The sequence below is a fragment of the Balaenoptera borealis genome (genome assembly GCF_965194805.1).
Source record: "Balaenoptera borealis genome assembly, contig: HAP1_SCAFFOLD_248, whole genome shotgun sequence".
NCBI classification, from domain to species: Eukaryota; Metazoa; Chordata; class Mammalia; order Artiodactyla; family Balaenopteridae; genus Balaenoptera; species Balaenoptera borealis.
In genome coordinates, this window is record NW_028123909.1 from 81,730 (window position 1) to 153,818 (window position 72,089).

At 45.4% G+C, this 72,089-nt stretch overlaps 1 pseudogene across 1 annotated transcript; it reads left to right on the top strand.

Moving 5' to 3' along the window:
• Nucleotides 1-33,767: 33,767 nt before the first annotated feature.
• LOC309621283 (thimet oligopeptidase-like) lies at nt 33,768-58,396 on the top strand (annotated as a pseudogene). Its single transcript has 8 exons — nt 33,768-33,791; nt 54,979-55,114; nt 55,315-55,690; nt 55,770-55,965; nt 56,966-57,017; nt 57,124-57,252; nt 57,889-58,027; nt 58,241-58,396. The product of its transcript is annotated as a thimet oligopeptidase-like (transcript).
• The last annotated feature ends 13,693 nt before the right edge of the window (nt 58,397-72,089 follow it).

A 72,089-nucleotide genomic window follows, 5' to 3' on the forward strand; every position in this document is an offset into this window, starting at 1 on the left:
AAAAAGACACGGGATGGAAAATCGTGTATTGCAGCAGTATTTACAATAGCCAAGACATGGAAGCAAACAAAATGTCCATCAACAGATAAATGGACACAGAAGAAGTGGTACACATACCGAATGGAAGAGTAGCCTCGGGAAAAAAATGAACAATGCCGTTTTCAGGACTACACATGAGCCTAGAAATAATCATATTAGCTTAAGTAAGTCAAGAGGGAATGATAAATATCCTATGATATCTTGTATACATGTTAGCCTAAGGTTGCTACCAATAAACATATTTTCACAGAAAAAGACACTCACAGACTTATAAAACAAACTAATGGTTAGCCAAAATGAAAGGTGGGAGGATGGATAAATTAGGACTATGGGGCTAACATAGATATACTAATGTATGTTAAATGTATATAAACATATAACATATAAACCATATGAATTATATACTCACCAATACATATAAAATATATAAAGACAAAACACCTACCAAATACCAAGGGAGGTCTACTCAACTTTCTGTAATAACATACAAGGTAACAGGATCCGAAGATGACCAGACATATGTATGAATCATTGAGCAGATTCTGTACAGCCAGAAAACCACAACACTCTAATCAAATTTACTCCGATAAGAAATAGAAATTAAATTTAAAAAACAAACATAAGTAAGGTGACATAAACTTCTGGGGGCTTGTCCCAGCACATTCCACTCTAATTTACAACCTTGGAACACTACTTTCAGGAAGACTCTTTTGCACTAGTAACAAGCGTTGAGAACGTAATAATGCTGCCGCCTTGTGGTTGTTTCCCATAACAGCAGCTTTAAACCAAGTGCTAATGGTTGCTTAATAGTCACAAGGACTGCAGGGCTGTAAATGACACCTGCCCTCAACAAATGCCCTGGGGTAGGGAATAGGCAAGAAAATTCTACACATTACAACTTTTTCAAGAAGTCAATACGAAGAGGGAAGTTGTAGTCACTCTTTAAAAAAGAAGGAAAAGAAAAAAGAGGACATGCCTAAAGTTCAGCATAAGGAATTATTAGCCACATGCAAATCCAACGTGAAAACGTTTCAGCTCACACCAGTCAAATGACCATCAGCAAAAAGTCTACAAACTATAAATGCTAAGGGCTTTTAGAGAACTCTGTAATTTCTAGATGCTGGTGGAATGTAAAGTGGTAACAGCACTAACGAAAACTGAACGGAGCTGCTTTAAAACGTAAAAATTGAGCTACCATATGATGCGGCAGGGCACCTTTTGGGCCTATAACCTAAGACCACAAGAATCGGAAAGACAGAGGCAGGCAAATGTGCACTGCAGCAATACTGAAATAGCCAAGACATGGAAACACAAAAAAGGTCCATAATCAGATGAATGGACAAAGAAGAAGTGGTAATATGGACAGAATGGAATATCCGTCACGGAAAAAAATAAAAGAATGGCATATGCAGCACCACAGAGGAGCCTAGAGATAATCACACAACGTGAAGTAAGTCAGAATGAGAAAGACAAATGCCCTATGATGTCCCTTATGTTATCTGAAAATTCATAAAAATGAACATATTTCCATAGAGAAAGGCAATCTCAGATTGAGAAGACAAACTTATGGTTAAGCCAAAGAAAACGTGTGAGGAATGGATAAATTAGGATATTGGGGTTAACACACATATACTAATACATATAAAATATATAATCCCCAAAGACCTATGGAATACCAAGAGTGGTCTACTCAACACTCTGTAACAACCTACATGGAAAAGGACCCAAAGATCAATAAATATAGGTATATGTGTAAATGAACAAGATTCTGTACTCCTACAAAAAAAAATTTTTTTTCAATCAAATTTGCTCTGATAAAAACTACAACTTAAAGAGACAGACAAGAATTACGGAGGTTAAACTTATGGGGGTTTGTCCTGGCACATTCCACTCTAATCTGCAACCTAAAACCACAACTTGCAGCGAAGTTCTGTTTCCCTAGCAAGCAGAGTTGGCAACGTAGAAATCCTGCCACCCAAAAGCCGTTTCCTCAAACAGCAGCTTTAAATCTACTGCTAATGGTCACTAATATTCACAAGGACTGCAGGGCTGTAAATGACTCATGCCCTCAAAAAATGTCCTGGGGAAGGGAATGGCCAAAAAAATCCAAACGCAGCAAATTTTTCAAGAAGGCAGTTAGAAGTTGTACGTTTCGCTCAATCTTAAAAAAAAAGTGAAAAGGACACTGATAAACGCAAAACATCAGGAAATATGAGACGCATGCAAATCCAATCTACACAAAGGTATCACCTCACACCAGTCAGAATGACCATCAGCAAAAAGTCTACAAACAATAGATGTTGAAGAAGTTGTGGAGAATAGCGTAACCTCTCGGTCTAAGTGGGATGTAAACTGGTAACGGCCAATAATAGGAACAGAATGGCAGCGCATTTAAAGGTAAAAATTGAGTCACCATATGATCCGGAAGTCCCACTATTGGGCCTTTCACCTGTGAAAGTCAGAATCAAAAAGACACGGGATGGGGCTTCCCTGGTGGTGCAGTGGTTGAGAGTCTGCCTGCCAAGGCAGGGGCCACGGGTTCGATCCCTGGTCTGGGAGGATCCCGCATGCCGCGGAGCAATTGGGCCCGTGAGCCAAAGCTGCTGAGCCTGCGCATCTGGAGCCTGTGCTCCGCAGCGGGAGAGGCCGCGATGGTGGGAGGCCCGCGCACCGTGATGAGGAGTGGCCCCCACTTGCCGCAACTGGAGAAAGCCCTCGCACAGAAACAAGGAACCAGCACAGCCAAAAATAAATAAATAAATTAATTAATTAATTTAAAAAAAAAATCTTAAAAAAAAAAAGACACGGGATGGAAAATCGTGTATTGCAGCAGTATTTACAATAGCCAAGACATGGAAGCAAACAAAATGTCCATCAACAGATAAATGGACACAGAAGAAGTGGTACACATACCGAATGGAAGAGTAGCCTCGGGAAAAAAATGAACAATGCCGTTTTCAGGACTACACATGAGCCTAGAAATAATCATATTAGCTTAAGTAAGTCAAGAGGGAATGATAAATATCCTATGATATCTTGTATACATGTTAGCCTAAGGTTGCTACCAATAAACATATTTTCACAGAAAAAGACACTCACAGACTTATAAAACAAACTAATGGTTAGCCAAAATGAAAGGTGGGAGGATGGATAAATTAGGACTATGGGGCTAACATAGATATACTAATGTATGTTAAATGTATATAAACATATAACATATAAACCATATGAATTATATACTCACCAATACATATAAAATATATAAAGACAAAACACCTACCAAATACCAAGGGAGGTCTACTCAACTTTCTGTAATAACATACAAGGTAACAGGATCCGAAGATGACCAGACATATGTATGAATCATTGAGCAGATTCTGTACAGCCAGAAAACCACAACACTCTAATCAAATTTACTCCGATAAGAAATAGAAATTAAATTTAAAAAACAAACATAAGTAAGGTGACATAAACTTCTGGGGGCTTGTCCCAGCACATTCCACTCTAATTTACAACCTTGGAACACTACTTTCAGGAAGACTCTTTTGCACTAGTAACAAGCGTTGAGAACGTAATAATGCTGCCGCCTTGTGGTTGTTTCCCATAACAGCAGCTTTAAACCAAGTGCTAATGGTTGCTTAATAGTCACAAGGACTGCAGGGCTGTAAATGACACCTGCCCTCAACAAATGCCCTGGGGTAGGGAATAGGCAAGAAAATTCTACACATTACAACTTTTTCAAGAAGTCAATACGAAGAGGGAAGTTGTAGTCACTCTTTAAAAAAGAAGGAAAAGAAAAAAGAGGACATGCCTAAAGTTCAGCATAAGGAATTATTAGCCACATGCAAATCCAACGTGAAAACGTTTCAGCTCACACCAGTCAAATGACCATCAGCAAAAAGTCTACAAACTATAAATGCTAAGGGCTTTTAGAGAACTCTGTAATTTCTAGATGCTGGTGGAATGTAAAGTGGTAACAGCACTAACGAAAACTGAACGGAGCTGCTTTAAAACGTAAAAATTGAGCTACCATATGATGCGGCAGGGCACCTTTTGGGCCTATAACCTAAGACCACAAGAATCGGAAAGACAGAGGCAGGCAAATGTGCACTGCAGCAATACTGAAATAGCCAAGACATGGAAACACAAAAAAGGTCCATAATCAGATGAATGGACAAAGAAGAAGTGGTAATATGGACAGAATGGAATATCCGTCACGGAAAAAAATAAAAGAATGGCATATGCAGCACCACAGAGGAGCCTAGAGATAATCACACAACGTGAAGTAAGTCAGAATGAGAAAGACAAATGCCCTATGATGTCCCTTATGTTATCTGAAAATTCATAAAAATGAACATATTTCCATAGAGAAAGGCAATCTCAGATTGAGAAGACAAACTTATGGTTAAGCCAAAGAAAACGTGTGAGGAATGGATAAATTAGGATATTGGGGTTAACACACATATACTAATACATATAAAATATATAATCCCCAAAGACCTATGGAATACCAAGAGTGGTCTACTCAACACTCTGTAACAACCTACATGGAAAAGGACCCAAAGATCAATAAATATAGGTATATGTGTAAATGAACAAGATTCTGTACTCCTACAAAAAAAAATTTTTTTTCAATCAAATTTGCTCTGATAAAAACTACAACTTAAAGAGACAGACAAGAATTACGGAGGTTAAACTTATGGGGGTTTGTCCTGGCACATTCCACTCTAATCTGCAACCTAAAACCACAACTTGCAGCGAAGTTCTGTTTCCCTAGCAAGCAGAGTTGGCAACGTAGAAATCCTGCCACCCAAAAGCCGTTTCCTCAAACAGCAGCTTTAAATCTACTGCTAATGGTCACTAATATTCACAAGGACTGCAGGGCTGTAAATGACTCATGCCCTCAAAAAATGTCCTGGGGAAGGGAATGGCCAAAAAAATCCAAACGCAGCAAATTTTTCAAGAAGGCAGTTAGAAGTTGTACGTTTCGCTCAATCTTAAAAAAAAAGTGAAAAGGACACTGATAAACGCAAAACATCAGGAAATATGAGACGCATGCAAATCCAATCTACACAAAGGTATCACCTCACACCAGTCAGAATGACCATCAGCAAAAAGTCTACAAACAATAGATGTTGAAGAAGTTGTGGAGAATAGCGTAACCTCTCGGTCTAAGTGGGATGTAAACTGGTAACGGCCAATAATAGGAACAGAATGGCAGCGCATTTAAAGGTAAAAATTGAGTCACCATATGATCCGGAAGTCCCACTATTGGGCCTTTCACCTGTGAAAGTCAGAATCAAAAAGACACGGGATGGGGCTTCCCTGGTGGTGCAGTGGTTGAGAGTCTGCCTGCCAAGGCAGGGGCCACGGGTTCGATCCCTGGTCTGGGAGGATCCCGCATGCCGCGGAGCAATTGGGCCCGTGAGCCAAAGCTGCTGAGCCTGCGCATCTGGAGCCTGTGCTCCGCAGCGGGAGAGGCCGCGATGGTGGGAGGCCCGCGCACCGTGATGAGGAGTGGCCCCCACTTGCCGCAACTGGAGAAAGCCCTCGCACAGAAACAAGGAACCAGCACAGCCAAAAATAAATAAATTAATTAATTAATTAATTTAAAAAAAAAATCTTAAAAAAAAAAAGACACGGGATGGAAAATCGTGTATTGCAGCAGTATTTACAATAGCCAAGACATGGAAGCAAACAAAATGTCCATCAACAGATAAATGGACACAGAAGAAGTGGTACACATACCGAATGGAAGAGTAGCCTCGGGAAAAAAATGAACAATGCCGTTTTCAGGACTACACATGAGCCTAGAAATAATCATATTAGCTTAAGTAAGTCAAGAGGGAATGATAAATATCCTATGATATCTTGTATACATGTTAGCCTAAGGTTGCTACCAATAAACATATTTTCACAGAAAAAGACACTCACAGACTTATAAAACAAACTAATGGTTAGCCAAAATGAAAGGTGGGAGGATGGATAAATTAGGACTATGGGGCTAACATAGATATACTAATGTATGTTAAATGTATATAAACATATAACATATAAACCATATGAATTATATACTCACCAATACATATAAAATATATAAAGACAAAACACCTACCAAATACCAAGGGAGGTCTACTCAACTTTCTGTAATAACATACAAGGTAACAGGATCCGAAGATGACCAGACATATGTATGAATCATTGAGCAGATTCTGTACAGCCAGAAAACCACAACACTCTAATCAAATTTACTCCGATAAGAAATAGAAATTAAATTTAAAAAACAAACATAAGTAAGGTGACATAAACTTCTGGGGGCTTGTCCCAGCACATTCCACTCTAATTTACAACCTTGGAACACTACTTTCAGGAAGACTCTTTTGCACTAGTAACAAGCGTTGAGAACGTAATAATGCTGCCGCCTTGTGGTTGTTTCCCATAACAGCAGCTTTAAACCAAGTGCTAATGGTTGCTTAATAGTCACAAGGACTGCAGGGCTGTAAATGACACCTGCCCTCAACAAATGCCCTGGGGTAGGGAATAGGCAAGAAAATTCTACACATTACAACTTTTTCAAGAAGTCAATACGAAGAGGGAAGTTGTAGTCACTCTTTAAAAAAGAAGGAAAAGAAAAAAGAGGACATGCCTAAAGTTCAGTATAAGGAATTATTAGCCACATGCAAATCCAACGTGAAAACGTTTCAGCTCACACCAGTCAAATGACCATCAGCAAAAAGTCTACAAACTATAAATGCTAAGGGCTTTTAGAGAACTCTGTAATTTCTAGATGCTGGTGGAATGTAAAGTGGTAACAGCACTAACGAAAACTGAACGGAGCTGCTTTAAAACGTAAAAATTGAGCTACCATATGATGCGGCAGGGCACCTTTTGGGCCTATAACCTAAGACCACAAGAATCGGAAAGACAGAGGCAGGCAAATGTGCACTGCAGCAATACTGAAATAGCCAAGACATGGAAACACAAAAAAGGTCCATAATCAGATGAATGGACAAAGAAGAAGTGGTAATATGGACAGAATGGAATATCCGTCACGGAAAAAAATAAAAGAATGGCATATGCAGCACCACAGAGGAGCCTAGAGATAATCACACAACGTGAAGTAAGTCAGAATGAGAAAGACAAATGCCCTATGATGTCCCTTATGTTATCTGAAAATTCATAAAAATGAACATATTTCCATAGAGAAAGGCAATCTCAGATTGAGAAGACAAACTTATGGTTAAGCCAAAGAAAACGTGTGAGGAATGGATAAATTAGGATATTGGGGTTAACACACATATACTAATACATATAAAATATATAATCCCCAAAGACCTATGGAATACCAAGAGTGGTCTACTCAACACTCTGTAACAACCTACATGGAAAAGGACCCAAAGATCAATAAATATAGGTATATGTGTAAATGAACAAGATTCTGTACTCCTACAAAAAAAAATTTTTTTTCAATCAAATTTGCTCTGATAAAAACTACAACTTAAAGAGACAGACAAGAATTACGGAGGTTAAACTTATGGGGGTTTGTCCTGGCACATTCCACTCTAATCTGCAACCTAAAACCACAACTTGCAGCGAAGTTCTGTTTCCCTAGCAAGCAGAGTTGGCAACGTAGAAATCCTGCCACCCAAAAGCCGTTTCCTCAAACAGCAGCTTTAAATCTACTGCTAATGGTCACTAATATTCACAAGGACTGCAGGGCTGTAAATGACTCATGCCCTCAAAAAATGTCCTGGGGAAGGGAATGGCCAAAAAAATCCAAACGCAGCAAATTTTTCAAGAAGGCAGTTAGAAGTTGTACGTTTCGCTCAATCTTAAAAAAAAAGTGAAAAGGACACTGATAAACGCAAAACATCAGGAAATATGAGACGCATGCAAATCCAATCTACACAAAGGTATCACCTCACACCAGTCAGAATGACCATCAGCAAAAAGTCTACAAACAATAGATGTTGAAGAAGTTGTGGAGAATAGCGTAACCTCTCGGTCTAAGTGGGATGTAAACTGGTAACGGCCAATAATAGGAACAGAATGGCAGCGCATTTAAAGGTAAAAATTGAGTCACCATATGATCCGGAAGTCCCACTATTGGGCCTTTCACCTGTGAAAGTCAGAATCAAAAAGACACGGGATGGGGCTTCCCTGGTGGTGCAGTGGTTGAGAGTCTGCCTGCCAAGGCAGGGGCCACGGGTTCGATCCCTGGTCTGGGAGGATCCCGCATGCCGCGGAGCAATTGGGCCCGTGAGCCAAAGCTGCTGAGCCTGCGCATCTGGAGCCTGTGCTCCGCAGCGGGAGAGGCCGCGATGGTGGGAGGCCCGCGCACCGTGATGAGGAGTGGCCCCCACTTGCCGCAACTGGAGAAAGCCCTCGCACAGAAACAAGGAACCAGCACAGCCAAAAATAAATAAATAAATTAATTAATTAATTTTAAAAAAAAATCTTAAAAAAAAAAAGACACGGGATGGAAAATCGTGTATTGCAGCAGTATTTACAATAGCCAAGACATGGAAGCAAACAAAATGTCCATCAACAGATAAATGGACACAGAAGAAGTGGTACACATACCGAATGGAAGAGTAGCCTCGGGAAAAAAATGAACAATGCCGTTTTCAGGACTACACATGAGCCTAGAAATAATCATATTAGCTTAAGTAAGTCAAGAGGGAATGATAAATATCCTATGATATCTTGTATACATGTTAGCCTAAGGTTGCTACCAATAAACATATTTTCACAGAAAAAGACACTCACAGACTTATAAAACAAACTAATGGTTAGCCAAAATGAAAGGTGGGAGGATGGATAAATTAGGACTATGGGGCTAACATAGATATACTAATGTATGTTAAATGTATATAAACATATAACATATAAACCATATGAATTATATACTCACCAATACATATAAAATATATAAAGACAAAACACCTACCAAATACCAAGGGAGGTCTACTCAACTTTCTGTAATAACATACAAGGTAACAGGATCCGAAGATGACCAGACATATGTATGAATCATTGAGCAGATTCTGTACAGCCAGAAAACCACAACACTCTAATCAAATTTACTCCGATAAGAAATAGAAATTAAATTTAAAAAACAAACATAAGTAAGGTGACATAAACTTCTGGGGGCTTGTCCCAGCACATTCCACTCTAATTTACAACCTTGGAACACTACTTTCAGGAAGACTCTTTTGCACTAGTAACAAGCGTTGAGAACGTAATAATGCTGCCGCCTTGTGGTTGTTTCCCATAACAGCAGCTTTAAACCAAGTGCTAATGGTTGCTTAATAGTCACAAGGACTGCAGGGCTGTAAATGACACCTGCCCTCAACAAATGCCCTGGGGTAGGGAATAGGCAAGAAAATTCTACACATTACAACTTTTTCAAGAAGTCAATACGAAGAGGGAAGTTGTAGTCACTCTTTAAAAAAGAAGGAAAAGAAAAAAGAGGACATGCCTAAAGTTCAGCATAAGGAATTATTAGCCACATGCAAATCCAACGTGAAAACGTTTCAGCTCACACCAGTCAAATGACCATCAGCAAAAAGTCTACAAACTATAAATGCTAAGGGCTTTTAGAGAACTCTGTAATTTCTAGATGCTGGTGGAATGTAAAGTGGTAACAGCACTAACGAAAACTGAACGGAGCTGCTTTAAAACGTAAAAATTGAGCTACCATATGATGCGGCAGGGCACCTTTTGGGCCTATAACCTAAGACCACAAGAATCGGAAAGACAGAGGCAGGCAAATGTGCACTGCAGCAATACTGAAATAGCCAAGACATGGAAACACAAAAAAGGTCCATAATCAGATGAATGGACAAAGAAGAAGTGGTAATATGGACAGAATGGAATATCCGTCACGGAAAAAAATAAAAGAATGGCATATGCAGCACCACAGAGGAGCCTAGAGATAATCACACAACGTGAAGTAAGTCAGAATGAGAAAGACAAATGCCCTATGATGTCCCTTATGTTATCTGAAAATTCATAAAAATGAACATATTTCCATAGAGAAAGGCAATCTCAGATTGAGAAGACAAACTTATGGTTAAGCCAAAGAAAACGTGTGAGGAATGGATAAATTAGGATATTGGGGTTAACACACATATACTAATACATATAAAATATATAATCCCCAAAGACCTATGGAATACCAAGAGTGGTCTACTCAACACTCTGTAACAACCTACATGGAAAAGGACCCAAAGATCAATAAATATAGGTATATGTGTAAATGAACAAGATTCTGTACTCCTACAAAAAAAAATTTTTTTTCAATCAAATTTGCTCTGATAAAAACTACAACTTAAAGAGACAGACAAGAATTACGGAGGTTAAACTTATGGGGGTTTGTCCTGGCACATTCCACTCTAATCTGCAACCTAAAACCACAACTTGCAGCGAAGTTCTGTTTCCCTAGCAAGCAGAGTTGGCAACGTAGAAATCCTGCCACCCAAAAGCCGTTTCCTCAAACAGCAGCTTTAAATCTACTGCTAATGGTCACTAATATTCACAAGGACTGCAGGGCTGTAAATGACTCATGCCCTCAAAAAATGTCCTGGGGAAGGGAATGGCCAAAAAAATCCAAATGCAGCAAATTTTTCAAGAAGGCAGTTAGAAGTTGTACGTTTCGCTCAATCTTAAAAAAAAGTGAAAAGGACACTGATAAACGCAAAACATCAGGAAATATGAGACGCATGCAAATCCAATCTACACAAAGGTATCACCTCACACCAGTCAGAATGACCATCAGCAAAAAGTCTACAAACAATAGATGTTGAAGAAGTTGTGGAGAATAGCGTAACCTCTCGGTCTAAGTGGGATGTAAACTGGTAACGGCCAATAATAGGAACAGAATGGCAGCGCATTTAAAGGTAAAAATTGAGTCACCATATGATCCGGAAGTCCCACTATTGGGCCTTTCACCTGTGAAAGTCAGAATCAAAAAGACACGGGATGGGGCTTCCCTGGTGGTGCAGTGGTTGAGAGTCTGCCTGCCAAGGCAGGGGCCACGGGTTCGATCCCTGGTCTGGGAGGATCCCGCATGCCGCGGAGCAATTGGGCCCGCGAGCCAAAGCTGCTGAGCCTGCGCATCTGGAGCCTGTGCTCCGCAGCGGGAGAGGCCGCGATGGTGGGAGGCCCGCGCACCGTGATGAGGAGTGGCCCCCACTTGCCGCAACTGGAGAAAGCCCTCGCACAGAAACAAGGAACCAGCACAGCCAAAAATAAATAAATAAATTAATTAATTAATTTAAAAAAAAAATCTTAAAAAAAAAAAGACACGGGATGGAAAATCGTGTATTGCAGCAGTATTTACAATAGCCAAGACATGGAAGCAAACAAAATGTCCATCAACAGATAAATGGACACAGAAGAAGTGGTACACATACCGAATGGAAGAGTAGCCTCGGGAAAAAAATGAACAATGCCGTTTTCAGGACTACAGATGCGCCTAGAAATAATCATATTAGGTTAAGTAAGTCAAAAGGGAATGACAAATATCCTATGATATCATGTGTACATGTTATCCTAAGATTACTACCAATGAACATATTTCCACAGAAACAGACACTCACAGACTTATACAACAAACTAATGGTTAGCCAAAATGAAAGGTGGGAGGATGGATAAATTAAGACTATGGGGCTAACATAGATATACTAATGTATGTTAAATATATATAAACATGTAACATATAAACTATATGAATTATATAGTCACCAATACATATAAAATATATAATGACAAAACACCTACCAAATACCAAGGGAGGTCTACTCAACATTCTGTAATAACATACCTGGTAACAGGATCCGAACATGAACAGACATATGTATGAATCATTGAGCAGATTCTGTACAGCCAGACAATCACAAAACTCTAATCAAATTTACTCCGATAAGAAATAGAAATTCAATTTAAAAAGCAAACATAAGTAAGGAGAAATAAACTTCTGGGGGCTTGTCCCAGCACATTCCACTCTAATTTACAACCTTGGAACACTACCTCCAGGAAGACTCTTTTGCACTAGTAACAAGAGTTGAGAACGTAATGATGCTGCCGCCTTGTGGCTGTTTCCCACAACAGCAGCTTTAAACAAAGTGCTAATATTTGCTTAATAGTCACAAGGACTGCAGGGCTGTAAATGACACCTGCCCTCAAAAAATGCTCTGCGGTAGGGAATACGCAAGAAAATTCAACACAAGACAAATTTTTCAAGAAGTCAATAAGAAGAGGGAAGTTGTAGTCACTCTTCAAAAAAAAGGAAAAGAAAAAAAGGACATGCCTAAAGCTTAGTATAAGGAATTATTAGCCATATGCAAATCCAATGTCGAAAAAGGTTTCAGCTCACACCAGTCAAATGACCATCAGCAAAAGTCTACAAACTATAAATGTTGAAGGGGTTTTAGAGAACTCTGTACCTTCTAGCTGCTGCTGGGATGTAAAGTGGTAACAGCACTAACAAAAACTGAATGGAGCTGCTTGAAAAGGTAAAAATTGAGCTACCAGATGATGCGGCAGGGCACCTTTTGGGCCTATTACCTAAGACCACAAGAATCGGAAAGACAGAGGCAGGCAAATGTCTAAGTCTGTATCTGTTACCATGTTACCATGTTACCATGTCTTTAACGAGGAAATGTCAGAACTGACTTACCAAAAAAAAGTGTTTTGTTTGTTTGTTTTAATTACAGTCACGGTGAGTAAGACGTAGCTCAGAACAGCTAATGTGACTTAGTGATTCTCTCATCAGGAAATACAGTTTCTACTTCCCTGTTTATTCTCCACATCCTCTAGTAAGCAAAGTTTCAATGAAAGATAAATCTACAGGGCGAAAAGAAAAGAAAACTTACATGTGTTGATAAGATCATTTTGACAGGTTGTACCACGTATGTTAGTGTTTCTGGGGGTGGACACAAGCCAGAGCTCCTTACTCTGACATTTTCACTGATGTCATTCCCTTTGATCCTCAATTTGAAAGTGGATAAAAATGTTTTCTATGTTTTCTTCTTTAAGAAATTAAATAAAGAATGCTTTCTAGACATGACTCTCTAATGATTTTCAGTCAGTGGTCACCAACGGAGGTAAAGCACAGAATCTCATCACCACAGAAGGGTGACATTCAGTCAGGTAAGAAAATTCTACCCGAAATCAGAGCTTCATCTTTAACATGAAATCAAAGGCTTTCACAGGTTCTTCATCATTCTGCACTCAGCCCTACCATATGGGATTGGCTCTGAGAATCTCACATCAGATGACTGACAAACATGTCATAGTACACTGATCTGGTACCAGATCCTACCTCTGTTAATGATCTCCTGCAGGGACATTGGAATATTCTAGGATATTTCCTGGAGCCCTCTACTCTATACAGGTACACTTCTAAGTAGAAACAGAAGCTTTGATTTTCACTGGGACCCCTGCTCTGTCCAACCAACCTCTCTAGAAATATGATGTTCTAATGTCTCCTGATTAGAACATTTCAAGGTCTCTCCCTGTGCTAATTTAGTAAAGGTAAAAGAGAAACAAGAAAGAGCAAACGGGCTTCCCTGGTGGCGCAGTGGTTGAGAGTCTGCCTGCCAATGCAGGGGATGCGGGTTTGAGCCCTGGTCTGTGAAGATCCCACATGCCGCGGAGTAACTGGGACCATGAGCCACAATTACTGAGCCTGCGCGTCTGGAGCCTGTGCTCCGCAACAAGAGAGGACGCGATGGTGAGAGGCCCGCGCACCGCGATGAAGAGTGGTCCCCACTTGCCACAACTGGAGAAAGCCCTCGCACGGAAACAAAGACTCAACACAGTCATAATTAATTAATTAATTAATTAATTAATTAATTAATAACGTGAATTTCTTTAAAATAAAAAAGAAAGAGCAAATTATGCAGGGAGCAATATATAAGATTCCTTTACTTAATGTATTTACCTGATATACCCAAATATTGAGAAATATAGATTCATTTCATAATGGTCAAGAAAAGAGGAGGAGGAACCTCCATGCCAACAGTATATATAAAATGGAATCAATATTGCATAAGCTCCAGCTTAAGCTTAGCTACGAGGTACTAACTCTTCTCATAAAGAAACAATAGTTCTCCATCATTTGAAGCACACTGAGGACTCAGACAGCTGGACACTGAGGGTGTAGTCTCCTCACTCGAATTCTGTACCTGCATCACAGAGCCATGAAATATTCCCAAAGAATTATTACGGATGAGGTGGGGGGCCGAAATGAAAAAGATGAACCCATAGTCTGCCCTACCATCTGTTCTGCTGGATATTACCACCATCTTGGCCCAATATGACCTTCCCACTTCTCTCTGGGCCTCCCTACTTTCCACCTCCATCCTCTCATTATATCTTACCTACACTTGGAAACGACTCTAGTTTTTCCACTTATCTTTATCAACAAGTAATCCAAATAGCAACTGTGTATATAACTCCTTAGAAACCTCAGGTCTGACTCACTAATACATGACCTTCGAAGTCCACAGTTTTCCTAATTCCCTTTATTATTTTTTTCTAATTTCCATGTACTTACACTCTCAGGACCTTCACTGTTCTCAAGTTCGTCTTCCCTGCAAAATCTGTCAACCTAGACATAGACTTAAGTACCACCATCTAATTATCTCCTAGGGAATCCAGTTTTTAAAAAAGCCTCAGCAAGCCTTATGGACTTTATTAAAGACTCTTTAAGATAACCCATGGGAGATAGCAGTGTACCCATAGATATCTATTTAATACACCCTCAGAGTAATTTTTTTTTATAAAGTCTCTTCTGGCCAATGAAGACTCTCAGTTCTTCTTCTTCAACATATGCAGGGTCTCACCCTTCTGATTACTCTCTGCTCTACCCCAGGTCCACTCCCTTTCCTGATATTACATTCTTTCCCAATTGTGTATGTTGGTAAAATCAAATAACATAAAATATAACATGTTAATTATTATAAAGTGCACCGTTCAGTTATATTAAATACATTCATATTATTGGGTGATCAACATCACCATTTATCTTTCTAATTCTTTTCTACGTTTTAAAACTGTAACTCTGTATCCTTTAAACATAACTTTCCTTTTTGTTCCATAACCACCTGAAAAGCATCATTACCCCCCCAATTTCTATGGTTTTGACTACACTAAGTACCCCATATAATTGAAATAAGTAGTTATATTGTTATGACTCACTAAAAGTCACAAAAAATGGCATTTTTGGTAGCTCAATTTCCTCAAGATTCATCCATGTTGTAGCATATTCCTAGATCTTTTCCTTCTTAAGGCTGAATAATATTGTGTTATATGGTTATACCACACTTTGCTTATCCAGGAACTAGTGGATGAACACTTAGGTTGCTTTCATATTTTAGCTACTGTGATTATTACTGCTCTAAACACTGGAGTACAAATATTTAAGACTCTGATTTCAATTCCTTTGGGTATACCTCATAGTAAAATTCTTGGATCATGTAGTAATTCTATTTTTCAATATCTGAAAAATTGCCATATTCTTTTGCAAAGCAGCTGTATCATTCTACATGCCCACTGACATAGCACAATGGTTCCAACTCCCTCACATCCTCACCAATACTTGCTTTCTGCTTGTGTATGTGTGTGTGTGCTTGTGTGTGTATGCATGCACACAAATATATAAACATGCATTTAGTGATATGGAGCATCTATTCAAGTGCTTAGTCATTTGTACATCTTTTTGAAGAACCATCCATTCAAGTCTTTTATCCATTTTTGAATCAGGGTGTTTGCTTTTTGTTGAGATGTAGGAATTCTCTGTATATTCTGAATAGAAATCTCTTGTCAGATACATGGCTATCAAATATTTTCTCCCATCTTGTGGGTTGCCATTTTATTCTGTTTACATTTCTTTGATACACATTTTTTTTTAAATTATGTACTGCACATTTTTAATTGTTTTGTTAGCTGTACCTTTGTTGTTCCGTCGTTTCATATTGAGGAAAACACTGCCAAATCCAATGTCATAAAGCCCTTGTCCTGTATCTTCTAATAAGACTTTTTATTTTATTAGGTCTTATAGTTAGTTTCTTGATACGTTTTCATTAATTTTTGCATATGATGTTAGGTATGGGTCCATCTTCCTACTTTTGCATGTTGACAACATGACTTCTCAGCACCATTTGTTGAAAATACTATCCTTTCTACTTTGAAAAGTCTTGGCAACTTGTCAAAAATCATATGGCCATATATCAGGGTTTATTTCTGGGTGTTCTATTCTATTCTATTGGTCTTAAATAAGGGAGAAAATAGTATAACCTATCCAGGTTGATGAAGAACATAAAGAAAGACCAGGACTGAGAATTAGGAGGGCAATATAAAACAGCAGGGAGTAAAAGACAGTGTGAGAGAAGGTCTTGTATTTGCGAGTTCATGGAAATAGGATCATGCTAAAACCACTAAACGCCTGACTTTGAACAATACGGTAAATGTGCTAGCAAGAAACATAACACTTACCCATCTCTGGGAAATATAGTATGGGCATAAAGATAAACTACACACAAATATATTAAACAGGGAAGGGTTTTCATGGTGTGAAAATACTGTGGGATTTGAAATACAATTCACTTCTGTTCTACCATTGTCTCTAAAATTTATCAAAGTGTATATACAAGCAATTCCAATTCTAGTAATGTGCTTGACAGGTTTATATATGAACTCCAGCAGACCACTAAATGTACATTCATAGTAGGACTCTTCCCTAAACCAAAAAACAAAACTCAAAAACTCGAAAGACTAGAGTTCACTTTGTCAACACACATACAGATGCAATGATGGTTAATGGTCCAAAAAAAGAAAGTGAGCATGGGTGCAAGAGGTTAATCCCCAGGCTGGGGTGGGGTGCAGAGTTTGAGGGTAACACAGGTAGAAAAGGCTTTTGTCCTATCCTTGATTTTTGAGGTATGGAAATTCACAGGTCACTACCTTCATTTCAAAATGAATGAATGCACTATTCAATTTCTTTAAACAGGCGAAGTAAACATGAGTGATAATAAATTTCAAACTGTCGCTAATCAAATAAGATACTAAGAAAAATTAAATAATATGATTTAAGAATGAAGTGGACAGATTGTCCAATATGGTAGCATTCAAAGACCCAGAGCTTGATGCCTCTCATGGGCACACCAAAGTCACAACAGTTTACAGAACAGCAATTGATGAAAAAAACCGGGACCTACCGTAAAAGATGTTTTACAGCTAAAGACATAAGGACGGCACCTCGACAAGACAGGAAGGAAGGGCAAAATCTCAGTAGAGTCAAGACCCATACCACCAGGTGGGTGGCCCACAAATGGGAGAATAATTACAATTTCAGAGGTGCTCCCAGGTAGCAAGGGGTATGAAGCCAACATCAGGCTCCCAAGCCCAGGGATCCTGTTCTGGAAAGAAGAGTTCCTAGAAAGTTGGGCTTTGAAGACCAGTAGTACTTATTTTCCAGAGAGCCAGAGGGTTGTGGGAAATAGAGATTCCACTCTTAAAAGATGCTCACAAAATCCCACATGATCCGAGAATCAGAACAGAAGCAGTCATTTGAAAGGATCCCGGGTCACACCTACCTCCTGATCTTGGAGAGTCTCCCAGAGAGGCAAGAGGCAACTACAGCACAGCCTCAGGGACAGAGACACTGGCAGCAGCCATTCGGGGGAGCTCCTTCTACCTCGTGGACACTGGTACCAGCAAGCATAATTTCAGAATCCTCCCTCTATCTTTTTAGCCTCAAGACCTAGCCCTACCCATTTCCACCAGACTAGAGACACAAGTACTAGGATGCTGCAGGCCAAGCAACTAACTGAGCAGGGGCATAGCCCCACCCACCGGCAAACAGGCTGCCTTCAGACCCTCTCAATGCACAGCTGCCCCTGGACATGGGCCCAGCCACCAAAAGCCCCAGGACCAGCCTCCACACCTCAGTGGACAGGCACCAGCCCCAGAGTCCCTGGCCCCTCTGACAAGTGAGCCTACTCTGGCCTTGGAGTCAGCCTCACCATCGGCAGGTGATAACTGCACAGGGACTGGATGGAGCTTGGACCTACCCAACAGCAAACCTGCTCTAGCATTGGGATCAGCCTCATACACCAACAGGCACACACCAGCTCCAGGAATACCACAGCTCAGCAGCCTGTGTGACCAGAACACTCACTTGCAGGCCAGAAGCAGCCATGGACTCAGCTGGGTCCTGACCCTGCCCACCAGAATGCCAACACAAGATTAGGGATACCCCAGACCCTGGAGATAGCTGTGTCAGGAACAGTGATCCAACACCAACTTTGCGACTCCTGGGCCCTGCAGCCAGAACTCAGGACCTGTCTCTTCCTCCCAGTAGCCAGCATAGCCCCAGGACCAGTGACTGGGCACTAGCCCTGATTATCACCTGGACTGCAGTTCTACCCATAAGTGAACCAGCACTAGATTTGGTGTCCCCCAGAGTTGTGCAGCCAGCTGCCTTATGATTTAGTCTCACCAAGCAGCACAGACAGCCTCCATACTAGGCAGAGCCTGGCAAACGAGCAGTCTGGGGGCAGCCAAGCCTACCAGACCACCCACAGTAGTCAGCCCACCACAACAGAAGAGCCCAAGCAGCCCACATAGGGGGTACACCTAGAACATATAGTTCTAGTGACCAGGGGACACTGGGTTGCTGGGACACATAGGACCTCTCCTACAAAAGGCCACTTCTCCAAGGTCAGGAAATGTAACGAACCTACTACATACATAGCAATAAAAACAGCAAGTTAAGAAAAATGAGGTGACACAGAAACACGATCCAAATGAAGGAACAAGATAAGAACTCAGAAGAAGATCTAAGTGAAGTGGAGATAGCCAATCTACTCAAGAAAGAGTTCAAGGTAATGACGGTAAAGATGATCAAAGAACTCAGGAGAAGAATGGACGACCAGAGCAAGAAGTTAGAAGTTTTTAAAAAAGAGTTAGACCATTAAAGAACAACAAAACAGAGATGAGGAATGCAATAACTGAAATGAAAAATACACTAAAAGGAAACTACTGTAGACTAAATGATACAGAGGAATGAATCAGAAAACTGAAGGACAGAGTACTGGCAATCACTGAAGATGAACGGTAAAACAATAGATTAAAATGAAATGAGGAAAGTTGAACAGACTTGTGAAACAACATCAAGTGTACTAATATTTGCATTATACTGGTCCCAGAAGCAAAAGGGAAGAGAAAGCAGTGTAGAACCTACCTGAAGACATACGAGCTGAAAACTTCCGTAACCTGGGAAAGAAAACAGACATCCAAGGCCAGTAAACACAGTAAGGCCAAAACAGGATCAACCCAAAGAGGACCACACCAAGACTCACTGTAATTAAAATGGCAAAAAAAATAAAGATAAAAAGACACTATTAAAAGGAGCAAAGGAAAAGCAACAAGTTACAAACATGGGAACTTGCATAAAGTTATCAGCTGACTTTTCAGGATAACCTCTGCATGCCAGAAGGGAGTGGCATGGTATATTTAAAGTCATGAAAGGGAAAAGCCCATAACCAAAAATACTCTACCCAGCAAGGCTCTCCTTCAGATTTGATGGAGAGATCTAAAGTTTTACAGAGAAGCAAAACTAAAAGAGCTCAGCATCGCCAAACCAGCTTTATGAGAAATCTTAAGGGGGCTTTTCTAAGTGAAAAAGAAAAGGCCACGACTGAAACATAAAAATTAGGAAAGGAAACTTACTAAAGGAAAAACCTCATTGGTTAAGGCAAATATTCAACAAAGGTAGTAAATCAACCATGTACACAGCTAATAGGAAGGATGAAAGAAAACAGCAATAAAACCATCTATATTCACAATAAGAAGTTAAGGGACACACAAAACAAGTAGATGTAAAATATAAGGTCAAATTCAGTAACTGTGGGGGAGGAGAGTAACAATGCATGGTTGGTAGTGTCCATGTGAAATTAAGAGCTCAGCAACTTAAATAATCACACACATACACACTCACACAAAACTGAAAGAAATCCAAACATAATATTAAAGATAGTCCTCACGTCACAGATAAAGGGAATAAACAGGGAAGAAAGGAACACTGAAGAAATTAAAGAGGGATTCTAAAAATACCCAAGACAAATGAAAATGAACACACAATGATCCAAAATCTATGGGACACAGCCAACGCAGTTCACGGGGGAAGTTATAGTGATACAAGCTTTTTCTTAGGAAACAAGAAAAATATCAAATAAACAACCTAACACTACACCTGAAGGAATTAGAAAAAGAAGAAAAAACAAAACCCAAAGCTGTCAGAAAGAAAAATTAAGAAAACTATGCCATATGCAATCACATCAAAAAGAATAAGATACCTAGGAATAAACACACCTAAGCAGGTAAAAGACATGTGCTCAGGGCTTCCCTGGTGGCGCAGTGGTTGAGAGTCTGCCTGCCAATGCAGGGGACACGGGTTCGAGCCCTGGTCTGGGAAGATCCCACATTCTGCGGAACAGCTGGGCCCGTGAGCCACAACTACTGAGCCTGCGCGTCTGGAGCCTGTGCTCCGCAACAGGAGAGGCCACGATAGTGAGAGGCCCACGCATCGCGATGAAGAGTGGCCCCCGCTTGCCGCGGCTGGAGAAAGCCCTCGCACAGAAACGAAGACCCAACACAGCCAAAAAATAAATAATAAATAAGTAATAAATAAATTAAAGAAATCACTATAAAAAAAAGACATGTGCTCAGAAATCTATCAGCCATTGGTGAAAGAAGTTGAAGGCAACACAAAAAGATGGAAAAACATAGCATGTGCATGGACTGGAAGAATTAATACTCTTAAAATAACCATACTACCAAAGACAGTCTTAATGCAACAGATTTAATGCAATCCCTATCAGAATACCAAAGCATTTGCACAGAACTTGAAAAAGTAATTTTAAAATTTGTATAGAAACACAAAGGCCCCAAATAGCCAAACAATCTTGAGAAAGAACAGAGCTGGAGGCATCACGCACCTTGACTTCAGACTATACTGCAAAGTGACAGTAATCAGAGAGAATCGTACCAGAGCAAAAACAGACACAAAGATCACTGGAAGAGAACAGAGATCCCAGAAATAAGCCCACACACTTATATTTAATTGATTTATGACAAAGCAGGCAATATGGAGAAAAAACTGTCTCTTCAATAAGTGGTACTAGGAAAACTGGTCAGCTACATGGAAAAGAATAAAATTAGATTATTTTAGAACACCATATATAAAATAAATGCAAAACTGAATAAACACCTAAATGTAGGACCAGAAACCATAAAACCCCTAGAGGAAAATATAGAACATTCTTCAACATAAATGATAGCAACAGTTTTAAGTTCAATCTACTAAGGCAAATGAAACAAAAGCAAAACTAAAAAAATGGGACTTCACTAAACTTAAAAGATTTTGCACAGCAAAGGTAACCAAAGACAAAATGAAAAGACAACCTGCTGAAGGAGAGAAAATATTTGCACATGATAAGAGGTTAACACCAAAAAGATGACTAAGCAAGGGTTCATAGCTAAACTACAGAAAGAGCACATACAACTCAGTATCAAAAAAACACCCAAAATCTTTTTTTTTAAATGAGAAGACCTAAATAGACACTTTTCCAAGGAAAATATACAGATAGACAGCCAGAACTCACAAAGATGCTAAACATAGCTAATCGGCAGTAAAATGCAAATCAAAACTATGAGATATATCACCTCAGTCTTGTCAGAATGGCTGTCATCAAAAAGATCACAAGTAACAAAGGTTAGTGAGGATGTGGAGAAAGGGAAACTCTTGTACACTCTTGATTTGAATGTGAATTAGTGCAGCTACTGTGGAAAGCAGAATGGAGGTTCCACAAAAAACTAAAAATAGAACTACCATAATATCCAGCCGTTTCACTCTTGGGTATATCAGAAGAAAACAAAAACACTATTTCAAAAAAATAACTGCACCCCAATGTTCATAACAGTGTTATTTGCCATAGCCAAGATACAGAGTCAAAGTAAGTGTTCATCAATAGCTTAGTGGATAAAAAAGATTTTTTATGATGACTTCAGCAAAAAATGAAATTTTGCCATTTGCAAGAACATGGATGGACTTGGAGGGTATTATGCTTAGTAAAATAAGCCGCAGAGAAAACAAGCATGGTATGTTATGAGAAAAAAAGCATGGTATGTTATGAGAAAACAAGCATGGTATGTTATCATTTACACGTGGCATCTAAAAATTTGAATACAACACAAACAACAACAACAAAAAAACAGACTCACAGATTAAAGAACAGACTAGTGGTTACCAGCAGGGAGAGATAGGGTGGAGGAGCAAAATAGTGGTAGGAGATTTTGAGGTACAATCCACTATGTATAAAATCAATAATCTACAGTGGTGTACTGTATAGCATGGGGAATATAGCCACTCTTTTATAATAACTATAAATGGAGAAGAACCTAAACATTTATGAATCACTGTTGTACCTCTGAAACTAATATAATAATGTAAATTAACTATAGATCAATAAAATATAAAGTAAGAAACAATAAAGGGGAGACAGATTATTAGATAGAAATCAATTAAATAAACACAAGTTTTGGAAATCAGGAATTAAAACACAACATGTAAGACACAACATTGGCATTTAAAGTGTACAATCTATTCATTTAAAAGAAATCATTTAAGTGGTAAAAAATGGTACCCATTCTCACAATTTTGTATATCTAGGATAAATTATTATCTACAAAAATATGTTACAAATATTCACTCAAAAAGAAAGAGAAAATTTGGATAAACCCATTTCAGTATACAAATTTAATATCAAAGTCTCTAGGTAAAATTGATTTGAATAAGTTCTGTTAGCCACTTCTAGTTTCTTTGTGATGTAAAATCTTTTAAAGCATAAAAATCAGCCTTTCTACATTATTCCACTAGACATACATGGAAGTTAAAAGAAATGAGAAGAGAGAACAATCAACCAGGAAGGTGAATTTACTGAGAAACAGTCATTCTTTCTCCCTCCTCCTTTTCTTTTCCTCCTTTTCCAGGTCTCTTTCGGTTCCAATCAAGAGAAGTCTTGAGAGTTCTGAGAATATTTCTTTGACGGCTTCAAATCACCATACCTACATCCTCTGACACAACTACACACACGGGAACAAAAATAAACCTCTGCTATCTACTCATGTAGGAGGGATTCATGCAAAATTAACTCCTACATGGAGACCAACAGGTGAGTTTTCTACCTGTTCTTTATAATGTCCTTCCATTATAGTAAATCCCACACATTATGAGGCAGAAGTGGTTACGTGAGCTTTTCCTTGAAGTCAAAAATCTTGCATTCATTTCAAGCACCTGGTGATCATAGGGTACAGCCAGGGAAGGTGCCATCCCCCCTGGGGGTGGGGGGTGGCGGTGAATGGGCTCCCACACCCATGCACCTCCTGATGTACAGATTCTGGAGAAAAGAAGGGCGATCATACCGCAGTCAGCCTGTCAGGCTGTCGGGCCACTGGGCGACCCGACCAGCCTGGAAGTGTCCCATCAGTTGCTGAAAGCAAAACTCTGCCCCCCCCCTGTGACGTCAGGCAATTTGGGCCAGAGAGTCAGAGGATAATCAAATCAGAGAGTCAGAGGATAATCAGAGGTAATCAACTCCTCCTCTCTGCTCACCTCCTTGGGGTTACAGCAACCCCATCTCCAAACCCAAATCTGACCCTGGAGTGCCAAACTGGGAGTGGCAGGTGGGCTCTGCCCGTGCTTCAGCGCCCTCTGGAGGTTGTCTGCTCTAAAGCCAACTCTCAGCCCTTCCTTCTCCTTCCCTAGTCATGAGGGCTGCCTTGGTCTCCTGCAGCTGCTGGCCTGATTTCATTCTTCTTTTTTCTCCAATTACAATGAAGTGTCTTACAGAAGTTTGGAATCTCTTGAAGAAGGAAGATCTTTTAGTCAATACACCTTAACTGTGAGAAGTTGGTATCAAGAATGAACCTGAAATACTGTATTTTTCTCCTGATGATTCCAAGGAGAGACAGCACAAGTTTTCTAAATCATAAGAAGAACCAAGGTAAATATGATATTCTGAGCCAGAGATGAAAAAGCAGTTTCTAGCACCCCTTCCTCATGTCATTTAACTGGGATTTAAATCAAACAACTGCCACTGGTTTTTAAATCACATGACCCAACTTTAAATCAATCAGCTGCTTCCCTGTAACTCACGTGACTTGGCTTTGAATAGTAAGAAATTCAGAGGTATAAAAAGGATGTTCTGAACAATAAATGGAAAAACAACATTTTAGAAAGTTTTTTTCTTTTCGAATGGACAATTCATTGCCTACAGAATAAAGGATTCTCTTGTGGATTTCTTGAACTATAAACACATACAATGTCTCCGTTGGCTTGATTGACTTAGATTTGGGTTTTTTTGTTGTTGCTATTGTTAACATATTTCTTGGAGTATAATTACTTTACCTTGTTGTGTTAGCTTCTGCTGTATAACAAAGTGAATCAACTATTCGTATACATATATTCCCATATCCTCTCCCTCTTGTGTCTCCTTCCCACCTTCCCTAACCCACCCCTCTAGGTGGTCACAAAGCACTGAGCTGATCTCCCTGTGCTGTATGCAGCTGCTTCCCAATAGCTATCTATTTCACCTTTGGTAGTGTATATATGTCCATGCCACTCTCTCACTTCATCCCAGCTTACCCTTGCCCCTCCCTGTGTCCTTAAGTCCATTCTCTACAGCTACGTCTTTATTCCTCTGCAGCGACTCCTGCTAGGGATGGATACTTCCTTTTATGCTCAGGGAAAGCCCCTAGTTTGAATATGACTTGAATTTGATCCTGTGAAACCATCAGAACTTCCCACCAGAGATAAATGAGGAGATTCTGGCCTTTATTAGTATGCACGATGAACACGGGTGTCCTGGCTGTACTTGCCAACCCTCCTATTTACCCACCTATTTTTATCCACCTTCCTCCCTGTGAGTACCTTTGACCAACCCTGAGCTCAGACTCCTGACCTATTCCAGTGACTTTGTCAGTCTTTCTTTAAAAATGGACAGGTAATGAAATGAAATTAACCTAGAAGCAGCAGCTCAGTAAGGGAAATAAAATCATCAGAAGTTATCTAATCACAGCCACAGCCATCCAGGGCTCTGTCTTATCTCCTGGGTCATAAGAATGGTACCTTCCTAAACTTGAAGGACATCCAATCAACTAAGCAAAGGTGTTGCTCACCTCTGGCTCTTGGAGGGATTGCTAGGCACTCTACCCAGTGTATACTAACTGCAAAACACTGTCATGGTTGTGAAACACCTATGATCCAGGAAAGCTTTTTGGGGTGCATGGGGAAGGTTTCTTTTTGACATCAAGCAAAAAATAAATCACCAAGCTCTTTGAGCACAGGGGTTCTTAAGAGGGCAGTAGAAGGAAGAAATGGGCAGAAAAGATGATCTCCAATGAAGTTAAGGACATTTTCCCAAAAGAGTAGGATTTAGTCTCAGTTTAAGGAGAAGACTTTTAAATAGCTGGGACAGCTCCAAACTGCAGTTTAGGGAACGAGTGCTTCAAAAGAACAGTGCTTTAAAAGTCCTGGCAAGGCAGCAAGAGGATGAAGAGTTGGTTTTGCATAGTTTTGAACACAGGAGTAAAGAAGCAGAGGCATCTCTGACTAAAAGGCCCTGAGATCCTATGGCATCAATGGGTCAGTTGCAGGGGCAGGGGTGTGGGGGGCGATATTTCTCTCTCAATGTCTCCCAGGGCAGCCACCCCTCCCGACCCTAACCCCCAGTCCCTTCACCCTTCCTCCCTCCACTGTTGGGTCCCCAGGGACAGCACTTCTTACGCTGGAGTGCTCAGGCACCATTTCTGCAGTCTGGATTCTTCCTGGAGCCTGGCAAGTTCTGGGACAGGAAGACAGGTCTGCAAGCCCGCTGCGGTGCAGTCGGACCTGGAGGCCTGGAGAGGAACTGGAGCCCTGAAGCCCACCCACGTCCTTGAAGCCGAAGGAGGAACACATCCTCCTAACAGTACTTCTCAGGGGTCAGCGTGCTCCCCACCCGACGGTGATCCATACTCACTTGAGGCAGCAAGCACTGCCTCTAACTGGCCCCCTCGATTCCGCCTTAAGGGTCCTCGCACACGTGTGATAGCGCAGGCCCCGGATCTCTTTAGTCAGCTGAGGCCAGTGCTGCCGGGATCGCTCCAGTCCCATCCCCCAGCCCCTCCCTCTCGGACTGTATGTAATAGAAGAAAGAGCACAGAGGAATAGGCTGAATCAAGGGATCTGGGAGCCTGGGTATGAGTTTGAAGACGGAGAACCTAAGGCGCAATTACATATTACTGAAAACTCTTGTGGGGTGTGTGAGGGGAGGTTAGGGGGCTGAGAGGCTGAGTCAACCTGGTGAGTCCAGCCCCAGGACACCACACAGCCCCGCCCCCCTTTCCTTGCCATCAGACAAGGGTGACGCAACTCCAGCTGGGACTCTGCACTTCCCCCTCCCTGATTCTCCAGAAGAGCAGGTGGCCCCCCTCTGAGGGCAGGGGCAAGACCACGGACCAAGTCCCCCTGCACTAAGGCACTACTGGAAGCTCTTCCTGAACAGCAGTCCTGGCTTGGAGCGAACCCGTGCACCGCCAAAGCTGGTCTCGTCTTGCAGCTGAGGGACGCAGGCTTTAAGTCAGCTGCCTTGGCTTTAAATCAATCAGTCCCCCCTTTAAGTCAGGTGACCTGATTTTAAATCACTGTATGCCCCTCAAGCCTGCAACTTCAAAAGTTGGGAACTTCACTTTGATCCCAGCACCTCACACAGCTGAATGCACACTGTAGTCACCCCCAACCCTGGCTTAGAGGCAGGATATAAGGTAAGGGGATGGGCGTGCACACATGGTGATGAGGGTGTACTTCATGTACCAGAAGGGTCCAGGTACTCTGGGCACAGCAAGCAGTGCACGATACAGCAGCTCCCTGGCAAAGCTGGTGATGCACAGGGGGAGCAGGCACACCCAGGCATGCAGAGGTTCCAGGGCGGGAGCTGGGGCACAGCCAGCCGGGAGGGTGTGAAAGAGGAGGATCTGAGCCTTCTGGAGAAAGGCAGACACAGAATATGGATGAGAAACAAAGACCAGATGAAACATGGATTTGAAAAACACACCATGCTCTTGAAATTGGGGTGGGGGGCACCCCAGATTTGAGTCTTCTTACTCCCCAGTAGCTAGTGCTTTGGCATTTGCCCAATTACTTATAAAATGTGACTGATAATATCTAACCCATAGAATACAGCATTTGGAGTGGTTTGCGTGTTTATGTTTCTATAGGGGAATAAACTTTTCTACAAGAAAAATGTATATTTTCTGAAATAAATTAAAACCCCTTTTTAAAAAGTACTATATTGGACTTCCCTGGTGGCGCAGTGGTTAAGAATCTGCCTGCCAAGGCAGGGGACCTGGGCTCGAGTCCTGGTCAGGGAAGATCCCAAATGCTGCGGAGCAGCTAAGCCCATGTGCCACAACTACTGAGCCTGGAGGCCACAACTACTGAAGCCTGCGCGCCTAAAGCCTATGCTCCACAACAAGCGCAACAAGAGAATCCACCACAATGAGAAGCCCGCGCACCGCAACAAACAGTAACCCCCGCTCACTGCAACTAGAGAAAGCCCACACGCAGCAACGAAGACCAAACGCAGCCAAAAATAATTAATTTTTTTAAAAAACTACTATATCCTTCTATACATCTTCTTGGGGAAGAACAGAGGGAAGGAGTGGGAGAGTGAGAAAGACCAATACTTAGTGCACATCCCTGATGCAGGTGCTCTGCTGGCTCAGATAGTTTTATCCCCACTTTACAAAGGAGGAAGTAAGCTCAGAGAGGTTTAGTAATTTTCCCAAAGCCAAACAGCTATTGAGTGGCAGAACCAGGATCTGAACCAAGTCTGTAACCTTCAAAGCCTAAGCCCTCATCACAACAAAACTCAATTAATATTTACATTTATCAAATTACATTGCAACCTGGGGAGTTCTTGGCACAGTCCTGAATAAGAGTGAGAAAGAAAGAAATAGCGTTGTTCATCCAGTCAACCAAAATTTTTTTTTTATTTTTTATTTTTTTAATGCTATTCTTGTCTGCTTACATTCTTTTTATGTATGTATGTATGTACGTATGTATGGCTGTGTTGGGTCCTCGTTTCTGTGCGAGGGCTTTCTCTAGTTGTGGCAAGCATGGGCCACTCTTCATCGCTGTGCGCGGGCCTCTCACGATCGTGGCCTCTCGTTGCCAAGCACAGGCTCCAGACATGCAGGCTCAGTAATTGTGGCTCACAGGCCGAGTTGCTCCGCGGCATGTGGGATCTTCCCAGACCAGGGCTCGAACCCGCGTCCCCTGCATTGGCAGGCAGATTCTCAACCACCGCACCACCAGGGAAGCCCAACCAAAATTTTTGAAGCAGCTGCTAGATGCCTGGCCCTGTTTGGAGTTCAGCAGTGATCAAGACAGGAAGAGTCCTACTTTCATGAACCATGTAGTGGGGAGGAGAGACAGGTGCAACTTAGGTGAGGGATTTCACCTTGCTGGGCCTCTGTTTTCTCATCTGGAAAATGGGATGGGTGTTTCTCATTTTCTGGGATTGTCCAGCCCTCACATTCTCTGATTCCATAAGAAGCATTTGTTTTCCTGTTTCTTTAAAATTCAATCAGGCCATGAGCTGTGATGAATGTCGTTAGCTGCTCCCCAAATCACTCTATTTCCACCCATTTCCTGTGATCAGGTCTATCCCCCAACATGACTCAAAATCAATCAAGTCACAGAAGCTAAGGGGCACCCAGCAGAAGAATTCCAACCCTGGCTTCTCAGGAGCTCTGCGGTCTACCTGGCCAGGTAAACTTCACGCACCTGGCACAAGGTGGCCATCCCTGGTTTCACATCAACATGATCTCAGGCACAAACCTCCTTGTTTTTCCATTTTGTCTTTAAGTTACTTGCTGAAACAACTGCACAAATATGAAAAAGATATAAAAATCAGGCATCCTCTGCCCTCACTGCCTACTAATAAATGATTTTCTGCCACTTTAATGATAAAGATACAACATTTCAGCATTCCGTTGCCCTTATTATTTTTCATTTTGTTGATATTTCTACTGAATACATCTTTCAATATTTTAACAATGGAACATGTATTTAGGTTGTTCCACACACAGCCTTTGGTGGTAAGGGTTTTGTTGTTATATTTCTATTATGTTTCCTTTAAAAATCATTATCCTGTTTAAATGGATTACGTCAACTTTATAGGCATTTATCATATGATATTGATGAAATTAATACATAGAGGGCAGTAGTACAAATTGATTGGAATTGAGAGCCTCTATTAGCACAGTTAAATATAAATATTTATATATATATATATATATATATATATATATATATATATATATATATATATATATATATGCCACATTACATGCTGAGTGAGATTCTCCTACTCTTTTTCACTCTCTGCCCCTCAAGCCTGTAAGAAATGGAATATTTCTTGCCATATCAGTAAAAAAAGGATGTCACAGTCATCAGCACTTGCAGCCCTCCAATGTGAGCCGGTGGGCCCTGAGGAACTCAGGATATGCAAATACAGAATGCTGGCCCCAGAGAGCTGAGGTGCATATCAAAGGAAGGATTTCAGTGAGCCCAGACGCTTGCATCTTCCCATACAAAGAAAAGCGCTACATTCCTCACCTTGGGAGAGCTGGTTTTCCTTAGTTAACAATCACCTTTTGATGTTCCCCATTACCTGCGCCATTCCCCTCCCCTGTCCCCTCCCCCCAGTACTTTAGCTCAGGGAGGAAGGAGCGCAGAGAGACTCGGCTGAACAAGGGACCTCCGAGCCTGGGGATGCGTTTTCAGCCGCTTTCCCCGCAGTCAGGAGGAGGGGCGCTGACGCTCCAACCGGACCCTGCGCCTCCCTTTCCCCGTTTCCCCTCAGGACGCTCAGGCCGACCCACTCCCCACGCCCACCAGGCCCCGCGAGCCAGGCCGAGGGCAGGGGCGAGAGAAGGGACCGACGTTCCCCGGGACCAGAACGCTAGGGGCTGCTCTTTCTGCACAGCAGCGGTGGGTGGCAGCGAACCCCTGCCCCTCAGAAGCTGGTCTTGCACTGACGCCCGGGCACCAGACCAGGAGGAGGGTTGGCGCCCACTTACCCGGCCCGCGGTCCCCAGGACTGTCGCGGCTTTGGCGGCCGGGGCCCCTCCAGAGCCGGCAGCCTCAGTGAGGCCGCCCTCCCCTCGGGCTCCGGGGCACTTTAGTGACGGCGGAGGCAAGAGACCCCGAGCCGGGAGTTCCAGCTCTGCGGAAACGCGGGATCGTTCTGGGCGAGGAGGTGGGACCGCTCTGCCCCCAGGCCTTCCGGGAGGGAGGGCGGCGCCGGGGAAGGAGCCGCCTGGAGCCTCCAGGAGCCCTTCCGGGGGTCCTGGAGGGGCGGCCCGGCCTGGGGGCCCCGCCCACTGTGGCCGCAGCCCAGGCCTTTTTCCTGGAATCCTACACAAGAAAGAAAGATACAGTCTATAGTAAATATTCACAAATGATTGTTGCTGCTGTGCTTACTATTCTATTAAAGGTGTAAAATCCATAAAACACTTTAAGTTCAAAGTTAAATACGAATTTTTACCTTTCTAATTATGTCTCTGCTATTCCCAACTGTGGTTAATGAATCAGAGACTGTGGCATCACTAGTTAAAAATGAGCTTGAGGAAAAAATAGAACTCAGGCCCACCAGACCTACTGAATCACGATCTGCACTTTTACAATCTCCCCAGTGTACTTGGGTACCCATGAATAGTTGAAAGGTACATTTCTACCTCGACATGTCTTTTCTGTCTGAGAAATACACACATTTTATCCAGTTTGATATAAATAAAACACTCAAAAATGCATATGCCTGTGTTGAAACCATCATTTTATCATTTCTTTTCCAGATAAGTATAGTCTCTACACTGGTTTTGTGGATCACATGCCATACTCTTTTCTTGTAGTTACAAATAAGGTAGAGAAAGTTACTTTGTAAATATATATATATTAGTGGATAATTGAAGACAGTCTTCTAAATTAAAAGCACTTCTCTTAACTTGCTGTTTTCTTCTTGGGTCACATTATGAACTCTTCCCGTGGCCACATGGCATGTGTACTTTTAGTTTCAGGGACTGCTGCCATTCCAGGATGTGGCCATAGATTTCTCTCAAGAGGAGTGACAATGCCTGGACCAAGATCAATGGGAATTGTACAGGGGTGTGATGTTAGAGAAGTATAGGAACCTGCTCTCCTTGGGTGAGGATACCTTCCTTCCAGAATTCCTTTTCCAACCACAGGGTTTAGAGTCCTTCATTTGTAGAATGTCTCCTGGAATCTTCTGCTTCCTACAATAGGGTTTCAGATTGCAATGTTTCAGGAAAGACTAGGAGTTTGTGGGTATAATTTATCTTATTTTTTTAAAATCGCAGTCTCCCTTTTAATATACTTTGTAACTGCTTGGGATGTGTCTATATGAACTGTGTATTATATGCTTCTGTTATAGTCCTTACAATATTTTTTTGTCTTATTTTCTGTAACAATTTTCCATGGATTCTTTGGGCTTAAGGTATATTAAAAGGGAGACTGCGATTCTGGGACTTCCCTGGTGATGCAGTGGTTAAGAATTCGCCTGCCAATGCAGGGGACCCGGTTCGATCCCTGGTCTGGGAATTTCCCACGTGCCACGGAGCAACTAAGCCAGTGGGCCACAACTACTGAGCCTGCGTGCCACAAGTACTGAAGATGGTGTGCCTTGAGCCCGTGCGCCATTTATTTTTTGGAGAATAAAACTGCCTCTGAGTGATTAAAATCTAGACCAGCTAGTCAAAATGCTTTATCACCTGTTCTAAACCACTGATCAACGGAACAAGTTTTACTAGGGATAACAGAGTAATTGTATTCTGGAGTTCATATCGGCAATATGTTTTATGACCTTGATGCTGGATCACGACATTTCAATGGCATAACTGCTATTAATTGTCTGTTTGTTCAACGATTAAAGTCTCACGTGATCTGAGTTCAGACTGGAGTCATCCTGGTTGGTTTCTGTCTATTGCAGATTTCTTCCAGTATGAAAGGACAAGAGCAATACGGCTTACTTTACAAAATGTCTTCAAACCAAATGATGATATAATCTACATTCAGTTAATTTATACATACCCTACTGTAGAACAGGGTTTGTTACGGTGGCAGAGCCCGGTAATTAGGTAAAACTGAAACATTTATCTGCAGTGGTTCAAGTTCTCTTCCTAAGAATATGTTTATAATCAACATTCTTTCACAAAGTACCCAATTTAATTCACCATAGCAGTCCTCATATTAACTAAATGGAGAATCCTAGGCTATATACAAATCCAGAAAGGGCCAAAAGTCATCAGCCCCTATGGATTATTACAACCCATTACTGAGACATTCAAATTATTTCTTAAAGAACCACCATGACCATCAACATCATCAATTTATATATTATTGCCCCAATGCTAGCCTTAACCATGGCTCTCACAACATGAATTCCTCTTCCCATATCTTATCCACTAATTAATATAAATGTAGGCATACTATTTATGTTAGCCATATCAAGCCTAGCCATTTATTCCATCCTCTGATCTGGTTGAGCTTCAGATTCAAAATACTCACTCACTGGAGCTCTACGGACAGTAGCACAGACAATCTCATATGAAGTCTTGCTGGCAGTTATTCTATTCTCAGTCCTAATGCTAAATGGATCATTTACACTTTCAACAGTAATTATTACACAAGAACACCTATGACTAATTTTCTCCTGACCCTTACCCAGAATTTGATTATCTCCGCAGTAGCAGAAATCCAATGAAGCCCCACTTGATTTAACAGAAGTAGAATCAAAACCTGTATATGTCTTCAATGTAGAAAATGTAGCAGGCCCATTCACTCCGTCCTTCCTAGAGAATATGTCAATTTCCTTATAATAAACATTTTCACAACATTCTATTTTTAGGAGCATTTGACAATCCCTACGTGCCAGAATTATATACAGCCCAAGTCATCATTAAAACACATCTAACAATCTCCTTTCTATGAATTCAAGCATCCTACCCACAATTTTGATATGATCAACCTATACATCTCTTATAAAAATATTTTTTACTACTAACATTAGCCCTATGTATATGAGAGTTTTCACTACCTGTCATCATACCAGGCAACCCACAGCAAACTTAAGAATTATGTTTGACTAAAGAGTTACTTTGATAAAGTAAATGATAGAGGTTTAAATGCGCTTATTCCTGGAATTGAACTTATTTCTAAGAATTTTACATTCTCCATGCTACCACATTACACCACAATGCTATATAGTAAGGTTCTCTAAGAAAGCTTCAAGGCCCATACCCCCAAAATATTGTTGTATATCCTTCCTGTACTAATAAACTCTCATTGTTTTTACTATCATTCTACTGACCATTATTTCAGGAAATATAATTGTAGTAACAAGCTCACACTGGTTAATGGTATCCCCATTCTAATAAAAAACATGAACCCATAAGCTACAGAAGCATCCAACAAATATTTTCTAAAACAATCCACCACATCAATACTACTTATAATGGCTATTATCATTAATCTAATATACTCTGGTCAAAGAACACAATGAATTACAAAAATCTTTAATCCAGCAGCATCCACTATCATGACAATCGTCCTTGTCACAAAAGTAGGACATTCCCCATTTCACTTCTGAGTGCCCGAAGTAACTCAAGGCATTCCATGAACAGCAGGCCTGATGCTATCAACATGACAAAATTGCACCCCTATCAGTTTTATACCACATGTCACCATCCATCAACCTAAACATACTGTTAATCATAGTGATATTATAAATCATAGTTGGACGCTGAGGCAGACTTAGCCATACTCACCTGGAAAAAATTACAGCCTCCTCATCAGTTGCCCATATAGGATGAATAACAGCTATTATAATGTATATTCCAAGTATAACAATCCTAAACATACTAATTTATATCATAACAACACTATCTTCTTCCTATTTATACCCAGATCATGTACTACAAGGGTATCATTATCACACACATGAGATAAAACACCTCCCATCAGGATCCTTATCCTCAGCATTATAGTGTCATTAGGAGGTCGCCCACCATTATCAGGGTTTTGACCCAAATGAATAATTATCCAAGAGATAACAAAAATGATAACATCATTCTACCAACACTAATAGCCATCACAGCAGTCCTCAGCATATATTTCTACTTGCAGCTAACATACTCCACATCACTAACTATATTCCCTTCATTAAACAACACAAAAGTACAACAATTTGAACATACAAAACAAATAACTTTCCTATCATTACTCATCATAATAGCCACACGGTTACTACCCATAACACCCATCCTATCAGTGCTGGACTAGGAATTTAGGTTAGTTTAGACCAAGAGCTTTCAAAACCCTAAACAAGTACAATTTACTTAATTTCTAAAAATAAGGACTGCAGGACTTTCTCCTATATCAATTGAATGCAAAGCAAACACTGTAATTAAGCCAAATCCTTACGAGATTGATGAGTTTTAACCCCAGGAAATTTTAGTTAACAGGCAAATCCTCTAGTCAACTGGCTTCAATCTACTTCTCCTGCCTTTGAGAAAGAAAAAAGAAGAAAAAAAAAAAGGCAGGAAAATCACCAGCAGAATTGAAGCTGCTTCTCTCAAGTTACAATTCAATCTGTTGATTCACCACAGGGTTTGCCAGAAAGAGGGCTCAATCTCTGTCTTTAGATTTACAGTCGAATGCTAGCTCAGTCATTTTACCTCTGTTCATACACTGCTGATTATCTTCAATAAATCACAAAGATATCGGCATTTTATCTTTACTATTTGGTGCTTGAGCTGGAGTAGCAGGCAGCGCCTTAAGTATATTAATCCTGGCTGAGCTATGCTAACCTGGAGCGCTACTTGGAGATGCCCAAATCTGTAAGGTAGTCATAACAGTCCCTGCACTTGTAATAATTTTCTTTATAGTTGTACCCATTATGATTTCAGGGTTTGAAAACTGACTTGGGCCACTAATAACTGGGGCACCTGAGGTAGCATTTCCCCCAATATATCATATAAACTTTTGACTACTTCCCCCATCATTCTTACTCCTACTCATATCACCAATAGTAGAAGCTGGTTCTGGTACAAGTGGAACCCTATATTCAGCTCTAGCCTGCAATCTGGCCCATGAAGGAGCCTCTGTCGACCTAACCATTTTCTCCTTACATTTAGCAGGTGTCTCTTCAATTCTTGGTGCTATTACTTTTATTACTATAGTCTTTAATACAAAACTAGCAGTCATATCCCAATACCAAACACCAGTATTTGTTTAATCTTTCCCAACTATAGACATATTACATAATTACCACTCTCAGTCTGAGCAGCCAGAATTGCCATATTGTTAAGAGATAGAAATCTAAACACTACTTTCTTTGACCCTGCAGGAGGAGACTGAATCCTATACCAACAGCTATTTTGACTCTTTGGTCACCCTGAAGTCTGTATTCATGGCCTACCAGGCTTTGTTATAATCTCACATATCATTACATACTATTTAGGACAAAAAGTGCCTTTCAGCTATTTGGGACTAGTATGAGTCATGTCCACTGGCTTTTTAGGATTTCTCTTGTGGGCCCATCATATGTTTACCATAGGGATAGCTGTTGACTCAGGAGCATACTTTGCATCAGCTACCGTAATTACTTCTATCCCTACAGGAGTAAAAGTATCTAGCTGATTAGCAACTCTTTATTTAAGTTTTCTTTCTCGTTTCTTTTTTTTTTGGCTGCGTTGGGTCTTGGTTGCTGCACGTGGGCTTTCTCTGGTTGCGGTGCACGGCCTTTTCATTGCAGTGGCGTCTCTTGTTGCAGAGCACAGCCTCTAGGCGCGTGGGCTTCAGTAGTTGTGGCTTGCGGGCTCTAGAGGGCAGCTCAGTAGTTGTGGTGCACGGGCTTTTTGCTCCGCGGCATGCGGAATCTTCCCAGACGAGGGCTCGAACCCATGTCCCCTGCATTGGCAGGCGAATTCTTAACCACTGTGTCACCAGGGAAGTCCCTGGTTAGCAACTGTTCACGGAGGTAATATTATATGACCTCCCACTATACTATGAGTTTTAGGCTTTAGTTTTTCTTTTTACAGTAGGTGGTTTGACAGGAATCATCTTAGCCAACTCATCCCCAGACATTGTCCTCCAGGATACATACTATGTAGTAGCACACTTCCATGACCTAATGTCCATGGGAGCAGTCTTCACTATTATAGGAGGCTTCCTACACTGATTCCCACTATTCTCAGGTTATACAGTTAACTCAGCATGAGCTAAAATTCACTTCACAAGTATATTTGTAGTAGTAAATATGACTTCCTGCAGCACTTTCTTGGCCTCTCAGGGATGTCACTACATTAGTCTGAGTACCCTGAGGCACACACAACATGAAATATTTTATCTTTAGGCTCATTCATCTCAGTAGCAGCAGTAATGCTAATAATCTTCATACTTTGAAAAGCATTTGCGTCTAAACAAGAAGTCTTAGCAGTGGAAATTGCTACTCCTAACCTAGAATGGTTACACGAATGCCCTCCACCATATCCTATGTTTCAAGATCCTACCTATGTAAATGTAAAATAAGGAAGGACTCAAGTCCTTCTCAACCAGTTTCAAGCCAACACCATAACAATTATGTCTTTCTCAATAAATGAGATAAAAGTAAAAAGTGATGTAGCTTTGTCAAAGTTAAATCATAGGCTAAAATCCTGTATATCACTAAGGCATATCAGTTTCATCTAGGCTCTCAAGATACAACATCACCGATTACGGAAGGACTTTTACATTTTCATCATCACACATTAATAGTGATTTTTAAAATAAGTTCTCTAGTCCTCTATATCATTTCACTAATATTGACATCTAAACTAACTCATATGCATAGAATAGATGCACAGGTAGAGAAAATGTGAACAATTTACTAGCCATTATTGTAATCTTAATTGCCCTATCATCATTGTGAATCCTTTACATGACACATGAAATCAATAACTCTTCCCAAACCATAAAAACTATGGGTCAGTAATGATACTGAAGCTACAAATACACAGATTATGAAGATTTAAATGTTGACTCCTCTGTAATCCCCACATCAGAGCTAAAACCAGGAGAATAATGACTAATAGAAGTCAACAACCGAATAGTTAGAGATAGTCATTGAATATCAGTTTCATCTGAAATTGTTGTACACTCCTGAGTTGTTCCTTCTCAGGCCTAAAAAGAGCTATCCCAGGATGCCTAACTTAAAGAATCCTAATACCAACAGGACCAGGCCTATGTTGTGGACAAGAGAGCTCGTTTTCCTGAGTTCAAAGACAGGACAGAGGGATATGGCTGAGATATGGGGTGAATCTGGAGCCCATGGGGATGCACTTTCCAAACTCCAGGATAGGAATGGGGCCTCTAGGGTCCCAGGCCACCCACCACACCCTCCCGAGCAGGATCTGGACAACATTCCCTGTCAGTGATGAGGCAGCCCTAATACTGGTCATGCCCCGATGTTGTGTCCTATGTGGGCCCCATGCTCTTGGGACCACATCCCACACTCTGCAGGTCCATGCTACAGGGTCCTTCGTGCCTCAGGAGTACCGACCACACAATAAGCAGTTCCCTCCCCAACCAGCAGGAGGAGGGGAGGAGAGCAGGGGCACCAGGGGAATCTCACTCAGACAACAACACCCCAGGGGTGCCAGCGGGGACAGTGATGATGCAGATGAGGCACAGACCAAGAGATGGGACCAGAGGACACAAAAGGCAGCTGGTCAGGTCCTGGCTCATCTGCACCCAGGACACCTTTGTCCCATACACCCCCTTCCTCATACACCCTCTCCTTAAATGCAGATTCTTCAGATGCAAACAGGCAGAGCTTCAGACTGAAAGTCAGCTCTTCCAAAATGACCCATCAGCAAACACTGCAGGATTCCACTCCCTGTGCTTTGTGGCTGCTTCCCACTAACTATCTAGTTTACATTTGGTAGTGTATATATGTCCATGCCACTCTCTCACTTCATCCCAGATTACCCTTCCCCCTCCCTGTGTCCTCAAGTCCATTCTCTATGGCTGAGTCTTTATTCCTGTCCTGCCCCTAGGTTCTTCATAACCATTTTTTCTTTTTTTTTAGATTCCATATATATGTGTTAGCATACGGTATTTGTTTTTCTCTTTCTGACTTACTTCACTCTGTATGACAGTCTCTAGGTCAATCCACCTCACTACAAATAACTCAATTTCATTTCTTTTTATGGCTGAGTAATATTCCACTGTATATATGTGCCACAGCTTTATCCATTCATCTGTCGATCCTGCCAACACTTTTACTTTACTCAACTGAGACCAATGTCAGACTTGTAAGGTAATAAATTTACGATGTTTTGAGTCACTCAATTTGCGGTAATTCGTATGAAAGCAATAAAAAACAAATACAGAGGTCCTACAAGAGCCAGGCTATATATTTATATTTAAGTATTTCTAAAATGAATTTAACCCTGTGATTCACAGCAGCAGCAGCTTCCAAGGGATCCCACCACACACCTGAGGCGAAAGCAGCCTAATAAAGAAGCAGTGACAGCAGCAGGTCACTGCCCCACACTTGGGGTAGAGGGGGATTTGATCTACTGTAGCAGCAGCATAGCCTGAATGGGAATGCATCCTCCTGTGGCACTAGTCCCATCAGCATTAGTCTAATCTGCTAGCATCTGCTGTGCCAACAGGCCCAACGTATACAAACCCTCCAACTCAGTAGCATTAAGTGAGCCAGGCTCAGTGTTTCCTGAAACTCATATCCAATGGCACTGGAAAGCCCAGATATCACCTACTGTTATGAAAACATAAAAAAAAAACAATAACAGAAGACTGGCAACTTCAGAAAGAAAAGGGGAACAATGGAATGGGTGAAAACAAGTGGGATAAATATAAGAGACTATCATTAGTCTCATGAGTTTCTTAAATTCCCTATGATGGTCAAAGCAAAAATTATGACACCATCTGATGTGGTTCTCAATGTATATAGAGGAAATACTACAGAAAATCATACTTTAAAACTGGGGACTATTAAGAGACCTAAATGGAAGTAAAATTTTGAAACTTCACTTGAAGTAATAAAAGACAGATTCCAGTAGGCTATGATAAGTTACATATGTATAGTGTAAGGCCAAAAGCAACCACTAAGAAAACTATACAAACAGTATACACAAATGATTATAAATAAATTAGATTAAAATGGACTTACCAAAAAATGTTTAAGTAACCCACAAGAAGGCAAAATAAGAGAAACACAGGATTGAGAAACTAAGGTAAAAGACAAAACAAAAAATAAAATGGTAGACCTAATCTTTAACATAGCAATAATTACATTAACTGTAAATGATCTAAATAACCAAGTCAAAGACAGAGATTGAAAGAGTAGATGAAAAAATCACAAGCATGATCCAACTCTATACTGTCTATAAGAAGCTTACTTTAAACATCATGATATAGGTAGTTCAAAGTAAAAGGATGAAAAAGGTATATCATGTGAACATTCATCAGAAAAAGCAGGAATGGCTATATTAATATCAGATAAAGTAGATTTCAGAGCAAAGGAAATTATTAGGGGCAAAGAGGGTCATTACATAAAGATAACAGGAATAATCCACCTAGATGACCTAGTGATACTAAATGTGTGTGCACCAAACAACAGAACTTCAAAACACATGAAGCAAACACTGAAAAAGGTAAAAGGAGAGAATTTCAAATCCACAATTATTATTTGAGACTTCAACACAGCAATTTATAGAACCCCCAGAGAGAAAAATCAGCAAGGGTATGGAAGAACTGAAAACATCATCAATCAACAGGATATAACTGACATTTAAAGAACACACTCAATAAAAGCAGAATACATATTCAAGTGTCCATGGAACATTCACTCATATACCATACACTGGGTGATAAAAAAAAAACATTAGCAGATTTAAAAGAATTAAAATCATAGAGAGTATATTCTCTAGCCATAATGGAACCAGACTAGAAATCAATAACAGAAAGACAACAGGAAAATCTTCAATCACATGAAAACTAAACATCACAATTCCAAATAACTCATGGGTAAAAAGTCAAGGAAAAATTTTTAAATGCATAGAATAAAAGAAAATGGAGATATAACAGATCAACATTTGTGGAATAAAGTGAAAGCAATGCTGAAAGGGAAGTTTATAGCACTAAATTGGGAAAGAAAATATTTCAAAGAAATAGTCTAATTTTCTATATTAAAATAGTAAAAACGGAAGAGGAAAAAACACTAAACAAGCAGAAAGAAGGAAATAATAAAGATGAAACAAAAATCCATGAAACTGAAAACAGGAAAATGGGGGGGGGGAGGAAATCAATGAAACAAAAGGCTGGTTCTTCAAAATAAACAATCTCATCAAGAAAGATGTAGCAAGACTGATCAAGATAAAAAGAGAGATGGCACAAATCACAGATATCAGAAATGCAACCAGGGATACCATGACATATCCTGCAGGTTAATAAGGGACAAGTTATTATGAACAAGTCTACACTATAAATTCAAAAATGTGGATGAAATGGACCAATGCGTCTACACCCAAAACTACCAAAACTCAGCCAAGATGAAAGAGACAATCTCAATTTTCCTGTAACTATGAGAAACACTGATTTTTCATTTAAAAACTCCCAAAAGAAATATTCAGGCTTAGATGTTTCACTTTTACCCAAGACTTAAAGAATTAACACCAATTTTACATGACTTGATAAGAAACAGAAGTAGAGGGAACAGTTCCTAATTAATTTTATGAAGCCAGTATTACCTTGATACCAAAACCAGACTGGGATAGTATAGAAAGAAGAAAACTACAGGCCAGTATTTTTTATGAAATTGGCTGTAAAAATCCTCAGCCAAATATTAGCAAATTAACTCCAGAAATATATAAAAAGAATAATATACCATGACCAAGTGGTATTTATTCCAGTTATGCAAAGTTGGTTAAATATTTGAAAATCAAACAATGTAATCTACCATATCCAATAGACTAAGGGGGAAAAGTCATGTGATCCTAATCATTAATGCAGAGAAAGCATTTGACAAAATCCAATCCCATTCATGATTTTAAAAAAAGAAGAAAAGAAACTCCAAGCAAACTAGGAATAGAAAAGGAACATACTGAAACTCATAAAGATGATCTACAAACAACCTATACCGACATTATATTTAACTGTGAAAGACTGAACGCTTTCTCTGTAAGATCAGAAACAAGGCACCGATATCTGCTCTCACCACTTTTATTAAATATATTACTGGAGGTTCTAGTAAGAAAATAAAGCAAAAATAAATAAACAGATAAATTTAAAAGTTAAATTTTTAAAAAGTTTATTTAAAAGATGAAAGAACTATTCCTACTATGTTGAATAGGAAGGAATATATCCTCCTGAATGTTGAATAGTAATATATCCTATTATATTGAATAAGGAAAACTAAAACTGTCTGTATCTGAAGATGAGATGATAATCTAAATGGAGAAAATACCAAGGAATCCACATAAAGCTTGAGAAATATTAGTTTGTAAATGTTTTAGAGTACAAGATCCACACAATTTTATCAAATTATATATTAATAACAAATGTGTAGAAGCTTAAATAAAAATATGTGATGCCATTTACAACTGACCTAAATAAATACTTAAATAGAAGCCCAATAAGACATTTATAGGACCTCTATACTGAAAATTACAAAATGCTGATGAAGAAAATTTTAAAAGTCCCAAACAAATAGGGAGACATACCTTGTTCATAGATTAGAAAACACAACATAATAAAGCTGTCAATTCTCCCCAAGTTAAGAGGCTTAACACAATTACTCTTAAAATGCCCTCAAGGTTTTTGTGGATATAGACAAGCTTATTCTAAGATTTATATGGTAGGAAGAGGCTGAAGAACAGCTAAAACAATTTGTAAAGGAAGATTAAAATGGGAGGAATTAATCTACCCAATTTCAAGATTTCGCAGTAATGATGGAGGGTAGATACATAGATCAATGGAATAGAACAGAGAACCCAGCAATAGACTGACACAAATACATTTAACTTGGTTTTGACAGCAGTGCAAAAGCTATCAAGGAAGAATAGACTTTTCAAAAAATGGTACTGAAACAGTTGGACATCCCTCGACAAAAACAAACAAACAATGAACCTTAACCTAAACCTTACACATCTTACACAAAAATTAAATCAAAGTGGATCATAATCTTAAATGTAAAAGCAGGACATTTTTAGAGAAAAAAAATAGGAGAAAATCTTTGGCATCTACAACTAGGTGAATAATTCTTAGACTTGACACCGAAAGTATGATCAATAAAAGCAAAAACTGATCAATTGGATCTCATCAAAATGAGTTTAAAATGCTTCATAGAAGATCCTTTTAAGTGGATGAAAACTCAAATTACACAGTGGGAAAACATATTTGAAAATCCCATAGGAGACAAATGACTTGTATCTATAATATACAAAGAACTCTCCAAACAACTTAAAAAAATCCAACTAGAGAATAGGCAGAAGACAGGAACAGACATTTCATGGAAGAGAATATACACATGGCAAAGAAGCACATGAAAAGATGTTCAACATCGTTAGCCATCAGGGAAATGCAAATTAAGACCATAATGAGATATCAGAGAATAACTAAAATTAAAGTATAGTGACAACATCAAATGCTAGCGAGTACGTAGAAAAATTATATCACATCACTGGTGGGAAAATAAAATGGTTTAGCCACTCTGAGAAACAGCTTGACAGTCTCTTTTAATCCTAAAAGTAGATTCACCCTACAATGCAGTAATTGTACTCTTGAGCATTTATCCAAAAGAAACAAAAACTTAATGAAGTTCCCACAGAAACTTACACATAAATGTTCATAGCAGTTTTATTTCTAATAGCCACAAACTGGCAACTCCCCAAATGTCTTTCAATGGGTGAATGTTGAAACAAATTGTGATAAAATCTTATGATAGAATACTACCGAGCAACAAGGAACAAATTATTAATATATGCAAAAATTGAAATGAACTTCAAGGGAATGATGCCGAGGGAAAAGTTTTTAAAAGCCAATCTCCGAAGATTAAGTAATTCATGATTATGTTTACATATTATTCTTAAAATAACAAAACTGTGGAGATGGAGAACAGATTACAAGTTGCCAAGGGTTAGAGATGGGGGTAGAAGGTACAGCGGGGGAACTTTGTGAGGTTTTTGTGGTCCCAGTACAAATAATACAGCAATCTTGGTTTTAATCCCTAAAGATTTTTAAAAGCAATTCCTAATAAGAGGTGTCCAGATATTTAGCAATGGCAGCAGATTAGAGGTATAGCTCCCCAACATGACAACTTCGAAAGAGATCTATACTATCAATACTAATTTAATGCATATGTTAATTTTTAAAAGGCCAGTCACAATACTTAAAAGGTACATATCTTAACGATATTACTCTGGGTATCCAGCTATACCAGATGGACTAGCAGGATTTTCTGTCCATTCAATCTTATTTAAGACAGTAAATCTTATAATAAGACAGTTAAAAAAAGAAAAAGAAAAACAACAAACCTCAACTACAGTTGGATATTCTCACAGCAAGATGAGGTGAAAATACGTAGCAGCGGTTCAAAAGCTTAAGCAGTGGCACCTAAATTTGGCTGCACATTAGAATCCTCTGAAGCACTTTTTAAAAACCCTCACACCGACGGTTGGTCATGCTAGACCAATACTATCATTTTAACTCTCCTCAGACGATGCCAATGTCTAGCCAGAACGGAGAACCAGCGGACTAAGCAGAAGGGGATGTTTCTACAAAGATCTCTTAACAACAAGTCCTCTCACCCAATCAAGATTTACCTCCCCGCAAAGGGGTAAAGAAGGCTAGATGTTGTCCATACTTGCTTAGCTTTAATTAGCACTTGTGACTTGCCCAAAACCTAGATCATGTTTCCCCTAAATTTCATGTTATTCCCTAAGTTTTTCAAACCCAAGGCTAAGGGGTTTGCCAGGATGAGATTTTAAGCGCTCACACAGGGGAAGTCCCTGGCAAACCAGGACAGCGGTCACTCTACACTGCAATGTAAAGCATCCTAAATAACCCTGCCACTGCTCCCAGATACTAGTCTGTGCCAACCAGTGGAGAAAAGGCATTCTCCATTACTACCATGGCAAATGCTACTGTACTTACCTTGGCTAGTCCCTATCTTTTCCAGGCGCCACTCCCCTTCACCTGCTGGTGGACGCTTCGGCCAGCTGACAATGCAGATATTTTCAAACTTTAAGGTGAATAAAAATCATCTGGAGGGCCTGTTGTAACAGAGATCACTGAGCCCCACCAGAGTTGCTGATTCCATAGGGCTGGGACCAGGCCCTAAAACTTGAATATCTAACACATTATCAGGGGATGCTGGGAAAGCTGGTCAGGTAATGGTAAAGCTGGCCAGGAAAAAGAAACCCGACATGTCAGATCATAAAGTACGGAAGGGCAAGCCCGCCGGCAGTCCAGGCCGGGGGAGGGGGGGACCTGGGTCCCCAGCCCTAAAGGGCCAACGGCAGACCGGCTCGGGCGCCCCTCGGAAGCGCGGGGTCCCCGCGGCCGAGTCTGTGCCCCCGGCCGGCCCGGCTCCCCTCTGCCCACCCTGCGCGCGGGGGCTGGAAACGGCCGCGGAGAACCAGGCAGGGCGGGAAGGGGGGCTCCAAAGAGGGTCTGGCGACTCGAGTCGCTCCGTTACTCGGTGGGCTCAGCGCGCGCCGTGGGGGAAGAGAGGTGGAGGTCCGGGAAGAGGGGACGGGCGGCACTCACGTAGACCAGCAGCAGCCATGGGTAGACGGCGGGCTCGGCCACCACGGGCGACTCCAGCCTCAGCTTCTCCCCCACGTTTTCGCGCGCGGCCCCCGCACCAGGCTAGTCTGGCGGTTGGGGGAGGGGCGGGGCGCCGCCGGCGGGGGCGGGACAGGCGGGCGGGCGGGCGGGAGGCTGAGGGGAGGGAGCCTGGCCTGGGCCTCAGCCGGCGCCGCCGCCGCCGCCGCCGGCCTGCTCCCGTCCGGCCCCCGGCTCCCTCTTTGTGGTCACAGGCCCGGGGCCTCCAGCGCTGCTGCCAACTGGGGCCGGCGTGAGGCAAGCACAATGAGCCGGGGCCCAGCTGAACCACTCACACGCGGCTAGCGCCTCCCGCCCCGTGGACCCGCCCCCACGCACGCACGCACGAACGCACGCACGTACGCACGCAAGCACGCACGCACGTCTTCAGCTGCCCCCCGGCCACACCCACCGGCCCGAAGTGGAGACCCGGGGAGACCCCTCGGGGCCTGGGGTGGCGGGTTCGACTTCCCCCCTTGACGTACCGTGACACCTCCCCCCCAATATGTTTCTAGGTATTATATGTATATATGAATATATTATTATATACACACTTGCGTATGAATTTATATGTGTATGTACATGCGCATATTTACATATAGGTGTGTGTGTGTACACATTGTATATATGTATGTGTATATATCTTATATATATGATATATGTATGTATATATACGATGAATTTCTATATACAGTACATATATATTTTTATGCTATATGCTTTTATATGTAGGTGTATATGTGTGTCTATATGTATGTACGTGTATGTATTGCATATATTATATGTGTATGTATGTATACTGTCTATATGCACACCTAAATATCTTTGTATGTGTGTATATATGTATGTGTGTATTGTATATACTATATGTGTATATGTGTGTACGCATACTGCATGTGTACACAGCTGTATATTTTTGTATGCTTGTACATATGTACATGTGTGTGTATATACACACACACCCCATATGGATTCTGTTTGTCTGGAGAACCCTCACTGATACGGACACTTATGACAATTGAGTACCTGCTCTTTGCCAGCCAGGGAGCCAAAGGCTTGTCTTTTGGTGTCTCCCTTAAGTATCACGAGTCCCAGGAGGGAAGGTGATGCTGCTCCTACCAGTTGAGGTGCCTCAGGGTCAGTTAGGTGGACAGGGCGGGGGGCTGGAGCCTGGTGGAGCCCAGGTGGAGTTCTAGCAGCAGTACAGCCTAGCAGTCCCACTTCCCCGGGTGCTTCTCACAAAGACGCCGAGGGAGAGTCGGGACCTGAAGGAGGGAATGAGGAAGCTTCCGTGGGTCCGCAAGCCCAGACCAAGGCTGACTCGTCAAGAGTGTTAGAGGTCAGGACTGTGGTTACCCTGGGGGTGGGCTTACACAGAGCCATTCATATCCTGAAAAAGTATCCATTCTGCTCTTGTTTGTATGGTTACCCCCCTCCCCCAAATCTTTTAAAAACAGATTCTCTTGGTTGCTGGGAACACACACGGGGAAGTTGTGTGTGAGGGGGTATGATCCAGGGGACAGGGAGGATAAGCCCCCCACTCGTAGGGCAAGGAGTGGCTCAGCTTTGTGAGCTGAGGATGGCCCACGAGGTTCCAGAGAGAAGGGTCCCTGCTCCGTTCCTGCTCTGTGCACCCCATTCCCAGCCTGAGAAGCCCAGAGCCACCCACCCCCCCGCAACACACACACACCGGGGAGGAGAGTCAGTCACCCTGGCTCCCAGCCTCCGGCTCCAAGGCTCCCGGCACTAGGAGCTATTTTCTATTGTCTCCGGAAACTCTCTGTCTGTCTCTCGCCCGGCCTCCCTCCCTTCCTCCCTCCCTCCTCCGCTTCTTCCCCTCCAGCTCCATCTGTCCTCCCCTCCACCCTGCATTTCTACCCAGGATGGCTCACAGACAGCTGCTCCCCGTGCCCACCTGCCACCATTCCATGGATGTCAAAGCAAGCCCTGGGGACTTCCCTGGAGGTCCAGTGATTAAGACTCCGAGCTTCCACTGCAGGGGACGCGGGTTCGATCCCTGGTCAGGGACATAAGATCCCACATGCCACACAGCACGGCCAAAACAAAATGAATAAATAAAGTTATAGTGATGAAACAGCCCTAGTGGTGCAAGGATGGGACGTATAGCTCTATGGTATAGAAAAAAGGTCCAGAAACAGATATATGAGAACTTGATATGATAGAAAGTGGGGAAATTAAGGAGTTTTCAATAAATGGCATTAGGACAATTGCATATCCATGTGGGGAAAAGTAAATTAGAAAAAAAAAAAGCAAGCCCTGGTCAGGTGTGACCTTGGGCCCAGGGCCATTGGCACAGGTTGTCATGTGGGATGTTCTTCCTTAGACTCCTCCCTCCCTCCTGTGTCACTGTCACTTCCTCCAGAACCTTCCTGGACTCCCCTCCACAAGCCCGGGGTGTGCCCTCACCCGCCCTGGATCACCAGAATTCCAATCCCGGCCCACCCTTCCCCGCCAGGTAGAGAACTGTGCATGGTCAATAAGACCGTAGAGGTCATTGGCCATTGCTATTGCAGCTGGAATTGTTACTGTGTTTAGATAGGGTGACCAACACCCGCCCCCAGTTTGCCCAGGACCGCTCAGGTTTGAGCGCTGGAACTCTGGGGAAACTCTCAGTCCCGGGGAACCCCAGAAGGCTGGTCAGCCTATTTAGGACAGATCTTTCACTTGATCTCCCAACCCCCGAGAGCCAGAAAGGGAATCTCCCCCCTCCTTCCATTGTAACCTTCATTCATTCATCCACTCATCCCTTTATTCAACTCCTTTATTCAGCAAGTATTTATGAAGCATCTACTACACAGCAGACACTCTTCTAGGTGCTGGGGACATAACAGCATCCCTGTCCTCAAAGAGCTCACGTTCTAGCGAGGGCAGCAAACAGTAAACTGAGAAGGTGTGATTTATTACATGGGGATGATGTCTCGGAGACCACTGCAGGGCAGGGGAGGTGGGAGAGGAAAGGGGCAGTTCTAAATGCAGGCGCTGACGGGATTGGGGCAGACCTTGCCCTGGGCCAGGCTGGTTGCTTCAACACAGCTGTCCTCGCCCAGAGCCATCCTGCCCCCACCTCACCCAGTTCTTCCGTGATGTGTGGGGAAAATCTGTGGTTGTCACAACTGGGAGGGAGGGCCCCTGGAATCAAATGGGTGAGGCCAGGGATGCTGCTAAACCCCACACAGTGCCCAGGAGGGGCCCTCAGCAGAGGATGACCCGCCCCGAATAACCCCAGTGCCACGGGGGAGACCCTGCACTAATATTATTCAGACCCGCTGGTGCCCCGATTCCTGCACAGGCAGGGACTCTAACCGGCTCACCTCTGTATCCCGAGGTGACCTAGAGTGGGGCAGCCACGAGGGCTGAGATGAGTATCAGGGGTGAAATGACAAACCTCTGCACCCACTCTCCCCTCCGCACCCCAGGGGCGATGGTCTCTATCTCCTCCCCGTGCAGGTAGCTTTTCCCTGAGCCATTTCTTCTTGTCAAGGTCCCTGTCGCAGGTTGGGTTCCCCGAAGATGACGTTGAGAGCAAGGATTGGAGTGCAGGTGGTTGATGTGAGGCGTGCAGGAACAGATACAGCTGCCATAGGGTCCCACAATTCCACTCCCGGGCATAGATCCGGAGAAAACTCTAATTCAAAACTATACATACACCCCTGGCATTTCCCTGGTGGTCCAGTGGTTAAGAATCCACGCTTCCAGTGCAGGGGGCGTGGGTTCCATCTCTGGTCAGGGAACTAAGATCTCACATGCCGTGTGACAATAAAAGAAGAAAGAAAAAAGAAAGAAAGAAAGAGAGAAAGAGAGAAAGAGAGAGAAAGAAAGAAAGAAAGAAAAAGAGAGAGAGAGAAAGAAAGAAAGGAAGAAGGAAAGAAGAAAGAAAGATACATGCACCCCAACGTTCATTGCAGCACTATTTACAGTAGCCAAGACATGGAAGCTACCTAAATGTCCACTGATGGATGAATGGATAAAGAAGATGTGGTACATATATACAATGGAATATTATTCAGCCATAAAAAGAATGAAATAATGCTATTTGCAGCAACGTGGATGGACCTAGAGATTATCATACTAAGTGAAGTAAGTCAGAAGAGAAAGACAAATATCATATGATCTCACTTATATGTGAAATCTAAAATACGACACAAATGAACTCGTCTACAAAACAAAAACAGACTCACAGACATAGAGAACAGACTTGTGGTTGCCAAGGGGGAGAAACAGTGAGGGAGGGTTGGATTGGGAGTTTGGGGTTAGCAGATGCAAACTATTAAATATAGGATGGATAAACTACAACGTCCTACTGTCTAGCACAGGGAACTATATTCAGTATCCTGTGATAAGCCATAACGGAAAAGAAAAAAGTTTTATTTATAGGTTCCATCCCTAACTGAGCTGGCCCATCGCCTCCCATGGTTCTAAGTGCAGCCCGAGGCTGCAGACTTCCCACCGTGGTCTTCAGCTCCAGAGCAAGCCACCTGCGAACCACCCACATCTTCCCAGCGGCTGGCAACTCTCCTTTGCTACTGATTCCAAGACACATCCAAATAGCAAAAATGTGACCATGAAAAGAAACTCAGGCATGTTCAAATCAGGGAAATAACATTCTTAGCTCTGTTCAGTACTCGCTTAATTTTACAAGAGCTTAGAGTTACAAAAAAGTTGCAAAGATCTGTACAGAGTGCCGTGGACCCTGACCCAGTACCCCTATTTCCAACTCGTTAGTACCTTAGTACGAGATGTTTATCCAACTAAGGAACCAAGATGGATACATTGTTATTAACTAAAGTCCACACTTTATTAGAATTTCCCTAGTGTTCCCCTAACATCCTTTTTCTGTCCCAGTCTCCTCTGGGCTGTGACATTTCTCAGACGTCGCTGGGTTTTGATACCTTGAAAGTTTTGAGGACTGGTCAGGTGTTTTGTCCCTCAATTTGTTTGTCTGTTTGTTTTCTGGTGTTTTCTTATGGTTGGTCTGGAGTTATGGGGTTTGGGGCGGAAGACCCAGACAGAGATAAAAATGCCATTCTCCTCAGGTCACATCAAGGATACACACCATCAACGGGACTTATGACAAACGATTTTACCCTTGATCACCTGGCCAGTATCGTCTTTTTTTTCTTGCTGCGTTGGGTCTTCGTTGCGTGTGGGCTTCAGTAGTTCTGGCTCCCAGGATCTAGAGTGCAGGCTCAGTAGTTGTGGCCCACGGGCTTAGTTGATCTGCGGCACCTGGGATCTTCCCGGACCAGGGCTTGAACCTGTGTCCCCTGCATTGGCAGGCGGATTCTTTTCTTTTCTTTTTTTCTTTTGCAACCAAAACTTTAATCCCAAGGATTCTCACAAAACATATTACAAATGACAGCATGAAAAAAAAAATTGCACAGTAACTCAAAGTTCAGCTCTACAATATACTCTTAATCTGGCAGGACATTGGTATCTTGATAATCTCAAATTTCCAAAAAATATTACAAAGAGCTATGTATTCATGTACAGCAATCACAGAGGGGACGTATGACCTAACTCAAAGGTAAACTAACTTCCTTGAAACTTCTTAGATTTTAAACTCCCTGGACAACCTCTTGTCCGGTGTGAAGACTAGTGGAATTTTTAAACCTCTAATCTAGGGTAAGGGTGCGGCTTTCATTTTTACCTGCTGGCTTGGGTTCACAGCACCTTTTAAAGACTGCTTGCTTAACTACAGCTGCATACCATATCCCAGCTACAGAAAGTCTTTTCAATGTTTGCCAGTGTTGTTTCCATAATAGTAAACATCACACTTTAGGTGGGCAGGAGTTAGAGTTTTATTATCAGTCTAGGCAAGACCAAAAATTCAAAGCAAGTTCAATTTTGCTTAAGGGAACATTGTAAGGTAACAATTCTTCATATTACATGCCTCACAGGACCCATTTCAAACCATAGAGAATGACACCTTTATGTGTCACTCTCCCAAGAGACAAACAAATGTGAACAACTAAAACATTTAAAAAGTGCACCAAGCTTCGGAAGTCTCAAACAAAACTTGAATTTTCTGTACATACTCCTGCCAAATGAAGTTATTGCCTGTACACCACTCCTCTTGCAAAGTGGTCTTCTATTTCCTTTCATCTGACCTAGATCGGCTAGGAGACCTAGAGAAAAATCGGGACGGCTTGTGATTTCTCTCTTGGGACAGGGATCTCTCTCTTCTCCTATATCTAGAAAGGGACCTGCTCTGGCTGACGGAGAAGGCTCTCCATCTTGGAGATGTGTGGGAGGTGGAGGACTCCTCCTCCCATAATCATCTCGAGGGCGACGACCCCAAGAAGGAGGCAGTCACGATTTCGACTTCTCTTTTCCCATTCGACAGGTCCACTCTTACTCGGCAGCCACATAGTGTTCTCCCATCTAGTTCTCGGACAGCATCGGCTGCATCTCGGGGATCTTCACATTCAACGAGAGCGAAGCCGGGAGGGTTTTTAGCAACCCACACACTTCAGAGTGGTCCATAATAGCCTAAAGCTCGTTCCAATTCAGCCTTGTTACCACTGTTTCCAAGATTCCCTACATAAACTTTACAGTCCAACGGACAGGAATCACGTTGCAAGACTCTCGTGGCTCCTGGGTTTCACGGGCCACAGGGTGGTCCCGGGCCTCTAGAATCTGGTAGCTGAATCTGCTCGCACAAGCTGTCCTGTGGGGATGCGTTTCCCCCTATGTGTCCAGCCCGGGTCCCTGCTGTCTTGGCCCGGCCTCCCGGGTGAGAGGGTGAACCCCAGCTCCCTGGAGCAGACACTCAGAGCCCTGGTGACCGGACTCACGGCTGATGGGGCTGGAGCGGTGGCTGGATGCGTGTGGCCAGCCTGGTGGTGTCTGGCCCCGTCTGCAGTTCCAGCTCCAGCTGAGAAAGAGCCTCCCTGTGTTACTTTCTCCTGGTTGTGTAAGGATCCCCGGTGTCATTTGACAGAAATGTAGACGGTGTGTTCTTTCTCTCTTTTCTCCCTGCTTCCTCTCCTCCCTCTCTGCCTCCCTCTCTCCCTGTACCTCTTTCCCTGTTCCGCTCTCCCTCTACCTCTTTCCCACTCCCCCTCTCTCTCCCTGTCTCTTCCTCTATCCCTCCCTCTCCCCCTCTCCCTCCCTCTCCCTCTTTCCTCTCCCTCTCTCCCTCTCCCTCTCTCCCTCTTCCCTCTCTCCCTCTTCCCTCTGCCTATTTCCTCTGCCTCTTTCCTCTCCCTCTTCCCTCTCCTCTTTCCCTCTCCTTCTCTCCCTCCCCTCTCCCTCTGGGAGGGAGTGAGGGAGATGGAGAGATGGAGGGAGCGGGAGAGTTAGACGGAGAGGGAGAGGGAGAGGGAGAAGAGGGAGGAAAGGGAGGGAGGAAACGTCTCTCCCTCCCTCCCTCCCTCTCCTCCCTTTCCCTCTCCCTCCGTCTCTCCGTCTCCCTCACTCCCTCTCAGAGAGGGAGAGACGGAGGGAGAGGCAAAGACAAGAGAGAGGGGGAGAGGGAGAGAGGGAGGGGGAGAGAGAGGGGGGAGAGAGGGAGGGGGAGGGAGACGGAGAGGGAGAGACGTGTCGCCCTCCTTCCCTCTCCCTCCCTCGCCCTTTCCCTTCCTCTCTCCCTCTCCCTCCCTCTGTCTCACCCTCTCCCTCCCTCTGTCTCTCCCTCTCCCTCACTCCCTCCCAGAGGGGGAGAGATGGAGGGAGAGGGAGAGACGAGGGAGAGGGGGAGAGGGAGAGAGGGAGGGGGGAGAGAGGGAGGGGGGAGAGAGGGAGAGAAGGAGGAGAGAGGGAAAGGGAGGAATAGACCTCTCTCTCTCTCCCTCTCTCCGTCTCTCCCTCTCTCTCCCTCTCTCTCCCTCTCCCTCTCCCTTGTCTCTGCCTCTTCGTCTCTCTGTCTCTGGGAGGGAGTGAGGGAGATGGAGAGACGGAGGGAGAGGGAGGAGAGGGAGCGAGGAAGAGGGAGAGAGGGAGGGAGGGAGGGAGAGAGGGAGGGAGAGAGGGATAGAGGGAGGGAGGGAAAGATGTCTTTGTCTTTCCCTCCCTCCCTCTATCCCTCTCTCCCTCTCCCCCCTCCCTCTCCTGCTCCCTGTCCCTCTCCCTCCCTCTATCCCTCTCTCCCTCTCCCCCCTCCCTCTCCTGCTCCCTGTCCCTCTCCCTCCACCTCCTTCCCTCTCTGGAGAGGGGAGGAGGTGGAGGGAGAGGGAGCACGAGAGGGAGAGAGGGAGAGGGAAAGAGGTATAGGAAGAGCGGAACAGGAAAACAGGGACAGGGAAAGGGGGACAGGGAGAGAGGGAGAGGGAAAGAGGGAGAGGGAGAGGGAGAGCAGAGCAGGGAAACAGGGACAGGGAAAGAGGGAGGCAGAGAGGGAGATGGAAACGGGGAAAGGGAGGGGGGACGGATAGAGGGAGAGGGAGAGAGGGACAGGGAAAGAGAGACAGGGATGGAGGGAGGGAGAGAGGGACAGGACAGGGCAAGAGGGACAGGGAGAGAGGGAGGGAGAGAGGGAGGGAGAGAGGCAGAGGGAGAGATGGAGGGAGACTGAGAGGCAGGGAGGTAGAGGGAGGGAGGGAGGGAGGGAGACAGAGACGAAGACAGAGAGGGAGACAGGGAGAAGGGCTGATGGGGGCTCCCTCCCCCTCCCATCCTCTGCCCACTGCTTTCTCTTTTTTCTGCTTCAACAAACACCAGGCGCCTTTCAGATCAGCCCTGAAGTCAACGTTGATGCTTGGGACGGCCTGACCTCCCCGCTACCTTCCAGCCCAGGACCACAGCTGGGAGATGAAGTCTGCGGGGCCCTGGGGGGGGCGGCGGCGGCGGAGGTGGTGGAGGCAGGCACCTCCTCTGACGCCCAATCTCTCCTCGTTTACGAGGCAGCCGCCAGCTCCCCTCCCTGACTCCCCAAGATTTGGGGCCATTTTAATATGTGTCGATAATGCCATGAGCTACTATTTAACTTTTCCACGAGGACCCATCTCCCGAAATGCAGTGGTTTTCAGGCTTGGCTGCACTAGAGAACCCCCAGGGAAAGGAGAGACGTCTGTACCTCCCTCTCTCTCCCTCTCCCTCCGTATCTCCTTCTGGCTCTCTCCCTCTCCTTCTGGGGTGATGCCCGATGAGCTCAGATTCGCAGATGTTCCCCCCATCCCCTCTCTGTGCCTTGCGTGGGGCCTGGGCCTTCTCACTGTGGCCCGGGAACAGCCTCGACATTCAGACATCGGTTCCTGCAAGGACACTTGCGTTTGGTCCACACCGCATGTGGCTGCAGTCTGTGCTTCTCCCGTTTAGCATCTTCAGTAGATGGGGGCTGTGCATGAGCCCTTCATCTTCCCCGCAGACACCACTGGTGCTTGCTCGGCCTCGCGGGTGATGTCCACGGGGGACAGACCTGTGTCCCCACCTTCTTGGGCTGCAGACAGGCCACATTGGTCCTGTGGTGACTGGGGGCTCCCAGGAGAACCCCACCGCAGACCCAGAGAGGTGGCCCCAGAGAAGGTGGCGTACGCCTGGGGCCAGGCCTCACCAGCCAACCACGGGCCACCTGCAGCAACAGGTCTCTCGCCGTCCAGGGGCTGGGTGTTCGGGCGCCGTGGGGATGAGCTGCTGTCTGCACGGCAGCCAAGTTTGTATTGTTGAGCCCGGGGAGGCCCCTGGGTGGCTCCTGGAGAGCCTGGTCACATTTCTTCCTGCCCTTGGCCTTAGAGCTCATCATGGTTCATGCCGTTTCTGGTTCCAAAAGGACCTGTGTTCATAAAGACCACATGTTAGGACAGCACCAAAGTGTCTAGAAATCCAGGCCAGGAGGAGGAGGGAGGGGGTTTGGCTGTGCCCGCCAGTGGCCTGAGAGCCCTCCCACCCACAGAGACCTGGCCCGGGGCCTGTGGGGAGGGCGTGGCCCACGGTCCCCAGCGCTGGCTGTCTCTGGGTTCCAGGAGAACTGCGCGATCCTCGGGGAGCTGGTAAGGCTGCAGGCTCAGAAGTCCCGCCTGCTGGGATTCAGCACGCGAGCCGACTCTGTGCTGGAGATGAACATGGCCAAGACCAGCCAGGTGGTGGCCACTTTCCTAGGTAACCCCGCCTCCCCGAGTCCCAGTGGGGACGGGGGTCAGGTGGACCTTGACTGGACGTGGTGCTGCCTGAGACCCCACTGTGTCAGCCCTTGGGGGTCGCCTTCCCCAACCCTTCATTCTGCCTCGAGGGGCGTGGGGTGGGGGGCGGCTGGGCGGCTGCCACAGGGACATAGCTGAGCCTCTCCCCTCCGCCCGCAGATGAGCTGGCCCAGAAGCTGAAGCCCCTCGGGGAGCAGGAGCGGCCCTGATCCTGGAGCTAAAGAAGGCTGAGTGCCAGAGGCGGGGCCTGCACTTTGACGGGCCCATCAACGTCTAGGACCTGCGCTACTACATGAACCAGGGGGAGGAGACGCGCTACCACGTGGACCAGTACCTGCTCAATGAGTCCTTCCCCATGCAGGTGGTCACGCACGGGCGGCTGGGCATCTCCCAGGAGCTGCTGGGGCTGACCTTCGACCTGGAGGAAGGCGCCAACATGCGTCACGAAGATGAAGATGTGAGGCTCTACACGGTCCGGGACGCGGCCTCGGGCAAGGTCATCCATCAGCAAGTTCTACCTGGACCTCTACCCTCGGTGCATGCGTGGGGGAACCTGTCGGCCGTGGGCCGGGGCTCCTCTGTGGTAGTGGGGCCTCACCCGCGTCCCTCCCCAGGGAAGGGAAGTCCGGGCACATGGCCTGCTTTGGCCTGCAGCCGGGCTGCCTGCAGCAGGACGGGAGGCGCCAGATTGCCATCGCGGCCATGGTGGCCAACTTCACCAAGCCTACGCCCAACCCGCCCTCCCTGTTGCAGCATGATGAGCTGGAGACCTACTTCCATGAGTTCTGGCAAGCGATGCACCAGCTCCGCTCCCAGGAGGGTGCGGGCGAGGGGCTGAAGGCAGGGGGCGGGGAGGGCCCGGGCTCTCCCGTGGTCCTCAGGCAGGCCCTCGCCACGGGATTCTTCCGCTGATGTCACCCCGCACGAGGAGACGCTCTCGGTGTCAGTTTCCATCATCAAACCCCACGCACTGGGCGCGTAAACAACGGAAGTGGATGTCCTCGAGACTCTGGAGGCTGGAAGTCCCAGATCAAGGAGTCAGGACTGGTTCCCTGCATGTTAAATACAGGTATTCAAGAGTTGCCTTTAAAAAAGACAAAATAGAAGAAAGGAACGTTGCATGCAAGGCTGGTGACAGGCAGTGATGAGAACCAGAGGTTAGGCTCTGGGGCCGGGAGCACCACGCCCTGTGAGGTCCTGGGGCTGCTGCAAGTCTCGGTGGAGGCTCAGCAAGTCCCAGTGACTTCCCAATGGGGGGGTCCCCAGCTGAGCGTCTGGGCCCAGGACCCAGTGCTCGTTCAGTCTTCCTGCAGTCAGCCCTTCGTCCTGAGAGCGATGCTCTCACAGACTGCAACCGGAGCGCGTGGGGACACTTTACTGAGCTGTGCAGCCGTCACTACTGCCCTGTTCTGGAACATTTCCCTCACCCCAAAAAGGTCCCTCACGCCCTTAGTTATCATTCCCTCCCCTCCCCTGTCCCTGACAACCAGGAACCCACTCTGACTCTGTGGATCTACCTGTTCTGGACGTTTCCCCTCAGTGGGGTCACACCCTGTGTGTCCTTCTGTGTCTGACTTCTCTCGCTGAGCACCGTGTTCTCACGGTGCATCCACGTGGCAGCGAGTGGCAGGGCTTCACACCTTTGCGTGGTCGAGGGCCGGAAAAAAGACAAACGAAAAGAAGGGCACGTTGCCTGCGACTCTGGTGACAGCCGGGGATGAGAACCAGAGGGTAGGCTCTGGGGCCGGGAGCGCCGCGCCCTGTGAAGCCCTGGCGCTGCTGCCAGTCTCGGCGGGGCACGAGCAGCGCCGTCCCCCAGGAGCTGCTGGACAAGCTCATCAAGTCCCGGCTGGCCAACCCCCGTGCGGCCGGGCCGAGGGAAAGGAAAGGGGCTCCCGGACCGCCCGGCTGGAAAGCGCGGCCTGGACACAGTGCCAGCGCCCCCGTCTCCTTCCTCCCGCCCTCCAGGCCTCTTCAACCTGCGCCAGATCGTCCTGGCCAAGGTGGACCAGGCCCTGCACACGCAGACGCCCTCGGACCCGGCCTAGGACAATGCCCGCCTCTGCCAGGAGATCCTCGGGGTCCCAGCCACGCCAGGTAGCCAAGCGCACGCCGGGCCCACCTTAGCGGTCGGTTGGCGGCTACTGCCCAGGTCAAGAGGATCCTCTGGTGGTGTGTGAAGGGGGACCGACTGACGGGCTCTGGTCGAGGCTCGCTGACCTCTGGCCTCTTCCTGCCTGGGTTCCTGGGCTGGTCCCTCCAGCTGTGGCCCGCGGAGTCCGAGGGTGGGCTGGGCGTATCTGCACGTGCTTTCTGGAGAGCCTGGAAGAGGCAGGAGAGGGCTTCATACCCCGGACGGAACACGTCGACGAGGTTTGCCCGAGCGTGTCGGTGCGGAGACGCAGTTCACTCCCTCGTGAGCGCTTTAACCCGCGCTCTCCCCGTGCTGGAGGGCGAGCCCTGACTCATCCCTCGGAGCCTCGGGCAGCTGTCCCTGTAAGAGGCTTAGGGGTGAACCCTCGTGAGCTTCAGCAGAAAGTCGGCAAAGATTGATTTGTGTCCCTCCACTGAGTTGCCCGCAAGGTCCCCGTTTTCTAGAAGTGTTGGGCCAATACTCCCTCTAGTGGCAGGGGACTCAGACAGGGCTGCTTTGAGGCCCCAAGCTCTGGGCTCTGGGGAAGGGGCACGGAGCGGCCAGGGGGCCGGGCAGGAGCCTCTCCGCGTGTGTCCCAGGGACCCACCTGCCTGTGACCTTCGGCCACCTGGCAGGAAGCTACGACGCCCAGTCCTATGGCTACCTGTGCAGCGAGGTGTACTCCGCGGACACGGTCCACACACTCGTTTCAAGCAGGAGGGCGTCCTGAGTGGCAAGGTGAGAGGCCGGCCTGCCGTGCAGACCAACACGGAGGTCCTTGGCCTGGGCCTAGATGCTTTTGCCGCCCGCCTGGGCCTGCCAGGCTCTGAGGGCCCTGCCCAGAACCCCCTGCTCCCCTGCCCTTTGTTGAGTCACAGCAGAGGTGGCCACACCCACACCCTCCGTGAAGGGGGTGCTCCACCCTCCTGCAGCCCCGCCCCCTCTCCTCAGGTTGCCATGGACTACAGAAGCTGCATTCTGAGGCCAGGGGGCTCCGAGGATGCCAAGGGCATGGTGAAGCTCTTCCTGGGTTGTGACCCCATGCAGGACGCCTTCCTCCTGAGCAAAGGGCTGCAGGTTGAGGGCTGCAAGCCGCCGGCCTGCTGACGGCACGGGGTTTTGCCCCCCCGGGCGGGCCGGGTGCCTTAGCGCCCCGTCGGGGCGGGGGAGGGGCCGTGTGTCCTCCCAGCCCCCGAGTCCCCGGCGGCCGGCCTAGGCCAAAAGTCTCCACCTGGAAGTGTCTGGAAAGCCTGGCATCAAGGCTCCCCCTTGTTGCACTAATGCAATCCCTTCCTGGGGAGCTTTCCTGGTAACAAAACGGTTCTTTGAAAACGCAGCCATTAATAAAAAAGACTCTACTCCTGGTCTCTGCCTGCCGTCCCTTCCACCACAGGAGTGGCATGGGGGCCGTCACACTGGGGGGAGTTCTGACCTTGGTCGGGGATCAGCCCTGGGGCCGTGGTGACGCGTCTGGGTCACTGGGAGACGGCTGAGCTGTGGGGTGAGTTCAGACGGGGATGGTGCCCCGCACCCCGACCGGGCAGGCTCTCCAGTGAGGGGGTGTCAGTTTCCTGCCGGCCTCTCGCCCGTCACTGTTTGGCATCTCGGGGGCTGTGACTGGCTGGAGCTGGTTCTGGCGGTGGGCACAGCTGCGGGAAGCCCGGCTGTGGCTGTCCCTGTCCCCGTGTCCTGTCCTCCTGCTCACGGCCGGCCGGCTGGCTCCCTCTGGTCATCGGCAGCTGCTGAAGTCTGGACCACAGCAAGGGGCCGCCTTCCTGGGTCCTAGCAATTCTTCCCAAAGGCCTTAGGGATGTGTTTTGGTGGCAGTAGGAATTCAGAGAGGGTGCTGCACCACTGGAGCGGTAGGGTGGCTCTGGACCGTCCCGTGTGTCCTTCCCTGGCCTTTGAGCTCCTTGGGAGCCCTGCCTCCACAAAGGACGCCAGGCAGCGGAACGAGGGCGCGGGCGGCGCCCCGACCTTCTCCCCGTGGCCCAGGCGGGCAGGCCGTGCCACGCTCTGTCCTCCCTTCAGCCTGCCCGCCCGTTCTGTTGTTATTTTACCAAAGAGGACACAGACATTCAGAGAGGCTAGGGTCCATGCCTGAGGTCTCATATCCAGTAAGTGTCAGAGCCGGGGTTTGAACCCAGACAGCCTGTCCCGGAGACCACGCCCTTACCTCTACACAAACCACCTCCTGGTTCCCTTTATTAGCACAAGACTCATTTCCCTGACAAGCCCAGGCCCCATAAAGGCAACCCTGCCTCCCCCACGTGACCAGCCCTTGCCAACTACTTACCCCAGTGGCAGAGGGACGAGCCACACAGGGGACCCGCCCATCTTGGCCATGGGGACACAGACACCCACTCACACCCAGAAGGACCTCCTCTTTACCTTAGGCCACACGCCCATGCCGAAGGAGCTGCTGTCTGCCAGCTGGTGCAGGTACAGTTCTGTCCTGGAAACAGAGAAGGGACCAGAAGTAAGGGAGGACCCACCCACACCAGTGGCCTGGCAGGGCAGGTGGGCATCATGGCACGGGGCTCCACAGAGTGCCCCAGGTGGCCCCGGGGTCTGCCTCAGGCCCTGGCCCTGCCTCCCGAATATTCCTCACTTGCTGCCCTCAATGGGCCCTTCTTAAGTGAAGGCCTTCCAGAAGCTTCCTTACTCCTCAGTTACCCTGCTCTGAAAACTGGGAGTTTCCTCCCTAATCTGCCCTCTCTCCAAAGGGTAAGGTGCCCCTCTGGCCTTAGCCAAGAGGCTCAGGACAGGTTGGGCCTGCCCTTCAGACGGGGGTGGAAGGCAGGAGACAAATGATGGGGGACGCAGAGGCAAATTGAAAATTATCACCCCTCGCCTGGGGTGAGCACTCCCTGGAGCTTCACTAGATAGAACCTTACTCATTCGTTCAACACATGAGGAAACCAAGGCTCAGAGACAGGGAGCCACATGTCCAAGAATTCCCAGGAGTCAGCGAGGGGCAGAGATGACTCCCTGGGCCACCTCCCCCAGAAGGCCCTCCCAGATGAGTCTTGTGGCTTCTCTGCTGTTCCACCTGGTGCCTCCTCGCCCTGAGCTACCTCAGGTGCACCCAAGGCTCTCACAGAGTTTAGGAGCTTCTGGAAGATTTGGGGTCTGCTGTTCCTTGCCCACCTCCCACGCTGCTGTCAGAACCTGTACCAAAATGTCACCGTCACAGCAGACACCCACCACCACCCCCCAGCGTGTATAAAGAGCCATATGTGAATTATCTCACTTAATCCTGTAAGGTCAGCAGTCAAGGTACTATTTCCACTTTACAGAGGAAGAAACGGAGGTTCAGAGCAGGTGACACCTGGCCAGGTTCACCCAGCCCAGGAGCAGTACCAGGCAGCAAGAATCAGAGGCCAGATTCCTAACCACTGGGCTCCACTGCCTCTCACCTCTGGGCAGAGGCAGGGCTGGGGCCCTGGAGAGCGGAGGCCCTTTGTCTCACTGCCCTCGGCTGTCCCTGCTCAGCCCAGTCGCTCACCTGAGAGCCAGGTCCAATCCGGATAGCATCTGGGAGAAAACCTCGAAATTGCCTTCCCCTTCCAGCTGCGGGGCCACGTGGCTCTTCTCCAACAGCATCGTCTGCCAGGGGAGAGGACAGGCGCCGGTCAGCACGAGGCCCCGCTAGGCTGCCCGCACACCCCCACCAACCCCCAGGCCCACTCTTCGAGGCAGCACCTCAGGCCCCAACTTGGCTGGACGCCTCCAAATCAAAACGTGCCAGGCCTTTGTCTCACTGATTCAGAGTCCACGCAGGCAATCAACGAATGCAACGGGCTCATTCCGATGAAGGAATCCAAGGGTACTAACAATTAACCCAGAGCCGCCCTCCAACACACTCTTATGCAACCGAAGCCCTTAATAACTTGACCCACATGGTGATGCACGGTAGACTTTCAGGGCCCGGACAGAAAGGGATTTATCGTGCACCAGCGAGTCTGGGTATTCTCCTAGCTCCACATACAAACAACCCTTCTAATAACCTAATCCTGTTTTCTGTTCAAACAGAATGTTGGTGGGGGCGGGGGGGGGGGAAGGGGAGGAGCCAGGTGATTTCAGAGAGAGGAACAAACAGGCCATGTGCCTGTCACACACGGGCTGCCGCAGAAGGCCAGCGAGCGCCTGTTTAATTTCAGCTTACGCTTTTAAGACCCAGCTAATGAGCGGCTGAATTATGTATCTACTCATGAATATTTCATCCCTGTGATACTCCGAGGCACAGACGAGCTGGCCTGCTCCAGGAGGAGATGTCTGGGCACTGAGTGAGGTGGGGAGGAGCTGGCCTTGGCCTGGGGAGCGATGACCATTTAGACACATTCCAGGGTCCCAGCTGGAGGCGTGGGCCCTGCTGAGTGGGGCTGAGGCTACTGCAGCCCTAAAGAGCCCCCTCTCCCTCCCACCCAGAGGCCTCACCTGGAGCTGGGCGGCCGTGACTCGGCCTGTGGCGTTCAAGTCCAGTGACATCACCATGGAGCACCGGGTGGCACGGCGGCTGTGGCCGGTGAACACGGAGCCAAAGGCCCGGAGGACAGTGAAGGTGGCTCGAATCTTCTCCACTGGTGGGGCACAGACAGGGCATCACCCGTGGCCCAGGTGCTGCCACCCCCACCTCTCACAGGACCCCATTCTGGCCCCAGGCCCCAGCAGGGGCCCCTCCACTCCCCCAACTCAGCTCTAAGCCACACCTCTTCCGCTGCTGGGCTGGCCCTGTGCTGCAAGCAGGGGCGCGGGGTGAGCAAGAGTGAGCCCAGAAGGGGAGATACACACACCTAGGATTGGTACGATCTGAGTGACAAGGGCTGCCCTAGGGCCTCCTGGGCCTGGTGGAGTCTAGGAGGAGGGCAGAGCATTAACATTCTTGGACCTGCTGTCGGGGAACGCCCATCACAGCCAGCTCAAAAAGCCCAGCAGTCCCAAGCTTTTTAACATAACTATTTAACAAGCACCCACTATGTGCTAGGCACCTGGATACAGCCTAGCCTGACTCCCACTCCCCCAACACACACTTTCAGCAGATCTACATTCTGGGAGGGCCTCTCCTTGCTGTATCCCCAGCTCCTCACAGGGCTCTAACCTGGGCCAGGTGCAGAACAGGTGATCAATAAAGCATTGGAATAAGCCCAGTGGAGAAGCAGGATAGTACAATGGTTAAACAAGCTTGAATATGGCCTCTCCCCGTTGTTAGTCACCTGATTTGGAGCGAATAAATTAACCCCCCTGTGCCTCAGATACCCCATCTATAAGATGGGGGTAATAATAGTACTTACTTACCTCATGTGGTTGCCACAAAGACTAAAAGCTTTAATAATGTAAAGTGCTCAGAACATGCTCCAAATGTGGTGGTGTTAGTATTGTTTGTTATTATTAGAAAAGCAATACTGCCTGGGCCATATATTCTCAGCAGGGGGAATACTGCCCCCAAGAGGGCAGAAACTGATTCTTGAGGATGGGGGCAGTTTTCCTTTCTTATGTATAGAATAGAGCACAGATACACACACACACACACACGTCTGTGTGTGTCTGTATATATATACACACATACACACACACTGCATAAACAAATATATGGTGAATCTATGGCATTAACTTTTCATGGTGGGAGACGATTAGGAGAAAGAACAACTAAAAAGGCTCCTCAGAGGGGCAACAATACATTGAGAACACTGGCCCAGGGGTAACAGCTCTGGAGCCAAACTGTCTGTGTTTGAATCTCGGTGCTAGGATGTATGAGCTGTGTGGCCTTGGGCAAGCTGGTTAACCTCCCTGCGTTTTAATGGCCTCATCTATAAAATTCAAATAATAATAATGTCTACCTTATAGGGATGTTTTAAATAATAAATAAGTTAACCTGCTTGGAATAGAGCCTGGCGCGTAAGTCCTCAGCAAGCATTTACCACGATCCCCATCAATATTGTAATTATTATCACCAACTGACACTATTTTTTATTGAAGTATAGTTGATTTACAATGTTGAAACTCTTTCTTTAATGCCCAGCTCAAACATCATTTCCTCAAGGAAGCCCCCCGGCCCCTTCTCTGTGCTCCCTCCGCCTCTCCCCTCCCCAGCTCGGCCAGCAAGCGGTGCAGAGCACTGGAGTCTGGCACAGATGTGCAGCTGAGTCTCCCTTCCGGCTGTCAGTGCCTCCTTGTCTTTGTTTTTACTTATCGGGTCCTCTGCACAGTCCAGTGGGCTGTGCGCTGCACAAGGACACCACACCTAAGGGCACAGCATTTATATCAGATAGCCATAGGCCTGTATACTTATTAGGATGATGGCCCAGAACGTGGTGGTCAAGTGTTTGGTTCTAACAATGTCAATGCGTGACGACGGTTCCACATGTGGCAGTGAGTGTCTTAGGCAAGGAGTACCTGTTTCTAATTCACACAAAAGTACCCAACAGACTAGGGGTGGCCCTGCCCAGAAGCCAGCACAGGGTCTGCACACAGGTGCTCAGTGAACGCTAGCTGAGCAGATATAAGAAAGAGCCGCCCAGCACCCCCTCTGACTCTCCCTTCCCTTCCCCCACGCCACCGCCCCCACCACGTCCCAGCTGCACGTCACCTGGAGACCACTGTACCTGAGACCCTGCCATCCACACTGCCTGCCATCCCCACCAGGTGCTCCAGGACCTGCTCGCAGCAGGTGGTCTTGCCAGCACCGCTCTGGCCCAGGGCCACGATGCTCTGGTCCCTCTGCTGGCTCAGCAGAGCCCAGTACGCCCGCTGGGCCAGGGAGCCAACGTGGGCGGGTAGGCCATCCCAGCAGCTCCTGGGCACCTGCAGGAAGAGCGCCGGCATCAGCCTTCCCACCCAGCCGGGGCCCAGGGAGCACTCCACAATGCTCCAAACCGGCCTCAGGCCCAGATCCACGTCCATGCCTCCCATCCTACTCCAGCCTTGTCAGAGACGTCGTGCATTTTTCTGGGGAGAGCCCAGCCTGGAGATCTAGTCCTGCCACTGGCTCGCTGTGAGTCCTTGGGCAGCCTTGGACCCTGCTCTGAACCTGGCCTCTTCTTCAGCCAATGAGAGGCTTGAACTAAAGCTGCATTAGCTCATGGGGCTCATCTCACTTGCTACACAAAGGACTGGATCGTACCTGTCTGAAATGAAGCAGGTGGATAAAATGGCCCAATTGATGAGTGACGTCTGCCATGGAAACAGAATGGGGCATGGGGGAATTGGCGGTACGTGTGCTATGTATTTGCTATAACAGATTTAGATACCGGAAGCCCCTTTGACTTCATTCATTCATCCATCCATACATCCATTCACTCAGTAAAAAAAAAAAAAATTCATTGAGTGTCTACTACATAGCAGGCACTAACCCAGGCACTGGGGGCACAACACTACTCAAGGCGAATAAAGGAAATCTCTGCCAACCGTGAGGAGATATCATTATACACCTATTAAGATGGCTAAAAAACCGGTTTTTAATTTTTTTTGACACACTACCAAGTTCTGGTTAAGATGCAGAGCAAGTGGAATTCTCCCACAATGCTACACAATACAGCCACTCTGGAGAACAGCTTGGCAGCCTCTTTTACAGTGATACGTACACTCGTCATACAACTGAGCAACCCCACTCCTAGGTATTTACCCAAGAGAAATGGACATTTGTGTTCACCAAAAAACCCTCTGTCACTGGTTATATTGAGTAGGTATTCAAAATCATCAACAACCTAGAAACAACCCAAATGTCCCTCAACTAAAGAACTAAGATAACCAACCACCCTGGTTTTAGCACTGAAAGTCCCATGTCCCAGAAAAACCATTCCCTCCCACGGAAACCAGGACAACTGGTCCCCCTCCGAACAGATAAACAAAGCTGTGCAATAAAATACAATAGAATAAAAGAACTAACGGCTCACAGCTGCAACAATATGGGTGAATCTCAAATGCGCTGTGCATTGTGATAAGTGGAAGAAGCCGATTCCAAAGGTTACACGCAGTACAATCCCATTTATATGACTTTTCAGAAAAGGCACAACTAGGGAAAAGGGACAAAAGAACAGATTAGTGGCTGCCCAGGGCGGGACATGGGGGAGGGGATGACCACAAGGGTATGGAGAACTTTTGGGGGTGATGGGAACTGTCCTGTAATTGACGGCAGAGACAGTTTCACAACTATACGTGTTTGTCAAAAACTTACAGAAGTGAACACTAAAAAGGGTGACATTAACTGTATGTAAATTATACCTTAATAAACCTGACTTAAGACAAAAAAAGCCCTGCCTGTAGAGCTTGCTTTCCTTTGGGAGAAGACAGATGATAAAAAACCAACTAATTAAATTATACTGAACGGGAGTCATTTGAAAGCCATGAGCTTGGATGAGATCACCAAGGAAGTGGGCGTTTAAAGAGGGAGACAGAAGAGGTGTAGGGATGGGGCACCCAGACTTGGAGAGATCAGGGACCAGCAAAGGAGGCTGAGAGGGAGGGCCAGCGGGACAGAAGGAAAACCAGGAGAGCGGAATTCCTGAGCTGCGGAAGGGAGTGATGGCAGGAGGAGGGAAGGACCAGCCCCTGAAGTGCTGCTGAGGGTCAAGTCAGAGGAGGCCGGAGAATTGTCCACTGGGCTTGGCAGCATGGAGGTCACTGTGACCTTGACAAATGTCTGCTTAGCGTGGTTTTCAGGGAGAACGGAAGAGGGCGGTGGAGGTAGTGAGGGCAGTAGAAAGGCACCAAAGGGAGCAGGGAAACGGGCCTGGCTGGAGGAGGACCTTGGAAGCCCAGGATGCTAAGCGGGTGACAAGTGGGCTAGCATCCACCCTCCCAGTGGCTTGGCAGGACCAGGGGCACAAACTCCGGTGTGGCGGCCCTCCCCTTCCCCGAACCCCCAGCCTGGGGCTAAGGAGCACCCCCAGTGCACTGTTGGCCTTTCCTACCCCGAGGCCCCCAGGAACAGCAATGAGTCCCCATCCTGACACAAATCAAAAGGCTCACAGACCTACTAGAGAATGGACCTGAGGATATGGGGAGGGGGAAGGGTAAGATGTGACAAAGTGAGACAGTGGCATGGACATATATACACTATCAAACGTCAAATAGAGAGCTAGTGGGAAGCAGCCGCAGAGCACAGGGAGATCAGCTTGGTGCTTTGTGACCACCTAGAGGGGTGGGATAGGGAGGGTGGCAGGGAGGGAGATGCAAGAGGGAAGAGATATGGGAACATACGTATATGTATAACTGATTCACTTTGTTACACAGCAGAAACTAACACACCATTGTAAAGCAAGTATACTCCAATAAAGATGTTAAAATAAATAAATAAATAAAAAAGGCTCAGCAGGACCCCAAACCTGGCAAAGTAGGACAAGCCGCCACACTGGCTGGACACAGCCTAAGGGAACGCAGCGGGCAGGGGGTCCTGAGGTCCGAGCCTCGGAGCCACCTGCCGCTTTGGAAACATAAAGTTCAAGGGCCAGGCTATCCCAATCGTCAGCCTTCTCAGGCCTGCAGGGGAACAGGGAGGATTCTGCAGACCCAGGCCCCACAGTCACACACAGGTACCCCCTGCATGCTTGCACACGGGCATGCTCAAGGGCACACGCACCCAACAGCTGCAGAGGCCTCTGCACACAGGTGTGCCCATCTACACCCCACGCAGTCACAGCACACTCACCCCAAAAGAGGCCTGCACCCCCAGGCACGCACCCAGCTCCCAGCCACCCGGCAAGCCCAGACCCCCAGTGAGAGAGGCCCCCAGCCCTGCCTGGAGCCCTCCTAGCCCATCTTCAAGGAGGCCTCAGTCCCAGCCTCACCGCAGGTCTCTGCTCCCACCTGGTGGCCATTTGAGGAACCAGAGGGGACTCAGCCAAAGACAGAAGGAAGCTGTGGGTGTGGGAGGCAGCGTGACTTGAGGGGGACCCACGCCCACCGCAGGGTTACAGGGGCTTAGGGGGATCACGGGACTCAAGTTCCTCCTACCAGGTTGGGTCCCAATCCCCGCACTTTTAGGCTCTTTGACCCAGGCCGTGTAGCAGACGCCTCAATCGAGGACAGTCACGGTCGAGAGAACTGGGCTTGCGGAGAGACCTGTGACAAACACCCCTCCCAGGGGCCCCTAAGGAACCAGAGCAGGCTCTCGGGGCCTTGGGCTGCAGTAACAGAAGCACAGCCTGCCTGGCAACGGAGGGGAGAGTGCAGCGTCGCCCTTCCAGGCTAATGAGAACCTACTGTATAGCACAGGGAACTCTACTCAATGCTCTGTGGTGACCTAAATGGGAAGGAAATCCAAAAAAGAGGGGATATATGTATATGTATAGCTGATTCACTTTGCTGTACAGCAGAACTACGCTCAAATAAAATTAATTTTTTAAAAAAGGTGCCTTTTGTTATGTTAATGAGGTGACTTTTGGAAAGCCAAATATATATGAGATGACCAAATATATATATATATATAATATTTTTTTTTCCTTTCTAGATTACCAGTTTATTATAAAAAGATCTAACTCAGGAACAGCCATATGGAAGAGACGCACAGGGCAAGGTATGGGGAAAGGGGTGCAAAGCTTCCATGCTGTCCCACCTGGCACCTCCCTGGGTACACCAATCCAGAAGCTCTCCAAACTTCATTCTTTTTTTTTTTTTTTTTTAATAATTTTGAAGAACTTTTTTTAAAAATTATTTATTTATTTATTTATTTTAGTTGTGTTGGGTCTTCGTTTCTGTGCAAGGGCTTTCTCTAGTTGTGGCAAGCGGGGGCCACTCTTCATCGCGATGCGCGGGTCTCTCACCATCGCGGCCTCTCTTGTTGCGGAGCACAGGCTCCAGACGCGCAGGCTCAGCAGTTGTGGCTCACGGGCCCACTTGCTCCGTGTCATGTGGCATCTTCCCAGACCAGGGCTCGAGCCCGCGTCCCCTGCATTGGCAGGCAGACTCTCAACCACTGCGCCACCAGGGAAGCCCCAAACTCCATTCTTTTAATTTCACTGAAGCTTCGTTATGTAGACAGGATTAACTGATTCAACCTCAAGCCCCTCTCCCCTTCAAGGGGGTGGGGGGGAGGGTGGAAGAGACTGAAAGTTCCAATCCTCTAATTCTGGTTGGTTCCCCTGGCAACCAGCCCCTTCCTTAGGGGCTTTCCAAAAGTCACCTCATTAACACAAACTCAGGTGTGGTTGAAAGGGTTTTGTTATGAATATCAAAAGACACTCCTATCTGGAAATTCCACGGGGTTTAGAAGTTTTGTGCCAGGAATGAGGGACAAAGACCAAATATATATTTTATTATACCTACTGCCTAATACTAAATCTTACTGCTAATAAGGTAAGTACAATTAAAACGATAGTGAAATACCATTTTCACCTATCCAATTGGCCACATGGAAAAGTTTGATATTACTCTGTGTTGGTGAGGATACTGGGGAACAGGCAATCTCATACACTGCTAGCTAGTGCAAGTATGAAGGGCAGCATCTGCTGAAATTTTCAATGCATATTTCCTTTAATCCAGCAAGTCCACTTTTGTGGGCAATTCAGAACCCTCTCTAGAATAAGGGTCAGCAAATTTTTTTTTTCCAAAAAGGGCGAAAATATAAATATTTTAAGGTTTGGGCCACGTGGGAGATGGCCAAATATATATTTTTGGTCTGAATGACCAAATATGTATTTTTCTTCATAAATCACAATATTGCACCCAGCTCAATAAAAATCTCCAAATGCTTTGCACATCAGCTGGCTTTGACAAGTCTTCACCTCTCCCCCCACCCCCTTCCTCTCTCCCTAAATCATGCTCTGAGTGTTTCTTGAAGAAATAGAAAAATCTTGGCTCCTCCAGCACATTGCCTCTCCACTCTCCATATTTGTGGTTGCCTCACTGACCCAGGTTGGCCACACGTCCCTTGCCAGCCACCTTACAGCCTGGTGAGATCCTGGACCTCCCAGATGGGCCTCCTGGCCTAGGGATGACCAGTAATATTTCTCTCAAATGCTAGCATCTACTGATCTGTAGTTGGGGACTGCCTGGAGTGTTGTATTGAGAAGGATCCTGAGCTATGGCTGAACTAGCAAGAAAGTGTGTGGTGATTGACTAGCAGTGTCTGCCATGGGCGCAGGAATGGTTCGGAGTGGTGCCTGTGCCAAGTATTTGCCATTTCCAGCCTGGGGCTTCCCCTGCCACAGTGAGGCAAGAGGCTGGTCAGTCTTTTGCTGGGAGGCTCCCCTGACTGCTCCATCACAGGGCTGTCTTTCTACCCCTGCTCCCTTGCTACCTGGAGTTTTGCTGTCTAATACGGCAGCCACTAGCCACATGGGGCTATTTCAATTTAAATGAATTAAAATTAAATTAAAACCTCAGGGGCTTCCCTGGTGGCACAATGGTTAAGAATCCGCCTGTCAATGCAGGGGACACGGGTTTAAGCCCTGGTCCGGGAAGATCCCACATGCCTCGGAGCAACTAAGCCCGTGCACTACAACTACTGAGCCTGCGCTCTAGAGCCGGTGAGCCACAACTACTGAAGCCCACGCACCACAACTACTGAAGCCCGCGTGCTACAGCCCGTGCTCTGCAACAAGAGAAGCTACCACAGTGAGAAGCCCTCACACCACAACGAAGAGCAGCCCCCGCTCGCCGCAACTAGAGAAAACCCGTGCACAGCAACGAAGACTCAACGCAGCCAAAAATAAATAAATAAATAAATAAATAATTTAAAAAACACACACGTAAGATGATTTTTTTAAAAAAGATCTGTATGTAGAACACTGAGCACCTAAGGGCTCGATTATGGGCTGTTATCATTCAAACGGGACTGATACAGAACTTTTCAAAGCTTCTGCTTCTGAGGTTTACACGTGCTGCTATGCGTAAGCCGGAAACTGATCATCACCATCTTTACATCACTTTGTGAAGTCATAACAATGGTGTTATGCATCTAGGGTTTTACAGGCAGTCCCAATTTCACATATTTAACACATTCTCCTGCCAAGAACCAAATACTTTATTTCAAAAATAAAATTACACTTCAGAACATAATATGGTAACCAGAGCCGAACCTAAGCTCCCACAATAACAACCAGAAAACTGGACAAAATATATGAAGTAACTGTTTTCAGACACAGAAGGGGCTAGAGTCCCTGAAAGAAGGGAAGCAAACTAGGAGGACCCCAGGCTGCGTCAGCTCTTCGCCTGGAGGCACTTTCTGAAATGTGGTGCTGGGAGGGGGACCCAAGCAGACCATGGTGGTCCTGCCGAGGCAAAGGCACCAGGAGTTCACGGAAGACGAGGTGCCTGGAAACACCAGAAAAATAAATGAAATGAAGAGCTATATAGCTATTATAAGCCAGTGGTGATGACAACTTACTAGGATATACTCAATCCAAAAGAAGACTGGAGAAGAAAAAAGCAACAAGGAAACAAATAATACATACGAGATTTAAATCCAACTAAATTGGTAATTATTCAAGTGTAAATGGTCTAAATAGTCTAATTACAAGGCAGAGGTCAGAGAATAGACATACCATGCAAACACTAATATCAAGAAAGCTCGAGTGATTATAACAATATTAGACAAAGTAGACGTCAGAACAAATATATTATTACCAGGACAGACTTCTCATCATGATAAAAGTGGTAGATTCATCAAGATGACATAACAATCATAATGTGTGTGTACTGGGAATTCCCTGGCGGTAAGTGGTTAGGGGTCCATGCTTCCACTGCAGGGGGCACAGGTTCAATCTCTGGTCGGGGGACTAAGATCCCGCAAGCTGCATGGTACGACCAAAAAACAAAAAAATACCGTGTGTACCTATCACAGGAGATGCAACAATGCCTCTCCTAGGCACTTACCAAAGAGAAATGACAGCATTTGTTCACAACAAGACTTGATGAAAAATATCCATAGCAGCTTTACTCATAATTTCCCTGAACTGGAAACAACCCGATGTCCATGAAAAGTGAAGTGTGTTAATAAGTCCATACATTGGAATACTATTCAGCAATAAAAGAAACAAAAATCCCAACACAAGCAACATGATAATGAACCTCAAGGAAGAACATGGTGCTGAGGCAAAGGGGCCAGACCCAAAAGAGTGCATAGGATTTGATTCTATTGATAGGATGTTCTAGAAAAGGCAAATATAATCTATTGTGACTGGAAGCAGAAGCAGATCAGTGTTTGCCTGGGGCTGGGTGGGATGAGCTATTTAGAAACGGGCCCAGAGTGTACTTTTTAAAGTGATGGAAATGGTCCATATATGGATCGTGGTAACAGGTACGCGGGTGCACACTTTTGTCAAAACTCAAACTCTATACTTAAATTGGATGTATTTTATTGTGAGTGTTTTATACCTCAATAAAATTGCTTTTTAAAAGAACAAAAGCATACAGCATATTTATCAGTAAACAAAGAAAAATTAAGTAACAACTGGATCCTTAGACATGTGGTATCTCACGAGAAGGAAATCAGGCATATTCTGAAAGAGATAAGCTAAAAAGTTAACACTAGAAGAAAAGGGCCCAAATCAATGTTCCCAATAAGCTATCCTATTTCAAGTTCTCTTCCATCACCAATTCTGAACCCACTTCTTGGTTTAAAAGTAGAAGCCACAAAACAAACCTAATTTCAATCTTCTGAAATAGTCATAGATTATATGGTAAGCAAATGAATTCTGAAAGAGCAAACTTTGAAGACAATGAATTAAAAAATAAAATCAAAGCAGTGAAATATTTCCAGTAAGGAAAAAAAAAAAAGATTTCTTTGGAGAGTAAGTGCCTCTTACAAGGGAAGAAAGAATATGTGTGCTTCTTGAAGAAGCTGTCCTAGTTGCTCTCA